This window comes from Haliotis asinina, chromosome 13 (assembly GCF_037392515.1).
Source record: "Haliotis asinina isolate JCU_RB_2024 chromosome 13, JCU_Hal_asi_v2, whole genome shotgun sequence".
Taxonomy (NCBI): domain Eukaryota; kingdom Metazoa; phylum Mollusca; class Gastropoda; order Lepetellida; family Haliotidae; genus Haliotis; species Haliotis asinina.
This window is the reverse complement of record NC_090292.1, coordinates 19909569-19978533: the sequence shown is the minus strand read 5'-3', so window position 1 is coordinate 19978533 and position 68965 is coordinate 19909569. Positions and strand designations below refer to the sequence as shown.

General features: G+C 39.2%; 1 protein-coding gene across 1 annotated transcript; it reads left to right on the top strand.

Annotated features, from left to right (window-relative positions):
• Window positions 1–8582: 8582 nt before the first annotated feature.
• LOC137260285 (uncharacterized) lies at window positions 8583–43275 on the top strand. Its single transcript, XM_067797974.1, has 11 exons — window positions 8583–8655; window positions 11431–11558; window positions 12721–12850; window positions 14288–14461; window positions 15279–15477; window positions 15934–16302; window positions 16498–16860; window positions 19136–19236; window positions 35990–36091; window positions 39377–39466; window positions 43019–43275. Exons 1-11 carry the CDS (start codon window positions 8583–8585, stop codon window positions 43273–43275), a joined length of 1986 nt encoding a protein of 661 aa, XP_067654075.1.
• Window positions 43276–68965: the final 25690 nt, after the last annotated feature.

Below are 68965 nucleotides of genomic sequence, written 5' to 3'. Positions count from 1 at the left end.
ACTCGATTATCTACAGACCGTCATATATATCGCCATAGAGCTGGAATATTGCTGAGTGCGGCGTAAAACTAAACTCATTCACTCTCGGACTCCAACATACCTGGAATTCCCTCCAACATACACACATCAACTAAAATGAACGGCATATAGTAAAAGCATTAACAAACATAGTCGACGGGTATCCATCCTCTTTCAGCATAGGCTACTATGACTTGAGTAACCTCTGTGGCAAGTGAATGACATGCATCTTACATAGGCCTACGCTTCAAAAAGTAGGGGATAATGAATTTTCAATTTGCATAGGAAGTGTAAATATTAACAAACGTTTCAAGGATAGACAGCTTATGGACGCACCACCATTTCCCTCTATTACTACCCCTAAACACAAAGCATGATATGCACGTGCACAACGCAGTAGCCCCATACACGTGCATGGGGTCCCATTGTTGATTTTGACGTTTTTACGAGAAGGTCGAGAAATCACTTAGAACATTAATTTTGACACTCATCTTGCACCACACATTTGTTAGTGTTTGTTTCTAGTCGTTTGTTTTAAAATGAAAATCGTATACATGCAAATTAGATGCCATACACCAATCATCTTCCAAAAGGGACTATATTTCAAATAACTATGGTTGTAAGAAAGTGCAAATGGTGATGCACTCTCAAAACATTCAATAATACCATATCAACATTTACTGACTCCGATAAATCTCCTAAATATTTTTAATCGTACATTATAAAAAATGAAGATCCCCTACTTTTTATATAATAAAGTAAAACCGACGAATGAGTATTGTAGCCACGAAAGTGCCGAACGTTAGTTACGTATATTCACGAATATCTACTAGACATTTGTCTAGCGCCGATATCCAGTTCGCCAGTTTAACTGCTCTAGGGCGCTTTGCTTTCCCCCGATCACTGGATGTCCATCATAACGGCACATCGTATTTTCAATCTCAACTGGCACCCATGAAGAGCCACCTCCACGTGGTGGGTGCTGGGTAACGCTAAGTGCTCTTCTCCCGTGTGGACCCGTGAAACAGAATGTGTCCACAGCACCCCATTGCTTGTCGTAAGAGGCGACTAAATTGGGCAGCCCGTTTGCCGTGGGTTGCGTCCCGTGTCGGTGGAGGACGGGATCCTGGTGGTTGAGGGCGGATGGGCTTTAAACTGCGTTCCATTTGCCCAACACACCACTTTGGCCCTTACTTCACCTAGACGGGTGGTAGAATCGGCCCGATTCTATCAATCGGCTGGTCACGCCAAGCCCTGTGTATGGACTTAATTTTTTGTCAATACACTAATCTGATGTTGTAACTAACACCAATACTTACCTGTTCTCCTTTTCCTCACCAACTGCTCCAAAATCTCTTAAAGCAGGTTATTGTAACATCAATGTGGACATGTACATTCCAAACCCTTTGCGGTGTTTCAAATGTCAAACGTTCGGTCATGGTGTCAATACTTGCACATTGTCTGTTGTATGTGCTCACTGTGGCGAAAAGACACATACAACAGAAGATTGTGACAGTAATGTTAAAAAATGTACAAACTGTGCGGGTGACCACTCCTCCTACTCTAAAAGTTGTCCTGTTTGGAAACATCAAATGGAGATAAATAGGATAAAATTCACTCAAAACGTTAGTTTTGCGAAAGCTAAAAAGCTAGTTCAAAGCTCAGAACATAAGGAGAGCTATGCTTCTATCACCAGAACATCGTCAGAAACAGTAACCGCTAAAACAACAACGTCATCTGTATGCTGTCAGACAAACCTGACCTGGGTTAAAACGGAATCTCCTCTGATATTCTCACCTGCAATATCGACCCAAACGACAGAATCAGTTCCTAGTACATCTCAAAGCCAATGTGAAACATCCTCTGATCTTAACGCATCATCTCAGCCTACAAAATCTAAACAACTCTCTAAAGGGAAAGGTACAAAGCCAGATTCTTTGAAAAAACTTAGTGGTAGAGCACCCAAAGGGTCAAACAATAAAATCAATTTATACAACAAATATGGATCCCTTGAGGACATGGACGTGACTGAAAACATCCGCTCCAGGGCACAGAGCTTGTCGCCCGCCAAAAAGGTAAGGGGAAGATCCCCAATAAATCTTCCCAAACGATAGATTATGATAATCCTATTATACAATGGAACTGTAGGGGACTAAGGAATAATTTCCATGAATTGCAACTTTTAATCCAAGATTTATCACCCTCAGCGTTTTGTCTGCAGGAGACATATTTGAAAGAGACAGATGTTTTTAACCTACGTTCGTTCAGTGCATACCATTGTTTTTCGCTTAAGGGTGACAGGGCCACTGGAGGGTCTTCCATTCTAGTTAAACAGAACGTTATCCATAGCCCAGATACACTTACTACTAATCTGAAAAACTTAAACCTGAACTTTTTATTGACGTTCCAGATGCTATTAAATGCTTTTCTGATGAACTGAACTCCATAGCTGATGAATGTATACCAAAGTCCTCTGCAGTTCCACATATCCGGAAACCATGGTTCAGTGATGAATGCAAACAAGCTAGGAAGGCAAGGAAAAAAGCAGAACATTATTTCCGTCGCCATCCTATGGTTCATAATTTAAATAAATTTAAAATTTTATATGCTAAAGTACGGCGTACTTTTAAACAGAACAAACGCCAATCTTGGCAAAATTATGTATCCAAAATAAATTCTCGGACACCCATGTCCAAGGTATGGAACATGGTCCAGAAAATTAAGGGTAAAGGTACTAAATCTAGTGTCCATCATCTTAGACATGGAAACCTATTGCTTACTGATAAATCAGATATTGCTAATAAACTGGGTGAAACCCTTGCTAAACACTCTTCCTCTTCTAATTATGTATCTAAATTCCAAACGTACCAAAGACAACAAGAAAAAAGAAGTATTAATTTCAATTCAGATAATGGGGAAGATTATAATGAAACATTTCTATTCATGAACTCCATTCTGCTCTTGATCAAGCTCATGACACTGCTACTGGAGCTGATAACATCCATTATCAGCTCCTGAAGCACTTACCAGAGTCCTGTTTAGAGGCACTCTTATCTATTTTTGACGATATTTGGACTTCAGGTAAATTTCCTTCTTCATGGCGTGACGCTATAGTAGTACCAATACTTAAACCTGGACGTGATCATACCGATCCGTCTAATTATCGACCTTTTTCACTGACTAGCTGTGTTTGCAAGACCATGGAACGCATGATAAATAATCGACTTGTTTGGTACTTGGAAACTAATAACCTTATCACTGATATACAATGTGGTTTCCGGAAAAATAGAAGTACTGTCGATCACCTAGTGCGTTTGGAATCATTTGTTAAAAACGCACTAATTAAAAAACAACACGCTGTGTCTATCTTTTTTGATTTAGAAAAAGCATATGACACAACCTGGAAACATGGTATTTTAAGAGACTTACATGACTTCGGTTTGCGACGTCGTTTGCCGCAATTCATAGCCAACTTTTTAATGATAGACAATTTCAGGTCCACGTGGGTTCTACCCTGTCTGATCATTACAATCAGGATCAGGGTGTTCCACAAGGCAGTATTTTATCTGTCACACTTTTTAGTATAAAGATAAATAGTTTATCGAAAGTTTTAAATGATTCTATTGATGGTTCGTTATTTGTGGATGATTTTAATATTTCTTGTCGTGGTAAAAATATGAATACCATAGAGCGGCAGTTACAGTTGTGCTTAAACAAAATAAATAAATGGTGTCTTGAAAACGGCTTTCAATTTTCTAAATCCAAAACTAATTGCATACATTTTTGTCGTAAATATAAACCACATAAAGACCCTGAACTATCTCTAGATGGCACTCCCATTAAAGTTGTCAAGGAGGCCAAGTTCTTGGGATTAATTTTTGACTCACACCTAACGTTTCTGCCTCATATTAAATCTCTGAAAATTAAATGCCTGAAAGCACTTGATTTGTTGAAAGTGGTATCAAATTCTAAATGGGGAGGTGATCAAGCTACCCTCCTCCATCTATATCGATCACTTGTCCGTTCTAAACTTGATTATGGCTCCATCGTATATGGTGGAGCCTGCAACAGCAACTTACAGTTATTAGATTCTGTTCATCATCAAGGTCTAAGACATTGTCTTGGGTCCTTTAGAACCTCTCCTGTTGACAGTCTGTATGTTGAAGCCGATGAACCATCTCTTACACAGCGCCGTATAAAATTATCTTTACAATATATAACAAAGCTATACTCTAACGAATCTAACCCTGCATATAACTGTGTTTTCAATCCTCTCTCCGAGGACTTGTACAATAAAAAGTCTTCTCTTGTTCCACCTCTCGGGCACAGAATTAAACCCTTTCTTTCTTCGGCTTGCATTGACCTGGAAAACATAGTTCCTTCCCGTCTTCTTTCTTCTCCTCCTTAGCAGATGGTTAGGCCACAAGTCGACCTAACATTAACTACATTTAAAAAATCAGAAACTAATGAATTACAATACAAACAAGAATATCATCAATTGAAACATAAATATAGCAATTATAAATCCTTATTTACAGATGGGTCCAAGGACGGTGGCGCAGTGGCTTGTGCCACTGTCATTGGATCCAGAACAATATCTTCCAGATTACCAGATAATAGTTCTATTTTTACAGCAGAAGCTAACGCCATATTAACAGCTCTTAAATATATTCAAAGACATCCTAAACATAAACAGTACATAATCTATTCAGACTCTCTTTCTTGCCTTCAGGCTATTAAACACCTAGCATGTAAACATCCACTTTTAATAGAAATTATTGAACTTTATAACTATCTTGCTGCTGGCCAATACGTCTTCTGTTGGTTACCCAGCCATGTTGGAATCTCTGGTAACACTTTGGCTGACCATGCTGCTAAGGCAGCGCTCAACAAATCTGTGACACCACTTCATATTCCCTATACTGATTATAAAGCTACAATTAGATCTTACATCCGTGATCTGATGCAGAAGCAGTGGGACACCCAAGTAGGTATCAATAAATTACATGCAATAAAACCATATGTTGGTTACACCTACTTGGGTTGTCGGTCCAGATTTGAAGAGGTCACACTACCACGATGTCGTATTGGCCACAGTAGGTATACGCATGAATATCTTTTGAAAGGTGAGGCTCCTCCGTTCTGCATCCCTTGTGATGAAATCATCATGGTCAAGCATGTCTTACTTGACTGTGTTAAATATTCCATCACAAGGGACAATTATTTTAAATCAAGAATTATGAAGGACCTTTTTAGTAACGTACGTTCTCATTTAATTATTGCATTTTTAAAAGAATTGAATTTATTGACTGACATGTAAATAAATAAGTATTTTATGATTGGAAGTTCAATTAGCAGCTAAGATTGTGAGTGGCTGTATCCTCGAAGGGGGTTGAAGTACCGTAAAATTATTGTCCTCCTGAGAGGGTACGTAAGTCCCAAAACGGTTTAAGTCAGATTGAATCTTCCACTTTTTTTAATCGTAGAATATGTGTCATTTTAATTTGTGGCTAATCTTGCATACAGTCGCCAACAGCTGAGGGGATGGTGTAAATCCAGCCAGGGACCATGCAGGTAGCAGAGGTACTGTAAGTCCCCATCGTCCCTAGTATGGTGATCTACCCTTTGTTGTTGGCGATCTATAGCCTGTTTTTATATTGTATTGTCCAAATAGTGATACTATCAATTTTTAAGTTTCCACGCTAGTTTTAATACTAACTGTGATAATCTAGTGGTTTTACTGTCCTTCGTAGACAGGTTCGTCATAATATCCATATGTATTCTTTTTTGTCATATATGTTCTCGTCACGATATGGCTGCGGTATTGCCGATGTGACGTTAAATTTTAACTCACTCACTCACTCACTCACTCAATCTCAACTGCCTACTAGGCGCACCGAGTTAATGTGGCTTTCCCATCCTTATGAGGTACCCAATTCACAGCTAGGTGGACTGGGACAGATAGTCACAGTACTTTGACCATGTTGCAGTACCCGTAACTAGGTGTTTTCACGTATTCATGTGGCCACCAGTCTGCGCTCTGCTGTTTGATTTGTTGACAGTTACATGGACATATTCTTTCGTACAAGTGCATAAAATCGGTGATTTATAATGTGATTAGGTTGTCTGACAAAATATCCATTTGCAAAGTTTGAGATCGATTGGATCACTGGATGAAGAGTTATTTTTTTTTAAAAAAACCCGGGTCCACATGGATTTCATGCCACACTACACTGATTTTGCCATATTTAAGAATGTACGTGCTGGTCAAACTCTGCTCAAGCAAGCCAAATATATAAACATTGGTAGACGTGTTTCAGACCCAAACCTACTGCTCTGTTGTTACTGAAAAGATTTCGTTTCTGGGTTGATGGCAAGTACTCCCGAAACATAGGCTTATATACAGTTATTGTTTGATGATACACGATTTATCTTAACGGGAAATATATATAGAGGGATTGAGATACCGAACTTTAAGAATGGACCATTTACAGGATTATTAGCTATTTTACTGAATTTAGAATGGGCCACTGCCTTGTATCAATTGTAAACTTCAAAATTTTAATGGGCCATTTCATATTCTAACGAACAAAATGACCCACCTTTATCTATTTCTGAAATGTGTCAAATCCAAATATCCGACGATTTATATATTTATCTGGCATTATTTAACACAATATATTTCCATCACTCCAAACTCACATGGTTGACAATGTTATTGCTGAGAACTAGCAGAAAAGACCGGCAATACAGGCTACACTGGGTGTGAAAAAAAGGGAAAGAGGTGCATAGAATATGAACAAATGACTATAAATCTATGTCTTAGCTCAGATGAATATCAATAGCAAGGCCGACGCTCTATGAATTCTCATTTGCATGCTACAACCAGTCAATATCCCGAGATGTACTTACATGTACTTCAAGTTCGCCTGCCTGTTTTCGAATTTAACGTGTGTTTGTACTGACTGTTACAGACGAACTTGTAGCCTCTGAGAATAACATGATTTACAGAAAAATAATCGTTGAAAAAAATAATTATGACATATCTTTGAAAGGAGCGTGAAAACTTGCCATATATTATAGAACTGCATGCGTTTTTTGGATATATGTGTTTGTCTGTAGACAGACTATGACTGTTACGAACCCATCACATACAGATCACCGGATTTTCTGAACATTTTATGTACTTATGCATAGACATATCAGAACCTACAACAAAATGGGAAGTTTTGGGTCTACAGTGGATCAGTTTAAGCTCACGAGTCACGAGTCACGCACGTGGGAGGGCGGAGTGCTATCATACTGGATCAGAGCATTCTTGAGTGTTTTGAGCCGAGGACTGAGTTCGAGCACAGACTGGAGTGACCCTAAGATGGCATTTAGTCTTGTAAGAGTTATCTCCCATCACGTATCGCATTGCATTATGTTTCGTGTGTGATACAAGGTGAAATAAAGCGGCAGTAAAATCACTGCACCTTGTCAGATTGTCATATTTTCTGAAAATAAATCCTGTAGATTAAAAAATATTTATTATGTGAAAGAAACTTCTAAAGCGTTGATTGAATATTTTAATTAAAAAAAGAAATAGATAATAAGACAGAAAATTCCCCTCGCGGTGCTATGGAGCAGAGCATACTTAGTGGCTCAGTCACTATTGCCAAATATGGCAGGCAGATTTATAAGGCAACGACTTGTAAGAAATTGAGTCTGTGTTACACAGCATGAAAATCGACCTACGCGATCAGTATACACTTACATGTGTGAATCAAGGCAGCAGGACAGGCGTTGGTTGCTAATGACCAGTTAAACTTCGATCTCCACAAGTTTGACCATGCACTCTAACTCCCATTAAGATTGAGACCCACAAAACGCCACCAGGACCATCCACAGGTTCAGCAGCCAACAGCCAGCACACTCTGGACAGAGTCTTTAGTTTGACGGCATGGAGGTAGACCCCGTACGTGCAGGCCCCAAACAACTGGCATTTCCACCCTGTTTATAAACATAAGGGACATGATTAATACCACTGTAAAATCCATTTTGAGTAATGATTGACAGGGCAAAGTCTTGCCCTGGCTGGCAATATTGTCATACAAAACGATGGTTAAGAGAAGTATTCACACTTAGATCTAAGGACAGTAGGAGAGTTCAGAAATGTTATGGCATATATTTCAAGTGTGCTAAAGACGATAGCTATAAAATCAGGTTCGCGAAATTGGTCGGCATTTGAACTTTTGTTCTTAGTACCCATAAATTTCAGTGCTAGCTTAATGCATAAGAGAGACTTGCCATTATAGATTCATTACCAATACATTTACTTTAACTTTTCGGAAGTGTTCAGATGTAAGATATATTGTGTTACATTTATCATACACATATTAAGGAAAGTGCAGATTTGAGTACATTTTTAAAAATACTAAACATTGTTGCTACAAGAAAAGTACGTTAGAGTGCAGTATGCCAGAACCAATCCTCATTTCCCACGGTACTATTTCTGTCTTTTCTCTCGTTCAAGGTCGTGATAACCTATATGCAAATGTTACAAACTGTTACAAAGTTACACAATGGACAACCGTGACATGGAGATGACATATTCATTAGTTCTGATCACTCTGTTTCTGCGATATTCTTCTCAAGGTATTTTTACTTTCCAGTCATTAAGACCTGTGAAGGTCCGGGGTTGAACAGTCTTTCAGCAGTCCATGCTTGCCATAAAAGGCGACTAAGCTTGTCGTAAGAGGTGACTAACGGAATTGGGTGGTCAGACTCTCTGACTTGGTTGACACATGCCATCGGTTCCCAATTGCGTAGATCGATGTTCATGTTGTTGATCACTGGATTGCCTGGTCCAGACTCGATTATTTACAGACCGCCACCATATAGCTGGGACGTTGTTGAGTGCGGCGTGAAACTAAAGTTACTCACTCAGCAAAATGTTACTTCTAATGCAGACTAATTGCGTAGATCGATGCTCAAGATATTGGTACATGTTCACCCAATCAAAAACCAAAGCTGCAGTGACATTTGTTCTTCATTTTCAAGTATAAAATGAGGTTGAGAGATAACACTGGTACAAAGAAAGGTGTATCAGACAGTGTTACTCTCGAGAGAAGCATACAACATAAAAATGCCATCGGGATATTCGGTAGTCATTCTTTAGCTGGCTCTCACTTAACTTTTGAACTTGAATCGACGCTGCAGACTCTGTCAGATCATAAGTTTGCTGACGACAGCATTGTTATTTATTCGCCCTATAACGAGGCAAGTTGCGTAAATCTGATCTTGTGAATATTCAGGTCATGCCTTGTTTAAGATAAGGTTGTCTTTAATGAGACAGAGCGTATGTGATAATCGTGACGACAACGGACTTCTGTAAGTGTCAGGAAATCTATAACACAATGATGCAATGGTAAACTGCAGCGCAGATGGGTTGCGCAGCATAGAGAACATGCGAGTGAAGCAGGAAAGGTTGGCAACGTACTTTCCTCGCCGCGGCTCGAAAAATATTTGTCATGTCAAAATAAAATATTGCCACCAGGTATGCACCCATTTCTTCATGGGGTTGCGCGCTCATATCTCCGAACCCAATGTTGAACAACTACTTATTTTGTATTACTAATTTTTTTTATAAACATTTTAAGTGTAACTCGTGGTATGTCAGACCGTTCTTCTCCTTCATTCCTCCTTCCAGCTTCCGGTTGAACGAAGTGAAGGAACAGGTGGGTATTATTCCATATGGAATACTTACAGTTACCTCCACTGCTTCATTCGCCCGTTACATCAGAAGTAGTTTTTATGCAGGATAAATGTTACGAAAATGCTAACAATAGAGATGACAGATAAGACAACCAAACTCCAACAGGTTCAGGATAAAATTGGGCAATAAGGTATTTCTTTTAATTTCTGCTTATTCTTGTTCTGTCACTCCGTCCAACCGAAGCTGGCACGGGTGATGGAGGCGAAGAACAATCTGAATATCACGACTGGTAAAATGTTGAATAAAACGTATTTCACATAAGTAATTATTAAACATGGGGTAGGAAATCTGAGAGCACAACCAAGTGAGGAAATGGCAGTGTACAAATGATTTTGGCTATATTATATTTTGACATGACAAATATGTTTTGAACCGAAGCGAGGAAAGTACGTTGCCAACCTTTGCTCGCTTCGCTCGCATACAAGAAGACATTGCTCGGAAATAAGCTGAAAATAGTAAACACATGTTACATAAGAACGTAAAGCCATATGTTCTAGGAAAACATCAATACAATGGTCAAACTCAAGATCGCGTTGCGTTGTCTGCTTGAACGGAGGTGCACAAAGCACAGTGCACTCTACGAGAAGAGTAACGTCCCTTGAATGCAATTTCCGAGATACTGCCCAGAGTTGTAACAAACTCCTTCGCATTTTGCCAGAAAAGAACAAATAATATAAAATTACAAAATCAATGGAAATAAAGTTAAATGAAATAAAAATACAATAATGCAAACAATTACCAAATACCAAACGTCACTTACAGTGTATACAGTAAGGTTGTAAGTGCGTGACATATTACTTGCGATAATGTATGCTTTCTGTTTGCAGTTAAACGTCACATTCACCAATATTCCAGCAATGCCATGATATGTTCGTACAGTGGTAACATTGAATGGTCCTGTAAATCACCATGGTGTCAATGTTAAAGACAATTTCTGTGTTATACGTTAATGCTTCAGTTTATCCTAGCTTTGACACACAAAACATGTATAAAGGAAGAATATTGAGGGACTTGGCTTATACCTGGAGGAAACCGTGTCTGACTGCATTTATATATGACAAGTTTGCCAAGCCATCAGTCACATTCAGTCCCTGCACAGACACGCAGAGAATCCCTGCCCAAAGCTGAGTGGTATATTAGCAATAACGTGACGAGCCTGGGTGATTATACACCACCTATATCAAACCATGTCTTGGACGCTCGAAGGTCGGAACTGGTCCCCAGCAGCCCATCATCGGCTTGTTATAACAGGCTTACAGAGATGGATGCTCATGATATCAATCATTAATCCACTGAAAGTGTCGGATCCAGGTTCCATTAGTCAACAACATCATATATAAATGTAATTTTTTGCTAAGTGCGGCGTTGACAAACAAACAGAAACGAAACAAAAACAAACAAACAAACAAACAAATACATGCTTGACATAACCGGCAACTAACGAGATAATTCTTGTCTTCATGGCAAACATGCAAACAAACACATGCATGACATATCCAGCAAGTCACGAGATAATTCTTGTCAAACAAACAAACAAACAAATACATGCTTGAGAAAACCGGCAACTAGCGAGATACTTTTTGTCATCATGAAAAACAAGCAAACAAAGAAACAAACAACGCACTGATAGGAATCAACATACTTTCATCCTTCAGCCTATGTTGGATGCTACGAAGATCTGTCGAATCACCGTGGTTTTCCTCATGAGAAACAGTCTTCCACTGACATGAACGTTGAGATGTGCATTAAGGCTTGCTCTGGAAATCGATATGCTGGCGTTGAGGTGAGTGAAGTAACATGCACCATCACGGTGGAAGATATATTTCATCATCATTAAAGAAATAGTATCTAACATTATTTATGTGGTATTGTGAAAACACCAATAAGATTCCACGGTATTTAGACAAAGAGTGAGTACAAAACATTTCATTTGTTTTGTCCTTGAAGATTTCATATAGCTATCCATGTCTTTGATTCTACACCAATGTATGATTGGACATTTCTTCTGCGAGAATGGCAACGAGTATTGGAGTGAAGGTTTGGTAGACTTTTGAAGCAAGGATTCGAGGTAGAATCTGAACATTGATCTGAAAGAATTATCCCAAATATAATATACTATCCCAAAGAGAAACGCATGGGCAATTTGTGTTTTAAAAATCTCTTAATGGCCTATTGTGTTCAAACACTCGTCAAATATGTAACAGAAGTGTTGATAACACGATTTTAAACAACTGCACACGTAGAAAGTCGATTTTACCTGAACATGTTGATTTTGATGAGATTTTTTACAAGGATTAGAAAGGCATCGCCACAACGCAACAGACATCCAAATTGTGCAGGAAAGAGCATTAACTGTCTGGCAATAAAATCCAGATTACGTTCAGAAGTTGGGATTAATTTTGAAGGACTTTGAAGGTGAAATCACTATGTCACATCCTGACTCTTCGACACAGAACATCGCCATTGAATGCATGCTGGGGAGTACCAATCTTCTGTTGCCAGGCGTCTGAATGTTACTCTGATCAAGATATGGCTTGCAGCTCGTTGCAACCAAACGGGTATAACAAATGACCGTACCCGTACAGGCAGACCTCGAGTTGACACTGCAGCCCATTTTCGGTACATCTGGTACTACAGTTCTGGTCAAACTGAACAAGTTGAAAGAATTTGGTCTGAAAGCCATGAAACCTGACGTTGGGGTCGTTCTACGTCGTCACCATCGCGCTCTGCTTCTCCGGTATCTAAAGGTATCATGTAAAGACATTGCCCTCTTCTAACCTGCAGTAAAATGCCATGCACTATTGTATATTTATGGACGAGTTATATATGTTTGGAAATACATTCTCGTCTATGCGTTTCTTTTTTGGATAGTACATATGTTCCATCGGATCAGTTTGCAGAACGAATTCTTTATCGATGAATACAATGCTGTGTAGTTCTACTAGAATGGTGACGAGTGTGGAGCATCAGGGGACGATGACACGAAGGTGACAGAGGACCACTGCAGGATGCAATGTTCAGGCGACCATGGTCAGACATGTGGGGACGCATGGTATATATCGGTGTATACAACTGGTACAGTTTATCTGTTTTATTTAATGCCTCTTGAAATTATTTAGAAAATGAAATATTTTGAAAAGATGGCACCTGGTTTATATTGGTGTATTGAAAAGGTACAATCAATCCGTTTTATTTAATGGCTGTTGAAAGTATGTAGACGACATGTCTTTAAAAATTACGCCTGGTGTATATCGGTGTATACAACAGGTACAGTTTATCTGATTTAGTCAAATACTTATGAAAGTATGTAGAGACAAAAAACACTTTTATGTAAGAAGGGATACCATAAGCAATGTTTCCCAGATTTTAATGAAATTTGTTTCATAAGCATTGTTATATTAACTAATATGCACGTACGCCATATTGTTTTCTTATTTAAAGGAGGTTAGTTCTTGATGGGGATGTAGTCTAGCCGTGTGATCTTTAAAGTAGTTAAAGCATTTTCTCGTTATACAGAATACCCTGATTATTATGTATTATTGTTAAAACACCTTCATGTCAGCTTCAGATGTCACAAAAGCTTCAGTAGGATCACCATTAACACAGAAAGAAACCCTCACAGTTCAGTTATACTTCATCTTCAGCATAACTATAGAATAAAGAAAGAAACTGTCATTTAATCTTCCGATTTCTCCAACGCTTAAAAAAGATCAGCATTAATATAGAATAAAGAAAGAAACTGTCTTTTAATCTTCCGATTTCTCCAACGCTTAAAAAAGATCAGCATTAATATAGAATAAAGAAAGAAACTGTCATTTAATCTTCCGATTTCTCCAACGCTTAAAAAAGATCAGCATTAATATAGAATAAAGAAAGAAACTGTCATTTAATCTTCCGATTTCTCCAACGCTTAAAAAAGATCAGCATTAATATAGAATAAAGAAAGAAACTGTCATTTAATCTTCCGATTTCTCCAACGCTTAAAAAAGATCAGCATTAATATAGAATAAAGAAAGAAACTGTCATTTAATCTTCCGATTTCTCCAAAGCGTTAGCAGGATCAGCAATAATACAATTCAACTTACCCGTGAAGGTGCGGGTTTGCTATAAAAGGTGACTATGCTTGTCGTAAGAGGTGACTAGCGGGGTCGGGTGGTCAGGCTTGCTAACTTGGTTGACACATGTCACCGGTTCCCAGTTGCGCAGATCGATGCTCATGTTGTTGATCACTGGTCCTCTGTCCTCTGAGGACTGGTCCTCACTATATTATTTCCAGACTATATTATTTATATAGGTGGAATATTGCTGAGTGCGGCGTAAAACTAAACTCACTCACTACAGTTCAACTGTCATTTCATCCTCCGATTTCTCAAACGTTTTAGTAAGAGTAGCATTAATATAGTAAAAGCCCTCACAGTTCAGATGTCATGTCATCCCTCCGAGTTTTCAAACGCTTTAGTAGGATCAGCATTAATACAGAAAAAAAACCTCACAGTTCAAATGTCATTTCAGCTTCCGATTTCTCCAACGCTGTAACCAAAGGCTACATTTCCTCTGCCAGTGGTCTTGATAAGGTGTCGGGTCTGGCAGCAAGCAGGGCACATCCTGGTTACCTCTATGACATCAATGACAATGCCGGGGCAGACAAGATCTACATGGTTCATGATGACACAGCTAAAGTAGCAGGTAATTCCAATGAGTTGTCTGTATACTGTTCACATGCCCCCTCTGTGTTACCTCTTTCGATTTCCTCGTGTGTATACAGCTCCATGCTTGGAAAACACGCTAGACAGACACTGTCTTACTAGCTTCATAAAAGCTAATTACTGTGAGCTTCTTTTTGTGTTTCTTAGCCAAATAATCGCAAGTCTTAGGCTGCAAATAAAAAATATGCAAGAAAAGGATGACAGAGAAGACAGCCAATAGAAGAAGAACACATACCGCTCGTTTCATCGTTTCCAGATACTTGCCACTACTGTGGGTTCGCGGAAAAGAGACAAGTTAAAGATAAGAAGACAGACATTTGACGAAGACAGGCTATAGGATTAGAAGAAGTGGACAACGGCAAGGACAAGAAGTTATAGAGGAAGACGAACTGTCGAAGAACACAGGCTAGGAGAGATAAAAATGGAGGACATGACAAAGAAGACAGGTTATAGAAAGAGAAGACAGGTTTTGGAAGAAGATAAGCTATGGGAGAAGATGAAGAAGAGCAAGACGACAAGAGGAACTCAAGCTACAGAAGAAGATGGACTGTAGAAAAGTACAGACAGTACAGGAGAGGAGGGGAAGTAAAGGAATGCTGGCTATAGAAGAAGGAATAGAGAAGGGGAAGAAGGAACCATCGTAAACATAGACTATTAAAGAAATAGAAAAAAAAGCAGCAGCAACAACAACAACAAAACCAACAAAAAAATAGTCAGTTTATTGTGTTGAGCCTCTGACAAAATGACAAAAGGGTAAGATTTCATTTTGATAAAGGCCTTCTTTCTTTGTAATCCAGGTGTGCTTACTGTTCAGCACAGTCATGAGTTCGACTGGGAGGACATTGCTGTTGGTGACTGTCCACGTGGTTCTGGCACATGTATCTTCGTGGCAGATACAGGATCCCAACATCACAACCAAGCCACCGGGTATGCTATCATGGCGCCTGCAGCAACACACACTCAGAATGTTCAGGTCGAAGCTACCTATGATTACAAGTACGTGTTTGTTGCATTACATTCCTGTGTATATTCCATATATATATCACAGATTACATTATACGTCATATGGAACATCTACGTGTTGACTGGTAATTGGTCACTATTTGGAACTTGGTTTATATTAAACTGAAAGGCAACGGAAATGAAACCTGAAGGATGTTTGAAAAGCGTTATGAAATTATTACTGCTTGATATAACTTTGTATTCATCCAACGTTTGAATGAGATAAATACATATAAATAATTCTCCAATCATTGCCTTTGATTTTAATCACAAACGTGAAGGAAACGTTGGACATATTTGAACAGACTAACAACAGCAAAGCTCATTAGGTCGAATACCATAGGTTGCTGAATGTTTATTCTACCCCGGATCTTTATGTGTCTATTCGTTGTGAGCGTAGAATACTGTAGTTTGTTGGTATGGCTGACGGAGGTTTTGGTTGTGTTGTAGGTGGAGTTCGTCAGAGGCAATGGTGGTAGATTCGTCAGGAGACGTGTACATGTTCTCAGAAAAGAGTGGCAAACCTGCTCACATGGCTAAACTTCCCTCACAGAACTGGAACAATGGGAAAATCAATACTATTTACTCAACGTTGACTCTCCCATTCACTTCGTCCAATTCAGGTCCACTTGCAGCCGACATCTCAGCAAGTGGCACGGATCTGTTGATAAAGACACTGAATCACATCTATTACTGGAGCATGCCTGACAAATCTGTCACTAATGCCCTGCAACATTCTGGTATTGGTGTCCCTAGTGTGAATGAACATCGCATAGGTATCAATGAACCAACTCCTTCAGACTGCAATGGTAACCACTGGCATCACTTGTCTCTATGTTCATATCAGTTGTTCCAAGATGAAGGATTTCACTAAAGTAGTGGCACGAAATGATTATATATATATATATATATATATATCAGGTGTACTCATTGTCGATTTCAGTTGGAGTGAAGGATCATCTGAGCACAAACACTTCATAGACTATCAATAAGTGTGACCATCGTTTGTTCCAGTTGGGGTGAAGGATCGTCAGAGGCTCTGATGGTGGACAAAAATGGTGATGTCTACATTTTGTCTGAAGCAACAGGATCAGGAAGCAAACTGGCCAAACTGCCCAGCAATGGATGGGGCCAGAGTCATCCAGTGACCTTATCCCACCTACTGACCTTGCCTCTTCATACAAGCACGCTGGGTCCCGTTGCTGCTGACATCTCACCAAATGGGCAAGTCATGCTGATCAAGACAGTGAACCACATGTATCATTGGCACATGTTTGACGGGGATGTGGAGAAGGCTCTTCAGCATCCAGGGGAGCAGGTGGCATATCATACTGAGGATCGAGGAGAAGCTGTTGCTTGGAACACTGATGGGAACGGGTACTTCACGTTTGGGCAAACAGAAAATGATATCCTGTACCTTTTCCGCCATCGAGCTGATCCAGTTTGCAATTGGTGCCACTGAAATATCTGGACCTCTCACAAGTCGACACTGACATGGAAATGAAATCTCACAATAAAATATTTGTCCAGATCCTTTTCTAACCACTATTTATTCTCAGTACTGGAGAACACTGATGTCTACCCCATCAGAAAAGCCATTTGGGCCAGGAATTTATTATTTTTCATTTTCTTTAAAGGTGTTTCTCTGTATGTTATTCTTCCCTCTAATAATACGGCAGCTGCTAGTGACATTTTAGGCATTTAATTTTCAATGAAAACTTCTAATTTTCTTTGTGTACAGTCTTCACCTGAAGTTTTTCGTAAAATGTTCTAGTCTTTTCTAGCAGTTCTTTGTAAGCTTTTATCACTGTACCGTCCTGTTCTTTCAATTCCATTACTGACACATTTTATAAAAATCTGCTTTCAAATTGTAAGAAGTGCTTTGATTGTTTTTCCCTGTGTTTGATCCACTTTGCCTTAGATCTTATAAACCTTTAGAGTTTTCTTTGGTAATTCCTTACAGGTCATGTTAAATTGATTTATTTCATTTAGTATTTCATTCTTCGCTTTCAGCTGGTTCTATATCCAGGCCGATTTCTCTTAGAAACATTTAAAAAGCCTTTTCTCTCTGAAAAAGTCATTTTCTGATTTGTAGATGACTAGTATATGGTCATACCTGTAACTTATAACAGGAACATCTTCCACAGTAGTTGATCATTTATGGGATATCTCTTTTTTACAGTTTATGCTACCTTGTCAACCTCATTGTTGTAGGGTATTCTTTATTGTAGTTTTTGCTTTCTCCACCTTTTTGTCATCGTGAGATAATGAAACTTCCAGAATACTTTTCCTCTTATCACCTATAGATATTGATAGTGAAACTACTGACTGATCTGAATTAATGCTTGGGGATATATTGGTTTATGTAACCGCCTGCATACGGTTATGTGGTACAAGGAAAAATCTAATCTCATTATTTAAGTGACTGTGAAGCGTTTTTAACACGGGATTGACTCCCTCCAAGGCTCTTTTACGTCTAATACATTCATAAAATGTAATAGCTCTTCTCTGAATTTTGGGTTATTTGTATGTTTGCAATTATTGGTGTCTAAATCACTATCTAGTACCATGTTCCAATATCCCCAAATTATACATTTATCATTTTCAATGTTTACAATGAACTCGGGGCTGTAATAACATTTGCCATAACACCATTGTTGTTTAATCAACTGTTCTTGCTCACTAGTGAAGTGAACATCTTGAAGAACATGTTAGCCTTTATCATCCTTAAAAAAACTGAATACCTGTTTTCTTTTAAGAATATGTTTAAGACGTCTGCAGTTGACAGATAGATTTTTCAAGATTTTCCTTACTTGCATCTTGCTTCTTTAGGTACCTTACAATGATTATGTAGTAGAGGAAAGGTGGTTTGGATGACGTTGCAACTTGTTTAGGGACAAGTTGACAAAACGTGCTATTGAAACAAGCATAAACTGACCCCAAATATGAATAGAAACGCAAAAATAAGATATATTCCTGATCAAAATCCAAAGGGGAGAGAAAGAGAAGCGGAGAAGAGGAGAGAGAGAGAGAGAGTGAGAAAGAGACAAGGAGAGGCGTAGGTAACAATTCTGTGACGGCAATGTGGGATTAATCATATGTCAAAAAAGCTTCATGAAATTCAGACTGGAACCTGTGCATTTGCAAGCAACACCCACCGGGATGAAATTGCATCAATGCTGGATAGACAATAGTTACTGATCCTTTTTACTTTTAGCTCTAGGCAAATTAAACACACGAGGCGTAACTACATAATAATTCCCGAATGATCTGAACCAACCACACACCTCTTCAATTATGAAACACTGCAGAACCAGTCATCGTCAAATCAATATCGACACTTCACTGGGATTGGCAGGATATGGAGGGTGTGACGTTGGAGTGAATTAACAACTGCACAATATTAAGACTTTCCTATGACCTTCACTGCTTAGGCCACGAACACACATTGCACACTTGAGCGTCTAAACATGTTACCAATGTATTCTGTGTGTCCAGTTTTACTGATGTTCACAAGTCATCTTCATGGGGAAGCAATTGGACACATCCAATCATACTTTGGCAGTCGTGTTAATTTAAGTGCAGTTCAAAACATTAACTGCATTGAAGTCTCAGCATTTTCACGACTGAAAAGTTTTGCTCTGTGTGCAAGTTATTTCAACTGTCAACATCTGGTCTTCTTTGACTGGACGATTGAGAAGGCTTACCACCCCAGGCGCCAGCAGCACTTTGAGAAGCACCGACTGAAATGTGGTATGTTATGACATGATCTTCAGTTTATAAAGTTCCCATTTTGGTTTTACTTAATGTAGTGAAACATTTATAAAACACAGGGAAAAGCTTAATATCAATAATTGCAAAGAGACATATTACTAAAATTTTCTTTACTGGACGAATTTGGTTTGTCACCACTTTTAACAATATTCATTCCCTATAAAGACAAGGACACTAGAAATAGGCTGCACACACTATACACTTGTGTTTGGCGTGCGGCTGCAACCACTTGGCGACTCCGTTCCCCCAAATTCAAACATAAGATACATTGTCAAAGCTCGTCAGTTTCGTTGTAAATATCACTTATCCCAGACACATGAAGCGAAAATATCCAGGTTTAAAGAAAGTATATAGCTGCTAATTATTGAATAAGAGGAATCGTACTCAAACACCGTCCGGAGGGATCAGGCTAAACCAGCCCCATAACAAAACGGTCCCCCGTGCAATTGCTAAAAAAGACGTGAAATATATTTGAGCATTTATATCGATATGCAACATATATTGAAAACAGAAAAATAAGTCCTAACTATACACTCCTTGTGGCTCACATGTTCACAGCAGTACCATTAACGTGCTGGACCATGTATTTGATTTTAATTTTAGAGCAATCTGAAGTTACATAACGGGTGTTAAATAGATTAACGACACAGACGATACATTTCCTTCATCAAATATTGAATCCAATAAAATGTTTCATACTTTTGGGGCATTGCATGAATCTCTATTTCTCTTTCATATATTTTAGTTATCTTGCATACAGAATATATACTGATATACTAAGAGAAACCAACTCTCGACATGGTTGTTTGGCTGAACTATCACGCAGAACACTGCATAGGACTATGGTGTGAATGTAGGGTGCCCAGTCCACTGTTTTGTCTCGCACTTTTCCATGGGAACTCACTGTCTCTGGCATCCTTTCAAATAGGCTGGAGATGTGGGAAACGGGCATGAACGACAAAGCTATTCTTGGTGAACTTGTGACTCGTGTCCTCTTTCTTATATGGAACCTAGTTAAAAAGAACAGTACAAACGCCAGTCAGAAGAAACTCATATTTTAGTTCATTATCAATGAAAGTGTGACAGATTTTAGATTTAGTATCCTGAAACCTCTTGCCTGAAGTCCAAGTGTCAGGTGGAATAAACATCCATTGAGTCTTATAGTTGCCAGCTCAAAATCGTGACGTCAGACACTGCAGGTGAGATGCTGTTGAGATATTGGAATATGCTGACCTGCCAATGCGAGCTGTACAGTGCAGTAACCCCCATCAATAACTACAGTGCATCATTGACGCAGGAACACTATGCCATAGTCGTGAATCACAGGCTTATATTTTATAATATTCATTTGTGTACTACTTCTAATGTTTGTCGAAACATCAGCTTTGTCAGAATTCACTCGACAAAACAACTGCTACTTCACTGTTGGGTTAGTGACTGTATGTGTGACTTCATGGTATGAATCTGTTTTCAAGAACTTCAATTCTGATTCTGAAATCATTCCTTAAACTTATATATTGTTAGACGATCTGTACAGTATTCAACTTGTTTTGACAAATATGGGGCCGTTTAGTCATGGGGCCATTTCATCCAAACCGTTTGGGGTTGTTTTAGGCAATTTGGGACGGTTTCGACTTGGGGCCGTTCTGCCGTGGGGCAGTTTCAACCATAACTCCGTACGGACTTGGGGTAAAATGTGACCAGACATTCCGCTGATAATATGAGTCGACCAAGACGGGTACCCCTTTTGCCGTGGGTTGCTCACATGCATGTTCGGCACTAGTTCCAGGAATAGCGTTCCTGAAATTCACTGAAACGTTGCTCACACTGTAGTAAAGAAATTGTATGTCCTTAAATTGTCATCCTTCCTTAGCTTTGTCTTATGCTGGATATTCTTGGTGGTGGCCGTTTCGGTGTGGACCCTAGCATTCCATCTGCGTGGGCACGTGTATAAGATGCCATTATGACATTCGCCTATATTACCTATATATTTTAATTTACGCTGCCTTTACCGATATTCCACACAATATCATGGTGGGGTACATCAAAATGGGTTTCACACATTGCGTCCAATTTCGATTCTTGGGGAATCGAAACCCGGCCTTAGGCGCCATATTAACTAACTTGTACTGTTCATTTTCCGACTTTCCATTCAAATCACTGGAATGTTATTGTCAAATGTAGATTTAGATTGTAAGCAAGAAAATCCAACCAACAAAGTTTCCTTGTTCTGGAGAGGGAAATGATTTTCATCTTTTTATGAAATGTATACAACAGGAAATTTTTAACTGATTTCTTTCTCAGCACCCGTCTTAGCTAAGGCCGTAACTGACCCTAACATGCGTAAGCGGAGTGAAGAAACCCATCAAGGTAAGACTTCTCAAGCAACAGATTGCGAAGATCTGACTCGTGTAAGTCTTTGGCACCAGTAGTACTGGTGAAGAAGTATAGGGTCATCAGTTAATGAGTTAAAAATTATTTAATTCCTTGACAGTTCTTAACATATTTCAGTTATCTTAGTCACTTACCATCTCATCTGAAAAACTTGAAATCAGGACTGTCAGATCAGTGAAGTTTGTTGCAGGTTTAGCTTTGCTGATGAGGACATTTTGCAAGTAATTTCAACATACTGCCACTGTGAAAATTTAATGCCTTGTTTAGTCATACAAACATATAGGAAGCCTTGCTTGTTGTAAACCCTCCACGTGGTACGGCTCTTGTTGGATGAATACACCGGTTGTGTAAATCAATGGTCTCATAATCCATATTGTATACTTGGTTAGTTGGTTGGTTGGTTGGTTGGTTGGTTGTTGGTTATAACACCCCTCTCAGTATTGCATATTGCATTATGTGGGTGTAGTGAGTGAGTTTAGTTTTAGCATCGGTAGACAATTTCATTTATATCAGTACTAAAAGAACAGGTTAACAACAACCGAAAACACATGTCATCGATCGCCACATTAGGGCGAAGTGACGACGGGGATAAGTAAATAATGAAATCTGGACAAGATGATGTGGTCATCAACAGTATGAGCGTTGATCTATGCAAGGGGAATACGATGGGATGTGTCAACCACGTTTTACCACCTGGTCCAGTTAGACTCCTCTTATGACAAATATGGGTTGCTTTAGACCAATTCCATCCCGGTTCTTAGCTAAACGAGGGTTTTACCTCACCACATGATCCAAGATGCTTGCGCCAAGGACTTTTAGGTGGCTGGAGTTTCTCTCACATGCGGTTTGCTTTATGACTGGATATGTCATTTTGCAAGTATTGCGCAGTGAGTGAGGTAATGTGAATAGTGAGTGTGTGGACCCAGGGCACTGGGAACTCAAGATCCAGGAACCTCCATTATTTAGTCATCATTCACGTACATAAGTTGGTCAGGTTAGGGTCATTCTGTAAAATTCTATACCCTGAAATACAGATTATCAGACGAATTGCTTATAGTTGTGCAGTGTTCGGGGTTATCAACAGATACTCCACTGTCCTCAGAAGGTACGTCTTATGCCTGCAAGCAGGATCCTTCTGTGCCACCAGTAACAAATAGGGTCACTATGGTACACACGTTTCTTGAATCTTGATTAAGAATCTTGAAACGTTGCATGAGCGATCCTGCAAATGTATGGAGATTGCTAAAATGCCCAATGCACTAATAACAGGAGTAACAGAAAAGGAATTACCAGAAGTGTACATGTAAATCACACACTTTCGCTATTGGTGAAAGGAGTCAGGTTTGGTGGGAGTGATGCATCTGGTTATATTCTTTGGGAAAAGTATGGAATGACAGGTGGCCACTTCAGTCAATCTGAAAAGCGGAATTAGAATAAACACAACGAAGAATGTAATTATATGAGGCTATATTAGCAACAAATGACGATAAACCAACAAGATATCCTGTTATGAGAATGGGTTAACTATGGCGTTTTGTTTAAAGATTGTATTTACATGTTTTCCAGTTACGAGTTGAATATTAAATCAAAGAAAAACATATCTATAACAAATGTGAAAACACAACCTGAGTGAGTGAATGAGTTACTATTTAGCGTCACATCTGCAATATTTCAGCCATATCGTGACGAAAACAAAATTGATTTAAAAAATCTATTTCCTTTTATGAACAAATTATTGAGTGATAGTTGTCGTGAAAATGTGGTCTGATTCTGCAAGGTTCGAAGATCAGTAATCATACCAACATGCATGACTCAGCTGACAGCAGCAGTCGCATGCTGAATTGTGCCAGGAGGATAAAGTTAATTTCACTTCTACCACAAGTATCCTTTTGCCTCCCAAGGATGACGATGTGTGCTGAATCTGACAACACCATACTGTTTGCGTTGAACTGGAATTGCAGATGAAACCCGCTCGGCCATCGCTACTTCCACAAAAATGGAAGTCGGACAGCTGGTAGTCTAGACTGCGGAAATGTGTGTACCCTCTGATGAGTGTTAACTGGCACAGCTCCCACGGAGGAAAGCAAGCTCTGATTACTCATTGTCATTTAGAAATAACAGCTTAGGGTCCCACCTATTTTGAATTACCTCACATTGGCAGAACTTAAGTCTTATCGTGATGACAAAAGAACAGCGGCAAAACGACAAACAGTCTCAGTTAATTTGTAATGACTTCCAAAAGTTTAGACTAACTTAAAGCACTCACTATGGTCACATCAAAGATGAATTCCTTAGCAAACTTGGGGAACCAACTGCAAACCTTATGCAGATGGATTGCACGAGGAGTATGTACGAACGTGCTCAAAAGCATGTTAAGATATGGTGCATATGAATAGTTTTGTTGAAAAGCTTTATTAAGAAAGTCACCAATTTTGGCTGAGTTTCATCATTTATTGAAATCATGACAATAATCTTTTCAACGTTAAGAATTTCATTTATATGGAATACTGTAAGGGAGATTTGCGACTTGTCAAACAAGGCCTCAAAACATGAAATTGTGAGGACACGAAAATGGGATCTCGCGTTTTGGACGCTGTCGTTGCGACATTTCATTTTCTCGCGAACTCACGTTTTAGACGCTGTGGGTATTATCACAAGGTCAAGGTGCATGTGGGTATCACAAAGTCAAGGTGCATGTGGGTATCACAAAGTCAAGGTGTATGTGGGTATCACAAAGTCAAGGTGCATGTGGGTATCACAAGGTCAAGGTGCATATGGGTACACAAGGTCAAGGTGCATGTGGGTATCACAAGGTCAAGGTGCATGTGGGTATCTCAAGGTCAAGGTGCATGTGGGTATCACAAGGTCAAGGTGCATGTGGGTATCACAAGGTCAAGGTGCATGTGGGTATCACATCGTCAAGGTGCATGTGGGTATCACAAAGTCAAGGTGCATGTGGGTATCACAAGGTCAAGGTGCATGTGGGTATCACATGGTCAAGGTGAATGTGGGTATCACATGGTCAAGGTGCATGTGGGTATCACAAGGTCAAGGTGCATGTGGGTATCACAAGGTCAAAGTGCATGTGGTATCACAAGGTCAAGGTGCATGTGGGTATCACAAGGTCAAGGTGCATGTGGGTTTCACAAAGTCAAGGTGCATGTGGGTATCACAAGGTCAAGGTGCATGTGGGTATCACAAGGTCAAGGTGCATGTGGGTATCACAAGGTCAAGGTGCATGTGGGTATCACAAGGTCAAGGTGCATGTGGGTATCACAAGGTCAAGGTGCATGTGGGTATCACAAGGACAAGGTGCATGTGGGTATCACAAGGTCAAGGTGCATGTGGGTATCACAAAGTCAAGGTGCATGTGGGTATCACAAGGTCAAGGTGCATGTGGGTATCATAAGGTGAAGGTGCATGTGGGTATCACAAGGTCAAGGTGCATGTGGGTATCACAAGGTCAAGGTGCATGTGGGTATCACAAAGTCAAGGTGCATGTGGGTATCACAAGGTCAAGGTGCATGTGGGTATCACAAGGTCAAGGTGCATGTGGGTATCACAAGGTCAAGGTGCATGTGGGTATCACAAGGTCAAGGTGCATGTGGGTATCACAAAGTCAAGGTGCATGTGAGTATCACAAAGTCAAGGTGCATGTGGTTTTACAAGGTCAAGGTGCATGTGGGTTTCACAAGGTCAAGGTGCATGTGGGTATCACAAGGTCAAGGTGCATGTGGGTATCACAAGGTCAAGGTGCATGTGGGTATCACAAGGTCAAGGTGCATGTGGGTATCACAAGGTCAAGGTGAATGTGGGTATCACAAGGTCAAGGTTCATGTGCATGTTAGTAGTTCTTTGGTCATGCTTCTTTCATGCTTTTCAATTCCCTAGTGGCATTCAGCAATTTATGGCATGTGATGTTGATTTCACATACACAAAGTGTGGGGTAGTGTATGCGATTCCTCTCCCGTTGTTACAATTTGTTATGTACTTAAAAATCCTCAAATTGTGAACATGAATGTCCCATATAAGTGCAAACATGAAAGTGTCTGGAAGCTTTGAAAATATTTACGTCAATGAGTGATAAAATAATGGTTTAAACCGCATCAATTCCAAGCTATTCGCAGCAACGCCACCATTTACAGAAATAGTCACAGACCATGGAGTTTCTGGATGATGTAATATCATATACGGCTAACATTAATCTGTCTCAGAGTCTCTGAAGACAATTTTTCTCGCACATGGGAGAGATTTTTTAATATCGCTCTCAATTAGCGGAATGAAGTCAAAATGAGTTGAAATTTGTGTCAGGATACTTACAAAGATACGTTCATTGACTTACAACCTCCAAATCACGGAGAAAGATGTATTTTGAGTTAAAGTAACTGTTGTTGTCGATGGGCCAAAATGTTTTTTCACCCATGGGCGACATTTTTTAATATCGCTTGCAACCTCCAAAACATTAATTCTGGACGAAACTAAACACTATTGCCCAATTGCCTGCCCATGAGCGAGTTAGTTTAAAATTGGAGGGTTCAGGGGTCCGTGCCTTTAGAAATATTTACCTAGAATTGCATGGATCATTGTATATAGTGTCGCGATCTTGCGATCTCGCGTTCTCACGTTCTCGCGCCTTTGTCCCAACTGCCCAATCAGTACCATGCAATGATTTATAAAAGCGCGATAATGCGAGATTGCGTCACTATATAAATCTGGCGATCTCGGATTCTCGTGCTTTTGTGCTCATTACCTATACAGTTGTATGTAATCATTTGCAAGAACATGAGAACGCGAGATGGCGACACTTGTCGTGATCTCGCGATTTCGCGTTTTTCTGCCTGTAATCATCCTGAGTCTCGAGCGGTTTTCGTGAAGAGTTGACAAGTTGTGATATGACATAAATAAATACTGTTCAAAGCGCTGCGAATACGAATGTTACGTCTCAAAATAAATAGAGTTTGATTTTCACTTTTAACTTTTTTTCTAAGCGAGTTTAAGGGACCTGTGTACAATTACTGTCTAATGATTCCATTGACATGTGTCGTGCGTGTTCACTCGCTACGTTTGTAGAGTGTTTCATCAAGTAAAGGAATAGGAACGTACGATGGATGAATTAAGTCGTTGTATATTGAGTACATAAATGAAAAACTAGTTGTTATTGTCTTATTTCAGAAAATTTTGGTAAATGAGTCCCTAATCATCTTTGTCTTATTTCGGGATTTGGTGATCAGGCAAAAGGCGACATATTTATGTATATCAAGTACAATTAGTTGACAGTTCATCAGCCCCAAATATTTGCGTTTTGTGTACAGTTCTGTGCCACGGGGCTTGTCGGTTATGTGTTAAAGTGCATTGAATTAGTCTGTTTTTATGTAATTGTCTTTAGTTCATTAGCTTCTCAGTTATTGATCTTATTTCAAAGATATATGTCATAGGCCATCCTACTCCCTAATTCTACTGCACTGTCATGTCATGATAAAAGGTAATCATTGAACACAACAGGTATAAATATGATCATGATAAACTAAACAAAAGTCAGTACACGAAATACCATACAATATTCTCTATCATGTAAGAATGATACGTGTCATCAATCCTCTACATTGTCTGCACTATGGCTGAACATCATAGTGGTAGTAACAACTATGTATATATGTTACGTTGTTTCCTTGATAAAGAGTATATTTGACCACTTACATCAGGTTATTGTCCGGCTGCTGGATGTGAGGACAAGCTCTCGTGTCATCCACGTGATAGGTTTCTTTGTACAGTATTCATAGTATATTCTACTTCAACTTAGTATGTAACACGGCCTCTGACTTGTCAGTGCTATAACTTTCCGACCGCATAATCACCATATACGGTCGCAATTTGAAAACCGACTTACCAAAACCTTTGAATGAATCACTACACTATTGGGGTAACGCTGTATTTTTCATACATTGTCATTTGCAGAAGTGATAGGTTAATTAACTCACCTATCCCGCAAAAAGGATAGAATTTGCGTTAAAAAAGAACAGAGTGAGTGAGTGAGTGAGTTTAGTTTTACGTCGCACTCAGCAATATTCCAACTATATGGCGACGGTCTGTAAATAATCGAGTCTGGACCAGACAATCCAGTGATCAACAACATGAGCATCGATCTGCGCAATTGGGAACCGATGACATGTGTCAACCAAGTCAGCGAGTCTGACCACCCGATCCCGTTAGTCGCCTCTTACGACAAAAAAGAACAGAACAGTATCATAAATTTAGTTGTTATCTCAAACAGCTTACTCACAACCCATCACTGTGAGATCATGGAACAAGATTTATCTCAACATTATGGAGTGTGACGTCAGCTGCTATGACGCCATTTGACAAAAGAAATGTTTTTGATCCGTCGGTAAGGAATCAAGGGGCCGTTGTAAATCAAAAGTCACTGTGTTCTGTAATCTGATTTGTTGGAAAACATGATCAAATGGTATTTGATTCCCGGAAATTGCAAGACTATCCACTGCGCATTAACACGTAGAAACATCGCAAACGATTGTTTTGTTGTGTCATCAACAGTGGTGATATCATTCAAATCATATTGTGACGTAAAGGAAGAATGACTTCACAAATGAACAACTCCAGATGCTGCCATGGGAACCAGCTGAAACGGCCGGCTGATGATGACACGTCACTGCTGTACTCGTACTCGATGTAAACGAGTGCAGACAGTAAAACTCTTCGGTTTACTTTTTTGTTTACAATGTCGTTTCCAAATGCATTCCCGTGCTTCAAATCCCCAATAACACCCGGAAATTGGCCAACACATGATGTTTCTCTCCTAATTATCATTTGCAGCTGCCCGCTCATTTCTGATAACCAGAGGGTAGTTTCATGTTAATTCAATTCATTTAACTATAGCACGATGATTTATTCATCATGGTCAGATTTAGTCAGTGTGCACATAACAAACGTGTTGGATCGAACTAATTTGTCAAGGACTGATATGATTAACCTTTGCCCTCAAAGGGGGTTGAAGTATTGTAAAATTATTGTCCTCCTGAGAGGGTACGTAGTCCAAAAACATTCACAGTAGATTTAAACTTTCCACTTTTCTTAATTGTAGCATATTTGCATTTTTAATTTTCGGCTAGATATATCTAAATTGCTAACAGCTGAAGGGATGATGTAAATCCAACTAGGGTCAGTGCAGGTAGCAAAGGTACTGTAAGTCCCAATGGTCCCTAGTATGGTGATCTACCTACAGTTGTTGGCAATCTATAGCCTGATTTTATATTGTATTGTCCGAATAGTGCTATTAGTTTTAACTTTCCACGCTAGTTTTAATCCCATTTGTGATATTCTAGTTGTTTACTGTCCTTCGCTGACAGGGTTTTTATAATGTACATATGATCGTTTTCATTGTTGCATGTTCTCGCCACGATGTGGTTGAGATATTGCCGATGTGACGTTAAATATCAACTCAGTCACTCACTCATTAACCTTTGACCTAGAGGAACTTTGACCTGATTTAAATAATGTTATTTTCACGAAAAACAGTTTAAAACTAGTTGAATTAGAATGGGGATTATTGTATTGTTTGACGAATGAGGGACGTAACTGAATTATATACCCACCAGTGGCTATCCCCAGTTCATCATCCCTATTTTCACCATTAGGCCACATATTATAACTCTTCATGCAACATTCATTACTGTAAACATGTAATCACGTAAGTGACCTGTTTCATATTGCATGGCGTGATACACACACACACACACACACACACACACACACACACACACAGATATATATATATATATATATATATATATATATATATATATATATATATATATATATATATATATATGGTTGTTGATACATTTATGCCCTCTGTTAATTACGATGACATGTTTATCAGATGTCATTTAATGTTATGTGTTATGTACATCGTGTACATTATTGTTGTTAAAGGGTGTGTTCTTTCTCGAAATATATGGAAATAAACAGGTATCTCACTCTTAACCCGTAGTGTGTGGTTAATAACACATTGGAACTCACTATATCATGACTGCCACGGGAACACAGATATCCAAATGTATTTCTATTTCTTCGAAACATGAGACAAAAGAATAATTTTAGGCAGGATGTTTTGTAGTCAGGCTGGAGTGGACGAAAATATATTGATTAATATTTTATGTCCCAGAGTAGTGAAAATGGTGCCGAGTAAAACGTCACACACGATCATTTTGGTCGATTGTTACAAACTGGTCTGTTAGAATTTTGCTTTAACGGATATGCTAGCATAGTCTAACGTTTTGTCTCTGAACATATAATTTTGACTGTAGCAAATATACCCATTTAAACTAAAAAGGAGCCCAAGAGAGACTGGACCTCAGGAAATCAAGACTTCCTTCAGTTAGGGCTTAGGCATTGCAGTGAGGGCTGGGCAGTAGAGAAAAAATAAGGTATTCAGGGACTGTGAGACTAATGCCAGCCGTATATGATATTACATCATGGAGAAACTGAATGGTGTGTGATTATGTTTGTAACTGACGGTGTTTCTGATGCGGTTTTAAGGTAAATATTTTCCTCAGTTTCTGGACACTTACCGGAAATTTCGTTTGTTTACGCGGAGTTTTCAAGATATGCCATAAATTTGTTAATTCTACTAGGGCAACGAAAAGCATGAACGACGTATGACCACAACACTACTAGCGCCTTGACCTTGTGATGATACGCATGGGCAACGACAGGAACTAAAACGCGAGATCGCGAGAAAATGAATCGTCGTATTTTAGTGTTCTCGCGATTTCGTGTTTATGTGGCTTTATGTGACAAGTCGAGATTGCGAGATTGGGAGTTTGGGAGATTTGACAGCATGTTTAAAAGTTGTTGACTTGTGACAAAAAAGTGGTCTGTACCAAAAACACAAGAGAGTGAGAACGCGAGACTTTGGCCAAATCTCTAGCCAAGAAAATGCGAGATTGCGAGAATGTTCCGTACAGTATTTCATAGTTTTACAATACATCAGTTCATGTCTAAACGGCATTTTTAAACAATATGGCAATATTGTTGCTCGATGCTAGTGGCTGGATTTACATTAATGAGTCTACACGTTTAATGGGTAGTATAGATAGAAAATGTTACTGAATGTGGCGTAAAACTAAACGCTCTCTCCCTCTCTCACTCTCTCTCCCACCCATACACTCACGCGCACTTTCAAAAGCGAATAGTATGGAAAAGATCTTTCAAATGTACTTATTTGAAATATATATCCCCTGTGAGGAAATATGCATAGTCAAGCCTGTATTGCTTGACTGTGCCCTATTGAATGTGGCGAAGGTAAGATACACCTCAGGCTTCACCATTGTTCACCATCGCTGCATTCAGACTCTCTACTGTCTGAGAGAGCAGCTCCAAGACAGAGGATGGCCAAATTAATTCTCACACGAATTCGGAAACTAATGTACAGTTCAACTGCATAACCGTGTGTCGAATAGGTCTTCACATAAATGTGTCCATTGTAACTGAGGTCACATTGGGGAAATATGATGCAGATAACAGTAATGTGTTCTAGTACAGTTCGAAACTCGAGAAATAGAAGGCATATATCTACAGTCCAAATGATCTGGATGGGTATTAGCAATATCGGAACTGTAATTTATTAAACAGGGTGAACAAGCGGAATAAGTGCCCTTATCTAATATGTACAGAAGTCTTAAAACTCACATATTTGCCTCATTTTGAGCATATATTTAGACAAAGCACTAACTGTTTCTACAGGCGTAGCAGTCTTAAGGTCAAATGCAATCACATAATTACACATTTGACACCAATACATATTTTATGTCTTTGCCAATGGTGGAGGAAAGACATTAGTGTGTTGATTAAAATAAAGATATGATACCTACCTTTAACACTAATAAAGTGTAGAACATACACGAACATGTTATGTTGCTTTTCATGAACCTGTTTATCTGAATTTACAATTTTATTATTTTCACATCAGATAAACTACAAACTTGGTAAAGTTATTATTACCTTTCATCCTTCAAAAACTGCGTTGCACCCCTCAAATATGACACTTTCGGTTGTGAATAAAGTCATCACATGCAGTGACAGATACATACATGTTGTGGCCTGTGTCCAGATAAGCTAGTGATCATGAACGATGCGTCCAAAACAAGAACGTGTGTGCAAACCATCCGACACTTGCAAAGTGGCGTGTCAACTGACGTTGGTGCACACGATTTCAAGTGATAAATGTGAGATGTGTGTATTATGCAGTTGTGATTTGTTTTATGTTTGCCATTGCAGCAGAGAAATCGTCAGAAAACAGTCTTCGTGTTTCTGCTTCATATGATCCAACAGAACATAAAGACAACATCTCTTTAATGTTTGTTAATCGAACTATAGTCAAACGTAAAGTTTTTGATAAATGTTCTCCATCGTTTCTTTGTGTGTGTCCCTGTTTACGCGCGCGCGCGCGCGTGTATGTGTGCGCGCGCGTGTGGGTGTGTGGAGACATTGTGGATGAATTATGATATACATGTACATGTTAATTCATTTCATCCCCGATGTCTTCACTGGGTGACAAAACAGGGCGTCTTGTGAGTGTTTGAGTTCAGATTTTTAATGGTACTATTTCAGCCATACCGTAATAAACTTATGCTCAATTCAAACTAAAAAAGAAAGCTTTGTTTTAAACTTCTCACTGTTTATTTCATGTAAACAAAGAAACAATTACCCAGGTTGGAATGATGTTGTCATTGTTTACCCGAGGTCAACTGATGTAATGTTTTGACAAAGAAACTGATTTGGAAACCCTTTTGCCAAAAGACGTGTCCAAAATGTGAGTTAACGCACATATATCGACATGCTTGAAACGAAATGAAAGTGAAGTTAAAAAATCCGCTTCAGGTCTGAGGGAGCCCGTGTCAAGTGGACCATCTGGAGGAGACAAGACTCCTGAGTCTGATGACGGGAAAACATATGTTTCTGTATACAGTGACATAACATAGTGTTCATGAATCCACTTACTAAGACCGTGGGCATTTCGGCATCAATAATTCACAATGAATAGTATTGAAGGGCAAAGACAAGGTACAGTAGGTCACTTGGATATGTAGTCAACAATTCCCAAAACTGTCGTGAACTGTGTGATTCCAGATTATTGTTAGGAGAAGTGTCTGGTCATTGCAGTTTGTCTCATTGTCATGATGTTTACAAGTTACGGAACCTGTAGTTTTCCCGAAGATGGCACATTATACAATAGTTCAGTATTTTCTGTACATTGAGGTGGACCTTAAGTAAGCCTGAACATCAGTAGTCATTGTTTATGACAAAACTACAAAACTTTGCACTGCATCTTTCCTATAAAGAAAGTAAAACAAATTTAAATTTTCATGTGGGCATTTTCCCCAGAGTTGAAGATATGTCATGTTTTTTATACTTTTCAATGAATAAAAGTACCAATACTTTTTTTGTGTGTTACACCACTCTTCTAGATATTGATTGTAATTCCAAATGTGAAAACAATCGCGTAAAATATGCTGTCCAAATGTCCCTAGGGTTCCTCTTAGTTCAAAATATGTAAACATGTAACTCAAAATATGTAAACATGTAACTCAATATAGTGAAACTTTGCACAGCACCTCTTCACCTCATCTGCTGATAAAGAAGCAGTTTTCTTCATTTGAAAACACTTTGTGCAAGATGTGAGTTGACACATTGTATGAATTCGTGTATTTTTGTCCTCAGCAAGAAAGTTTTCAAAGACCGCTTCACGTCAGAAGAAGCCCACGTCAAGTGTACCAACTGGAGGAGGCGAGAATTATCAATCTAGGGACGGTATGTTTCCGTATACAGTGACATAACATGTTTGTGTGTTTTCGAATCCATTTGCTGAGACCTTGGACCAACATGTCTGCATTAATTATTTCTTCTGTGTTGTATTAACTTGGATATGTAGTCAACCATTTCAATAACCGTAGTAAAATTATATTGTCCGCCTTAACTCATTAAGGCCGAGAGACATATGTGGGGCAAATTAATTAGCTTCTGACAGCGAGAGCCGCTTATTGGGGGTTCTAAATTTTAATTTCGTATTGTACCTATTATTTCATTCAATTTAGCAGTAATGATCAAAGATTAGGTTTTCTTACGAGAGAGGTTACTTTCTGTGTTAATCAGAAGAACTATTAATGTGTTTTGATAACAATTGCTTGCAATGTCGGGGGCTTATACAGGCAAATGAACACATGTCTGCAAGAAAGGGGATTTTGAGATGTTGTTACAGGAGGTAAGTGTTTGTTACTCGTCATTGGGAGTGAATACTAAGATACTCTGTTTGCTCTTTGATTGAATTAACGGTGACAAGGTTACAAAACCTTCATCTAAATTAAATCATTCATTCATTCATTTTGAGGAGTCCATTGTCAATCTTCTGAAATTCGTTTGCTTTCAAAACAAATATACGTATGCCCATCTTCATGAATATTTGGGGAGATTCAAGTGCAAGTGTATACATCACAATAAATCAGTATCGTGTAAGTTATTTTAATTCTATAATACATGTACTTGAATTGTGATATTTATTCGTAACAATGTGCAGATTATATTGAAATCTCCAGCAAGCCATTATGTTTGATGTATAAGTAGTGTGCGCAAAATGCATATGCAAATAAATACTATCCCTACTCAATGGTTGGATTGGGTCATCCGGGGTAAAAATAATTGGATTGTAGCGATTTGAGCGCTTTAAAGAAAAATAAACTCGTCAAAGTGCCTGTTAGTCCTACACGTACATTTCAGGCATCCTTACGATTGTGTATGTTACACAATACACAAACTTTTTCATGATAGCTAGAGTTGATAAAACCGAAATCCAGCATATCGATTGGTCAACGATCAAACCAATAGTCAATCTGTCAAGCTGTCTAGTGACCGAACGTGCTCTTCAGAAATTTAGCCCACGCCCCATCACCTGTCATTTCCTCTGTGACATCTCATGATACGATTGGTCATAGATAACAAATCAGCCACTATATTGAACAGTTGAGATACAAAAACGTCCTATTCGGGAACTTTGATGACCCCCATCCCATGACCCTTTGTCTTATGTATGTGCAAGGAATAGCATTATACAATATGCATACATGTATGTTCGTGTGATAACGTATATTTTCTGCGTTAAATCTAGATGAAACTAAGTGACAAACTGTGAATCTGTTCCATATAAGTCACACATTAGCTTATTAGTACTTACCTTAAAATATTCAGTATATACTAGCAAAGCATCAGAGAAAACGCTTCTTTCATAGAAGATTATTAGGCATGTGCGTAAATTCTTCTTTACTGCCATTGACATAGATGTTTTGAACAATTTAACCTCACACAATGATATGAGAGGGACAATTTGTTTAAGTATATCTTACATACAAAGAATATTGAACAATTTAACCTCACACAATGATATGAGAGGGACAATTTGTTTAAGTATATCTTACATACAAAGAATATTGAACAATTTAACCTCACACAATGATATGAGAGGGACAATTTGTTTAAGTATGTCTTACATACAAAGAATACAAACATGTGTTAAGAAAATACACACGCTATCAAAAGCCTACAAGAGAAAGTGTAATAAAATTACGTAAAACGTTACATATATGACATGTATTCACTCCTGCTTTCTTTCAACATATACCTTTACAACGCAATTAAACAATCAAGACTTGCTCGTATGACGAGACCGCTTCCTGTAATCTACGAAACCAGCCAGAGATATCAGGCGTGATTAGCCCTAATTAGTCTCGCCACAGCCAGCCAGGGAATGAGCATGGGGTTCTAGGTGTTGAGCAGTGAAGTGGCTCTCGGGCTTAATGAGATAAATGTGTGATTCCAGGAGCTTGATTTTAAAAATGTCTGTGGTGAGACAATTTAAACCAAATACCGAATCGATACTGGGATCTTGTTTGCTTCTGGTGTCATTTGATACAGGTCGCCTCTGAGCACTTGCTATGGTGATGGGATGTTGGTCTAAAGCCGAAGCCATTATACAATATCACCTTTGCTGTAATATTTAGATGTACATGGAACCATCAACCACAAATTGTAGAAGTAGGTTTCAGGAGAAGAAGCACCAACCAAAACACTTCCAGGATCATACCATTCACCCTGTAATTATAGTGGATACTTTCATCATCCACTAGCGTTGTTGTATCCAAAACATGTTTTGACAGGTGATGATCCGACTAAGACATCTTGCGAGAAACTATAACCCTCACAACGTATTCAATATGTACATCTCCAATTGCATACTGGACTGACTAACATACCACATTTTCTGCTTCAGGAGACTGTGGAACAAATGTGCCTGCAAACAAAAGGTGTCAGAAAGGCAAGGCATTGATGTTTACAGGAGATTATACAGAACACATCTCGTCATCTCACCCAGGTAAATGATGTTCTCACAATAATGTTCGCATGACATTGTACCATCATTTGAATCAACGGATGTGTTCTCATAGAACATTTGAAAGTGATGACATATGACTATGGGCGTGAATAGCAAACGTGTTCACCACCTGGCTACCCACCAACATTTCCCAATGCATTGCATGTTACTTATTACGTCTACAGCGCAGATAACACTTAAAGGTACGATTTACAAATGACATATTTGTCACCTCTCTTTGTAACAAAGTCAGCCATGTGGACCCTGAACCAGTGACAGCAGTTGTCAGGGTCAGGACGACAAACAAGCTTACTACTCACCAGTGAGTGATTTACAACCGAGTGACCACAGAATGGCCATTGGAGGACTCTTGAAAGGGTTCTTGAAATTGCAGAACAAACAGGAGCCTCATAGACTGCAATGACAACAGCGGTGAAAGATACTGAGACAAAGAAGTAACCCACCAAGTATCCACAAGAATTAGTGACTTATGCCCGACTCCTGGTTGACCGGGTCAAGAGACATGAAGCACATATAATCCCAGGACGGATGCATAATACATAAAATAAAATATTCATATCCAGGTACGTCTCGTGTTGTCTCTTGCTTTGTTACACATTTCCATGAAACTCTAAATCATTTCTTAAATGTTTACCTCTAAACATATGCTTTTAATTTTAATTTTGTTTATCGTTTCAGCAGATGAAAACAACCTATGGGACTTGTATAGCTACACAACGAAACACAAACATGAAATAAAATGTTTGTCATAACGCCGTTCTAAGCCCTATTGCAACAAGACGCACGACATCTGTCTAATGATAACAAGTACCTCATACAATATCTATGTACACACACCTACACTTTATATAGAGTATTGTGGATTCATGGAGAGTTTGATGATATTGTTTAATAGAATTTCCCTGATATGCAAATATGGAATTTCCTATTTTCATATTCAGTCATCCTGTGAAACGGAATGCATTAACATAATGACAGATATTTGATCATCGTTGCAAATGGCACCGTTGTGCCTGAAACATCAACACATTACTCCATGCAAGCAATTGTGTTTGTTCTTTAAGAGTCAGCAATGTCCAAACTATACTGCAGTGGCACCAAACCATCAAGTGACTAATACAATGAATATCAAATCATACTATCGGGATGCGACGACAAGGATCTAGCAGGTCAGACCACTCGATCTCATTCGATCTCTGTCAGCACTATCATTGGTTCAAGAGATTCGCCAGTAGATTCAAGATTCGCCCGTAAAATACTGTCGTACAAATTATGCAGAATCTTGATTACAAAACCGAAACTTCTAACTCCCAAAACGTTTACGGAAAAAAATCTTTGAGTCAATTCCCCACATGGCCAAAATGTATGCAGACCATTCGGCCACATCAATACATACAAACATCTTGTTGTGGGTATAGCAATGTGCAGTAAAACTTGGTAAGTACTGTGACCATGTGCCCTAGTCAACTCAGTCCTGAATGGGTACCGCATAAAGATGAGCAAGATAAATTAACTCGACGAGCCTCGTTGCTTCACGAGTTGTATGCTCTCCAGGATGCTGAGCTTGGAAATATGGTGCATGGTTGAGACTGACATCTAATCATCAAGGGAAAATCAAACCGCTTTGGGCATGCATGTAGATGGGATGGGCAATAGTGCCATATAAATATCCAAATAATATAAAGATAAAATACTAATAACAATAATAAAACTATACTTACTCACTCATTCCATTCTTCGGAGCGTCGATCTCAACACTTCACTTCACAATTCAAGACGAATGGGGATCATACACTTCATACAAAATCTAAAACAGCGTTGGACTATGGATATAGTTTTCCTGTGATTCAAACAGTAGATCATACTTACATAAGCTTGACAGTATTCACTGCCAGGCTCTGCAGTTGTGCATATATAAAGTTTTCCATCGAAAGTTGGTATCTTGAAGCAGAAGAACATGGCACCAAAGCCAAGACTAATCTTTCAAATGGCGCCGTAAGCAATGTTTTGAGCCCACCACATACATTCTCTACAAATCTACTCAAATACGGACATTGATCCTTGACATGAAATTTTATACACTATATACACTATAACTGACTCTATAGACACTATATTTGATCACTTGTATATCATCGCCAGGTTTGAATAGCACTGTGGGAGGAATGTGAACATCATTCAGTGTGTCTTGGTCATCTCAGGGCGTGGAGTAGTCTAGGTCTTAAAACATTCGTCGGGGTTTGAATTCCAACAAGGGTACATTGTGTGAAGCCCATTTCCGGTATCCAGCACTGTGATATTGCTGGAATATTGAGACTTCCTGGAATTGGACAATACAACAAGAGAAGGATTCTCAGTCACATCATCCATTGCTGTATAATAATAGCTGGCGATCTCGATCGCGAGCCTGTGCTCTATATTGTATAGTCTTTTAAAGTCATTTAAAATGTTTTAAATATCTTTACTAGTTTGATTTCGTCACTGTGTCCTTCGTGGGCATTTGTTTTAATAATTTACCATTAATTACTATGCATACCGATTAATTGTTCCCGTCACGAAATGGCTGAAATATTCCAATGTGACTATAAATTTTAACTCACTCATGTATATTCAAGTTAAGCAAGGGTCTTATCTCGGTTAGAAGTGGCATCAGTGCTCGTGGTAAGAGTCGACTGAGGGGATCAGGTAGTCAGATTCGCGAATGTGGATGATGCATGCCCTGTTTCAGTTCCCTTTCTTGTAATGTCAAACCCTTGAGCAGCAAACATACTGAAACAGAGTGCCAAGATTCGTTTCAGCATTTTAACCATTCGTCTTCCCATGGTATAATTCTAATCATGTGTTTTTCCTTGTTAAGTCTGCATAGTGCCAAGTTTACCAGCTTCTATATGCAGCCATCGAATCATGCTTGTTACTCTGTAGTACATTGTTTCAGATCCATTCCGGGGGAAGGCTGATGTTTATGTTCGAAGCAAATATATGGTAGTCACTCATACAGCAACTGAACTACAAGCTGATACGAATTCATATGTGTACCTTTATTTGATTGGAGACGTTGCGACTCATAAAGTGTACCTGAATAGCAAAGGGACGGGAATGACAAAGGGGCAGAATGATACTTTTAAGGTAAGCGTCACTAGGAGCCTTGTGTGTAACATTTATTGTAGTGTTAAATGTGGAGTAATCAGCAGATGTCGCTGCAACTATATACTTCATATACGAAATGTGTGCCTATAATCATTACACAGTTGTTCACATTTTCAGTTCAGCTCACCCTGCAGCATTGGGAATATTACAAGAATGAGAGTGCTTGTAGGAAGCCTGCTATTTACGGATCCTTGGCTCTGCTCCTGGGTAAGTAATCAGACACATTTCCCCAGGGATATAGCATTCATGTATATTTTATGTCTCTCAGCAAGACTGTCAGTAAGGCACTTGCAATTTTGTAAAGATTCATCAAATGTGTAAATGTGAGGTTTACAACAATTTACATTTTGTAAATATCTGCACGTGAAGATAACTGGTATGTAACGCTTCTACCCATGGTATGTATGGGCCTGTATAGCCTCCTGTAGCGGCATTGATCTGTCGCAGATCCTGAAAAAAGTAAACGCAATACACCGAATGTGGCAAGCAGAGATATCTACAGTTTCGGACAATGAAGAGATAAATGTACCAAAAAAGAGTGAGTGAGTGAATGAATATTTAACGTCACATCAGCAATATTTCAGCCACATCGTGACGAGAACAAAACATTAAAATGGAATATATGAGTATTATAAAAACCTGTCGTCGAAAGACAGTAAAACAACTAGAACATCACAGAAAAGAATGTAAAACTAGTAGCTATGCCCAAAAAAATTTATCTATAGAGGACAATACAATATAAAACTTTGCTATAGATTGCTAACAACTGAAGGTAGATCACCATACTAGGGACCATGGGGACTTACAGCACTTTTGCTACCTGCATGGACCCTAGCTGGATTTACATCATTCCCTCAGCCGTCAGCAATTTGGGAAATCTAGCCATACAACAAAAAAAACTTATTCTACGGTTAAAAACCTTGTAATTTAGAATTTACTTTGAATGTTTGTGGACTTACGTACCCTCTCAGGAGGACAATAATTTTACAATAATTCAATCCCCTTTGAGGGTACAGCCACTAACAATGCAAGTCACAAATCTAAATTACCAATAATTAAAATACACGTATTTATAGAACATATTATTGAAAGTTCAATAAAAAAATCAATTTCTTAAATAAAAACAATAATTAAATGAGAATTAACGTTTGTAAAAAGATCCTTAACAGTTTTCACATTGAAATATTTATCCCTTGTGATGGAGAATTCAGCACAGTCAAGCAGAGTATGCTTGACCGTGACTCTCTCATCACAAGGGATACAAAACGGAGGATCCTCACCTTTTAACAGATACTTATGGGTATATCTTGTGTGGAAGACTTGATTTAAAAAAGTTATCCCTTGTGATGGAATATTCCACACAGTCAAGCAAGACATGCTTGACTGTGATTCTTTCATCACAAGGGATACAAACCGGAGGATTTTCACCTTTAAGCAAATATTCATGTGTATATCGTGTGTGGCCAATACGACATCGTCGCATGATGACCTCCTCAAATCTGGACTGACAACCCAAGTAGGTGTAACCAATATACGGTTTTATTTCTTGTACTTTATTTATACCTACTTGAGTCTCCCACTTCTTCTGCATCAGATCACGGATATAAGTTCTAATGCAAGCTTTGTAATCTGAATATGGAAGAAGAAGTGGTGTCACAGATTTGTTGAGAGCTGCTTTTGCAGCAAGATCGGCCATCACATTCCCAGAAATACCTACGTGAGTGGGTAACCAACAAAAGACGATGTCATATTGGCCAGTAGCAAGAATATTGTACAGTTCAATAATTTCAATGAAAAGTGGATGTTTACAAGAAATATTTTTAATAGCCTGAAGGCAAGAAAGAGAGTCGGAATAGATTATGTACTGTTTACGTTTCGGGTATACATATACAATGTTCGGAATACATTTAAGAGCCGTTAATATGGCGTTAGCTTCTGCTGTAAAAATAGAACTATTATCTGGTAATATAGAAGATATTGTTCTGGATCCAATGACAGTAGCACAAGCAACATCGCCACCGTCCTTGGACCCATCTGTAAATAAGGATTTGTAATTGTTATATGTATGTTTCAATTGATTATATTCTTGTTTATACTGTAATTCATTCGTTTCTGATGTTGTAAATGTAGTTAATGTTAGGTCAACCTGTGGTCTAACGAATTGCCAAGGAGGAGAGGAAAGAAGACGGAAAGGAGCTATATTGTCCAGCTCAATACCAGCAGCAGCAATAAACGACTTTATATTCTGAGCCCAAGAGGTGGAAGAAGAGAAGACGTTTTGCTATACAAATCCTCATAAAGAGGATTGAAGACACAGTTATATGCAGAGTTAGATTCGTTAGAGAATAGTTTTGTGATATATTATAAAGGTAATTTGATACGGCGTTGTGCAAGAGATGGTTCATCGGCCTCAACGTTAAGACTGTCAATAGGTGAAGTTTGGAAAGACCCAAGAGAAAGTCTTAAACCTTGTTGGTGGACAGAATCAAGAAGTTTGAGGTTGCTTTAGCAGGTTCCACCATATACGATGGAGCCATAATCAAGTTTAGAACGTGCGAGTGCTCGATATGGATGGAGAAGGGTAGCTTGATTCCCTCCCCATTTAAAATTTGACACCACTTTCAATAAGTCAAGTGCTTTCAGGCATTTAGCCATTTTCAAGACACCATTTATTTATCTTGTTTAAACACAACTGCAATTGCTGTTCAATGGTATGCATATTTTTACCACGACAAGAAATGTTAAAATCAACCACAAATAACGATCCATCAATTGAATCGTTTAAAACTTTAGATAAACTGTTAATCTTAATACTAAACAAAGTGACAGACAAAATACTGCCGTGTGGAACAACCTGATCCTGATTGTAATGATCAGACAGGGTAGAACCCACACGGACCTGGAATTGTCTGTTATTTAAAAACTTGGCAATAAGTTGAGGCAAACGACCTCGCAATCCGAAATCATGTAAATCTCTTAAAATACCATATTTCCAGGCACCCGTGGCGAGTCACCTCCTCGTGGTGGGTGCTGGGTAACGCCAAGAGCTCGCCAACACCTCCGTAGTGGACCCGGGGGGATATTTGGTCCACCAACCCGTTTGCAGTGGGTTGCGGCCCTGTGTCGGAGGAGGAGGGGATCCTGGTGGTTGAGGGCAATAGGGGCCTGCAATCGTGCTCCTGTTGCTCAGTACACCACTTTGGCCCTGACTTCGCCTAGACGGGTGGTCGAATGGGCCCGGTTCGACCAATCGGCTGGTCATGCCAAGCCCTGTGCATATGATTTTGTATTTGCACAAATTCTATTTCTGAATTACTTGTTAACTTTAGGTCTTGGTCCGATTTGTTAATCACAGAGATCTTGTTTTGAAATTATTGTTATTATACATGTGCCTAGAGTCTTTATTTGCCCAGAAGGCGATGGCTCATGGGCCAACCTGGTAGTACATTTTCTTCAAAGTTACTGCTGGAGTATACTCTCTTGGTATCCCTGGTGCCGCCTGTTGGAGGCCCACAGGCATATGGCATTGTCCTTGTTGACACTCCATGGTGGGTGGGGAGCCAGGAGAATGAACCGTAAACTATATAATCATGGCTTCACAAAACCCAAAGAAACAAAAACGTTATCATGCTGATGATACTGACGATGAGGAAAATGCAATTACCAGACCATGTTATTCAGAACGTGAAACCTGGCCTCGATTCATTGTTGCCAAGTCGAGTGAGAAAAAGTTAACCTCATGTTCTCCTTTTCTGTTAGAAAAAGCAATTCAAGGCATTGCTGGCACTGTTAAGAATGTAACCAAAATTAGATCTGGATCACTTTTGATAGAATGTGTCAAGAGAGAACAGGCAGCAAATCTCATGGAAACAAAATCATTTGCAAACATTCCTGTGAAATGTTATCCACACAAGTCTCTCAACTTCAGCAAAGGTATTATCCGAGACAGAGATAGAAGTCTAGCTGATCTCTCCACGGACGACATTGTAAGTCGGATGCTTCTCCATGAAAATTGACCTCTATATTCCTAATCCTCTCAGATGTTTTAACTGCCAGAAATTCGGCCATGGTCAAAACTCGTGTAAAAATCATGCTGCCTGTTTTCGCTGTGGTGACAAAGATCATGATAGTGGTACTTGTGCGTCAGAACCCAAATGTGTGAACTGTTCGGGTCCACACATATCTTCCTCTAAGGAGTGCATGGTTTGGAAATTTGAAATGGCCACCCAACGCATCAAAACAGAAAAGAATGTCAGTTTTTCAGAAGCACGGAAGTTAGCTGCTTCAGTTACACCATCTAGCAACACTCCACTACAGGGTAAGTCAACATGTGCAGAAGCGCTGAAACCCTCTACTCGTTCCGTTAATTGTCAAACTGACTTAACCTGGATGACTACACAGACACCTATGTGCGTTAATGATCTCACTTCTGGTGCAATTGCTCCATCATCATCACAAAAAGTATCAAAATCATCTGAAACTCAGACATCTGCACCACTTGTTAAAAAGAAAAATGCTAACGTTGATTATTCAAAAAAGCCAAACAGAAATGAACGTGTTGCAAAAGGACAAAGAGACCCTGTGCCAATTTTAAACAGGTTCGATTTTTTTGATGACATGGAAGTGTCATCCCAGCTGAGCACCCGCTCCAAGAGCCACTCTCCAAAGAAGAAAGGCCGGGAGCTTTCTCCAATATCACACCCTCAATGAATACTCAAAATATCATCCAGTGGAACTGTAGAGGAATGAGGAATAATTTGAGTGATTCACAACTTTTAGTTCAAGATTTGAAACCGTCAGCTCTATGCTTGCAGTAGACGTATCTCAAGTCAACTGATACATTTGACCTACGACGGTATACATCATACCATTGTTTCTCCCCTTCAGGTCGTAAGGCTAGTGGAGGATCTTCAATTATTGTACGGCAGGGTTTAATCCATAGCCCTGTCCCACTTAATACCCCTCTTCAAGCCGTTGCTGTTAGGTTGACTTTGCATGTTGTCTTCACTTTATGTTCTCTTTACATTCCACCATCATCCTGTATTCAGCAATCAGATCTGCAAGAGTTATATGATCAACTACCTAAACCTTGTGTTATCACCGGTAACCTGAACGGCCACAATCCACTTTGGGGTGGTACAGTTACTGACACGAAGGGAAAAGTCCTTGAGGATTTCATCTCGAATAATGATTTATGTATATTCAATGATAATTCTCCTATTTACCTCTATCCTGGAACTGGAAGTTATTCTTCAACAGATATTTCGGTTACAGACTCGAGCTTATTAAATGAATTTGAATGGTGGGTTCATGATGACCTTTGTGGAAGCGATCATTTTCCCACTGTTCTATCAACTGTACATCCAAGTGATGCTCCACCTTCCTCAAGATGGAACTTTACAAAAGCCGACTGGTCTTTATTTCATGCATTATGCGCTCAAAGATTGCAACCTAATTTCTTTCTTAGTGTTACCGATCCAATTCAAACATTTTCTGATGAACTTAATACTATTGCTTATGAATGTATTCCCAAATCCTCTACAACCCCACATATTCGTAAACCGTGGTTTAACAGTGACTGCAAACAAGCTAGAAAGGCGAGAAAGAAGGCAGAAAAGTTTTTCCGTCGACATCCAACTGTCCATAATTTGAACCAGTTTAAAATTTTAAATGCCAAGGCTCGTCGCACTTTTAAGCAACATAAACGACAGTCATGGCAAAATTATGTTTCTAAAATCAACTCACGAACACCAGTTTCTAATGTTTGGAATATGGTGAAGAAAATTAAAGGTAAAGGATCCAAATGCAGTGTCCACCATCTAAAGGAGGGTAATACTCTTCTAACTGAAACTTCTGTTATTGCCAATAAAATTGGTGAAACGTTTGCTAAACATTCCTCCTCATCTAACTATTTTCCGGCATTTAAGAACTTTAAAGACCAAGAAGAAAAAAAGAAAATTAATTTTAATTCAGACAATGGGGAGGATTATAATGAAATCTTTTCCATTCATGAGCTCCATACTGCCCTTACTACATTATCAGCTGCTGAAACATTTACCTGAATCATCTTTAGAAACATTATTGACTATCTTTGATAATATATGGACTTCTGGCCATTTCCCATCATCATGGAGAAATGCTATTGTCATTCCTATCCCTAAACCTGGCCGGGATCATACTGATCCTTCTAACTACCGACCAATATCACTTACTAGCTGTGTTTGCAAGAATCTTGAACGCATGATTAATAACCGTTTAGTTTGGTACCTGGAAACCAACAACCTCATCACTAACATTCAGTGTGGTTTTCGCAAAAACCGAAGTACTTCGGTTTGAGGGGCCGTTTACCCCAATTTATATCTCAGTTTTTAGAAGACAGACAATTTCAAGTAAGAGTAGGCTCTACCCTGTCTGACCATTACAATCAGGATCAGGGCGTCCCACAAGGAAGTATTTTGTCTGTTACCTTGTTTAGCATTAAAATCAATAGTTTATCAAAAGTCTTAAATGATTCAATCGATGGATCCCTCTTTGTGGATGATTTTAACATTTCTTGTCGCGGTAAAAACATGCATACTATTGAAAGGCAGTTGCAGTTATGTTTGAATAAGATTCATAAATGGTGTCTTGAAAATGGTTTCAAATTCTCAAAAGCCAAGACCAACTGCATTCATTTTTGCAGGAAATATAAACCACATAAGGATCCAGATCTATTATTGGATGGATCTCCTATCAAAGTTGTGAAAGAGGCCAAATTTCTTGGCGTTGTCTTTGATCAACACCTGACCTTCCTTCCGCACATAAAACAGTTAAAGACTAAATGCATGAAGGCAATGGATTTATTATAAGTAGTCTCAAATAGCAACTGGGGAGGGGATCAGAAGACCCTTCTCCAGCTGTACAGATCACTCATCTGATCAAAACTTGATTACGGCTCCATTGTATATGGTGGAGCATGCAAAAGCAACCTCAAACTATTAGATTCGGTACATCATCAAGGTCTAAGACTTTGTCTTGGATCATTTAGAACTTCTCCTGTTGACAGTCTTTGTGTCGAGGCAGATGAACCATCTCTTACACAACGCCGTATCAAATTATCTTTACAATACATTGCAAAATTACACTCTAACAAATCTAATCCTGCATATAGCTGTGTTTTCAATCCTCTATATGAGGAGTTATACACTAAGAAATCTTCTCTTGTTCCGCCTCTTGGTATAAGAATTAAACCTTTTTCATCTGCTACCGGCATTGAGCTCGGAAGTATAGCTCCTTCCCGTCTTCTTTCTTCTCCTCCTTGGCAGTTGCTTAGGCCACAAGTTGACCTAACATTAACTATGCTTAAAAAATCAGAAACTAATGATTTACAATATAAGCAGGAATATAATCAATTAAAAAGTAAATATAGCAGTTACAAGTCCTTATTTACAGATGGATCCAAGGACGGTGGCGCAGTTGCTTGTGCATTGGATCCAGAACAATATCTTCTCGATTACCTGATAACAGCTCCATTTTCACTGCAGAAGCAAACGCAATATTAACGGCTCTTCAATATATTCAAAGACATCCTAATCATGTACAGTACATAATTTTTTCTGACTCTCTTTCTTGCCTTCAGGCTATTAAAAATTTGTCTTGTAAACATCCACTTTTAATTGACATAATTTAATTGTATAATGATCTTGCAACTGGCCAGTGCGACATCGTCTTTTGTTGGTTACCCAGCCATGTAGGTATTTCTGGGAATGCAATGGCCGATCTTGCTGCTAAGGCTGCACTCAACAAATCTGTGACACCACTTCTTATTCCATACAGTGACTACAAAGCTAGCATTAGAACTAACAATCGTGATCTGATGCAAAGGAAGTGGGACACCCAAGTGGGAATAAATAAATTACATGCAATAAAACCTTATATTGGTTACACTCACTTGGGCTGATATCCTGCATGACTGTGTTGAATTCTCCATCATAAGGGATAACTATTTCAATGTCAAAACAATGAAGGATCTTAGTTACAGTTAGTTACAGCACAGTTAGTACTCATTTAATTCTTGGATTTTTAAAAGAAATTGATTTTCTTATTGAATTGTAATTGATATGTTCTGTAGATAGTTGTATTTTAATTCATGGTAGTTTAAATTAGTAACTTAGATTGTTAGTGGCTGTACCCTCAAAGGGGGTTGAAGTATTGTAAAATTATTGTCCTCCTGAGAGGGTACGTAAGTCCAATACTCTCATAGTCAATTTAAATCTACTACTAGTTTTTAATCGTAGAATATTTGTTGTTTTAAGTAATGGCTAAATTTCAGGATAATCGCCAATAGCTGAGGGGATGGTGTAAATCAAGCTAGGGTTCATGCAGGTAGCAGAAGTAATGTAAGTCCCCATGGACCTTAGTATGGTGATCTACCTTCAGTTGTTGGCGATCTATAGCCCCGGTTTTATGTTGTATTGTCTTCTTTAATTCCAATGTTTTAAGTTTCAATGCTAGTTTTATGTTCTGTGATACTCTAGTGTTTTTACTGTCCTTCGCTGACAGGTTTTACTTTTTCTCTTTTCTCATCTTAACATTACTATAACTTATATTGTTCTCGTCACGATATGGCTGCAATATTGCCGATGTGACGTTAAATGTTAACTCACTGACTCACCATATTTCCAAGTCGTGGCATATACTTTTTGAAGATCAAAAAAGATAGACACAGCATGTTGTTTTTTAATTAGTGCATTTTTTACAGATGATTCCAGTCGCACGAGGTGATAACAGTACCTCTATTTTTACGGAAACCACATTGTATATCTGTTATGAGATTATTTGTTTCCAAGTACCAAACTAGTCGATTATTTATCATGCGTTCCATGGTCTTGCAAACACAGCTAGGTAATGAAATCGGACGATAATTGGATGGATCCGTATGATCACGTCCAGGTTTAGCTATTGGTACTACTATAGCGTCACGACATGCGGGAGGAAAGTTACCCGATGTCCAAATATCATCAAAAACATTTAGGAGAGTTTCAAGGCAGGATTCTGGTAAGTGCTTCAGGAGTTGATAATGTATGTTATCAGCTCCTGTAACAGTGTCATGAGCTTGATCAAGAGCAGCATGGAGCTCATGAATAGAAAAAGTTTCATTCTAATCTTCCCCATTATAAGATTTGAAATTAATAGATTTCTTTTCTTATTGTTTTTGAAATTGCTGCAATGTTGGTACATAATTAGAAGAGGAAGAGTGTTTAGCAAGGGTTTCACAAAGTTTATTCGCAATATCTGATTTACCAGTAAGCAATTGATCTCCATGTTTAAGATGATGGACAGTAGATTTAGTACCCTTACCTTTAATTTTCTGGACCATGTTCCATACCTTGGACATGGGTGTCCGAGAATTTATTTTGGATACATAATTGTGCCAAGATTTAAAAATTAAAATTTATTGGAATTATGCACCATGGGATGGCAACGGAAATAGTGTTCTGCTTTTTCCTTGCCTTCCCAGCTTGTTTGCACTCATCGTTGAACCATGGTTTTCTTATGTGTGGAACTACAGAGGAATTTGGTATACACTCATCAGCTATGGATTTCAGTTCATCAGAAAAGCATTTAATAGCATCAGGAACCTCAATAAAACATTCAGGCTTAAGGTTTTAAGCACACAGTGTTTCATATTAAGCCCAGTTAGCCATTTTGAAATTTCGTCTTGATGATGGAGGAACATCAGATGGAGTTACAGCTTTTAATACAGTAGGAAAATGGTCACTTCCACACAGGTCATCGTGAACTGACCATTCAAACTCATTGAGTAGTTCTGAATTTGTGAGTGACATGTCGAGAGCAGAGTAAGTCCCTGTACCAGGGTGTAAATATGTGTTGGAACCATCATTATAAATACATAAATCATTGTCAGAAAAAAGTCCTCTAACAATTTACCTTTAGTGTTTGTAGTTACACTATCCCAGAGTGGGTGGTGGCCATTTAAATCTCTCATTATAATACAGGGCTTCGGGAATTGGTCATATAGGGCTTGAAGATCAGTTTTGGGAAACGTTGAAGAAATCGAAATATAGAGTGAGCATAGTGTAAACGCTACATGTAAAGTAATTCTCACAACAACAGCCTGCATATTAGTATTAAGTGCAACAGGGCTTTGAATAACGTTTTGTCTGACTAGAATAGATGACCCGCCAGTGGCTCTATCACCCGGAGGGGAGAAACAATGATATGCATTAAAATGACGAAGGTGAAATGTATCTGTTTCTTTTAAATATGTCTCTTGGAGACATTTCGCTGAGGGTGTAAAATCTTGGACTAATAGCTGAGGTAAATGGTAGTTGAGGTAAATTAGTCCTCAGTCCTCTGCAGTTCCACTGTACAATATTATTGGAATAAACTATCTTTTGGGGGGATTTATTGGGGATCTACCCCGCACTCTTTTGGAGGGCGACAAGCTATGTGCCCTAGAATGGACGCTTTCAGAAACGTCAATGTCTTCAAGAGACCCGTATTTATTGAACAATTGAATTTTGTTCTGTGACCTTTTAGGAGCTCTGCCACTTTGTTGTTTTGAAACATCAGGCTTTGGCTTAGGTTTAGTTTTCACCGTTTGTTGACTATCAGCTGGTGACTGAGATGATGATTTGTGATCAGAAGACGACTTTGAGGTACTAGGAAGTGATTCCTCAGTCTGTGATGATATAGCAGGGTACAAAGGCTGTGGAGAATCTGAATTTACCCAAGTCAAGGTAGTCTGGCAGCCTGTGGATGATTTTGTTATTTTAGAGCGTGACTCCGATGCTGTTTTTGCTACTGCAGCAAAACTTTCTGGAAGATCAGATCTTTTTACCAGATTTTTAGCCTCAGAAAAAGATATATTTTGAGTGAATTTGATTTTGTTCATTTCCATTTGCTCTTTCCAAGACATTGTTTAGAAAATGAAGAATGGTCGCCTGAGCATTTTTTTTAAAATCACTTGTACAATCTTCTGTTGTGTGTGTCTTCTCACCACAGTGAGCACACACAAGGGACAATGTACAAGTATTTACACCATGGCCGTACTTCTGGCATTTAAAACATCTGAGGGCGTTCGGAATGTACACGTCAACCTTGATGTTGCAGTAACAAGCCTTCAATGATTTTGGAGCTGTCGGAGATGAAAAGGAGAACAGATAAGCATTGGTTGGAACACTTTCATTGTTTTTACGGATTGAAAAGCGCTTGACGTAGAGCACACGTTGATCTTTTATTTCAGTCATGATGTCAAGTTCTGTCATATCAGAAAACAACCGATCACGGTCTCTCATGATCACTTTGCTCGTGTTTAACGTCTTGTGAGCAGATACAGTAACCGGAATTCCAACAAACGATTCTGTGCTGACCAAATTGACTGACTGCTGCCTTTTCCCAAACTCAACCTGCAGTGCACCTGAACGTAACCGTTTAATGTTCTTAACTTCCCCGGCAATACCTTGAATACCTTTGGCAACTGTGAACGGGTTTAATTTTAGAGGTGTTTTATCAACAGATTCAATCACAAGAAAGCGTGGCTGAAACTCAATTGATCTGGACGGTTGAAGGTCATCATCATCAACATCATTTTCAAGAAGACGTTTGGTTTTTTTGTGGGGATTTCACAAGCCATATTTAGGGTTGACATTTCGTCCGAGCTCCCCACCCACCACGGAGTATCACAATGACAATGCTAAAAACAAGCGGATCTCCAGCTTGATCTCTACAGCACCAAGGATAAAAGGGTGATATACTCCAGCAGAAAATTTAAAAGATTAATAGTTCCACCAGATTGGCCCATGAGCCACCGTCTTCTGGCATAAGACTCTAGGCAAATTTCATGTAAACAAAATTCAAGTCAAATAAGATTCTATGAACAAAGTGTGCTAATCCTAAAATTTAAACAATTCCAAATCAAATTTTGTGCACTTACATATAATCCATGCACAGGGCTTGGCATGACCAGCCGATTCTTTGAACCGGGCCCATTCAACCACCCATCTAGGTGAATTCAGGGCCAAAGTGGTGTATTGAGCATGGAACACGGTCGCAGGCCCCTTTTGACATCAACCACCAGGATCCCCTCCTCGGCAAACGGGATGGTGGACCAAATATCCCCCCGCGTCAACAACGAGGGTGTCGGCGAGCTCTTAGCGTTACCCAGCACCCACCACGAGGAAGTGACTCACCACGGGTGCCACAAGAAAAGCACGAAGTATGAATATAATTTAGAAACGATTTTTTGGGTAACATTTGTACAGAAGCCAGATATGCCCGGCACCCGTGGCGAGCCACCTCCTCGTGGTGGGTGCTGGGTACCACCAAGAGCTCGCCGACACCCCCGTTGTGGACCCGGGGGGATATTTGGTCCACCAACCCGTTTGCCGTGGGTTGCTGCCCTGTGTCGGTGGAGGACGGGAGTCTGGGGGTTGAGAGCACTGGGGGCCTGTAACCGCGTTCCCTTTGCTCAACACACCCCTTCGAGCCTTACTTCACTCGTGATCGGTTGCTTGCTGATATCTCAGAACTTGACATAGCATCCGAAATGAAAGATCAGGGTGTGCTTTATGTAAAGCGTTTTTCAACACGGAAAAGTAATGAAACAATCCAAACAAATACCTATCTGTTTTCCTTTTCTTCTCCAAATACTCCCAAGTCAGTGAAGGCAGGTTACTGTAACATCCAAGTTGAGACATACATCCCCAACCCTCTAAGGTGTTTTAAATGCCAGAAATATGGACACGGTGTATCTACCTGTACATTGTCTGTTGTGTGTGCTCACTGTGGTGAGAAGACACACACAACTGAAGATTGTGACAGTGATTTTAAAAAATGCACCAACTGCTCAGGCGACCTTTCATCTTCATCGAAACAGTGTCCAATCTGGAGAGAGGAAATGGAAATAAACAGAATAAAGTATACCCAAAATATCTCTTTTTCTGAAGCAAAAAAACTGGTGAAGAGATCTGACCTTACAGAAAGTTATGCTACAGTAGCAAACGCATCATCTGTGCGTAGCTCTAAAATAAAATAATCATCTACAAGCTGCCAAACTACCTTGACTTGGGTCAACAGCGACTCTCCACAACTTCTATACCCAGCTATGTCATCCCAGACTGAGGAATCACTTCCTGGAACATCAAAGTCTTCTTCTGATCATAAATCATCTTCGCAGTCACGCACTGAGTCTAAATCGACAGCTGATAGACAACAAACTGCTAAAGGTACATCTAAGCCAAAGCCTTATGCTTCAAAACAACAAAGTGGCAGAGCTCCTAAAGGGTCATAAAATAAAATTCAATTGCTCAATAAATATGGGTCTCTTGAAGACATGGACGTTTCTGAAAGCGTCCATTCTAGGGCACATAGCTTGTCGCCCTCCAAAAGAGTGCGGGTAGATCCCCAATAAATCCCCCTAAAAGATAATTTATTCCAATAATATTGCACAGTGGAACTACAGAGGATTGAGGACTAATTTACATGAATTACAGCTATTAGTCCAAGATTTTACACCCTCAGCAATATGTCTCCAAGAGACATATTTAAAACATACAGATACATTTTACCTTCGTCATTTTAATGCATATCATTCTTTTTCACCTCCTACTGATAGAGCCACAGGCGGGTCATCCATTCTAGTCAGACAAAACGTTATTCAAAGCCCTGTTGCACTTAATACTAATATGCTGGCTGTTGCTGTGAGAATTACTTTACATGTAGCGTTTACGCTATGCTTTCTTTATATTTCGCCATCTTCGACGTTTGCCAAAACTGATCTTCAAGCTCTATATGATCAGCTCCCGAAGCCCTGTATTATAATGGGAGATTTAAATGGCCACCACCCACTCTGGGATAGTGTAACTACAAACACTAAAGGTAAATTGTTAGAGGACTTTTTTCTGACAATAGTTTATGTATTTATAATGATGGTTCCCACACATATTTAGATCCTGGTACAGGGACCTATTCTGCTCTTGACTTGTCATTTACAAATTCAGAACTACTCAATGAATTTGACCGGTCAGTCCACGATGACCTCTGTGGAAGTGACCATTTTCCTACTATACTAAAATCTGTAACTCCATCTGATGTTCCTCCATCATCAAGGCGAAATTTTAAAAAGGCTAACTGGGCTTAATATGAAACACTGTGTGCAGAGAAACTTCAACGTGAACGTTTTATTGACGTTCCTGATGCTATTATATGTTTTTCTGATGAACTGAAAGGTACTAAATCTACTGTCCATCATCTTAAAATGAAGATTAATTAAAATGAAGATAAATTAGATATTGCGAATAAACTTTGTGAAACCCTCGCTGAACACTCTTCCTCTTCTAATTATGTACCTAAATTCCAGCAATATCAAAAACAACAAGAAAAGAAAACTATTAATTTCAATTCTGATAATGGGGAAGATTATAATGAAACATTGTCTGTTCATGAACTCCATACTGCACTTGATCAAGCTCATGACACTGCTACTGGAGCTGATAACTTACATTATCAACTCCTGAAGCACTTACCAGAATCCTGTTTAGAGACACTTTTATCAATTTTTAATGATATTTGGATTTCCGGGAAGTTTCCTCCTTCATGGCGTGATGCCATAGTAGTACCAATACCTAAACCTGGACGTGATCATACGGATCCATCTAATATTCGTCTGATTTCACTAACTAGCTGTGTTTGCAAGACCATGGAACGCATGATAAATAATCGACTAGTTTGGTACTTGGAAACAAATAACCTTATGACAGATATACAATGTGGTTTCCGTAAAAACAGAAGTACAGTCGATCACTTAGTGCGTTTAGAATCATTTGTTAAAAACGCACTGATTAATAAACAATGGAAGTACTTTCCATCACTTAGTGCGTTCAGAATCATTTGGTAAAAACGCGCTGTTAAATAACAGACAGTTCCAGGTCCGTGTAGGTTCTACCCTGTCAGATCATTACAATCATGATCAGGGTGTTCCACTAGGCAGTATTTTGTCTGTCACTCTTTTTAGCATCAAGGTCAACATTTTATCTAAAGTTTTAAACGATTCAATTGATGGATCGTTATTTGTAGATGATTTTAGTATTTCTTGTCGTGGTAAAAATATGCATACTATTGAATACATATTAAACACCTGTGTTTAAACAAAATAGATAAATGGTGTCTTGAAAACGGCTTCACATTTTCTAAGTAAAAAAACAATTGAGTACAATTCTGCCGTAAATATAAACCCCATAAAGACCCAGAACTATTTCTAAGTGGCACCCCTATCAAAGTTGTCAAGGAGGCTAAGTTCTTGGGACTTATTTTTGATTCACATTTGACCTTTTTGCCCCATATTAAGTCACTAAAAGCCAAATGCTTGAAGGCTCTCGATTTATTAAAGGTTGTTTCTAATTCAAAATGGGAGGGGATCAGACTCCCTTCCTTCATTTATATAGATCACTCGTGCGATCGAAACTTGATTTCGGCTCCATCGTATATGGTGGAGCTTGTCAAAGCGACCTAAAACTACTTGATCCTGTGCACCACCAAGGCCTAAGACTTTGTCTGGGTTCTTTTAGAACTTCTACTATCGACAGTCTATACGTCGAGGCTGATGAGCCTTCTCTCAACCAACGCCGTATAAAACTATCTTTAAAGTACATTACACAATTAGCTTCTAATGAGTCTAATCCTGCATTTAATTGTGTCTTTAATCCTCTTTATGAGGATTTGTATAACAAAACGTCTTCCTTTGTTCCGCCTCTTGGGCTCAGAAATAAGCCTTTTCTTACTGCTTCTAGTATTGAGCTGGTCCCTCCCGACTTCTTTCTTCTCCTCCTTGGCAATTGGTTAGGCAACAAGTGGACCTAACATTAACTACATTTCAAAAATCAGAAACTAATGAATTACAATACAAACAAGAATATAATAAATTAAAACATAAACATAGCAAACATAAAGCTTTATTTACAGATTGGTCCAAGGAGGGTGGCGCAGTGGCTTGTGCCACTGTCATTGGATCCAGAACAATATCTTCTAGATTACCAGACAACAGCTTTATTTCTACAGCTGAAGCTAACGCCGTACTAACGGCTCTTACAGATATTCAAAGACACCCTAAACGTAAACAATATATAATCTATTCAGATTCTCTTTCTTGCCTTCAGGCGATTAAAAATTTGTCATGTAAACATCCACTTTTAGTTGATATTATTGAATTGTATAATAATCTTGTTACTTGCCAATACGACATCGTCTTCTGTTGGTTACCAAGCCACGTAGGCATTTCTGGTAACACAATGGCCGATCTTGCTGCTGTGGCAGCACTCAACAAATCTGTGACACCACTTCTTATTCCTTACAGTGATTACAAAGCCACCATTAGATCGTAGGTATAAATAAATTACATGAGATAAAACCTTACATTGGTTATACCCACTTGGGTTGTCAGTACAGATTTGAAGAGGTTATTTTACGACGATGTCGTATTGGCCACACTAGATATACTCATGAGTACTTGTTGAAAAGTGAGGATCCTCCGTTTTGTATCCCTTGTGATGAGAGAGTCACGGTCAAGCATATTCTGCTTGACTGTGTTGAATTCTCCATCACAAGGGATAAATATTTTACAGTTAAATGAATGAAGGATCTTTTTACCAGCGTTAATTCTCATTTGATTATTGGTTTTCTAAAAGAAATTGATTTTTTGGTTGAATTTTGAACAGTATGTTGTGTGAATAGGTGTATTTTAATTATTGGTAGTTTGAATTAGTAACTTGAATTGTTGGTTGCTGTACCCTCAAAGAGGGTTGAAGCATTGTAAACTTATTGTCCCCCTGAGAGGGTACGTAAGTCCACAAACATTCAAAGTAAATTCTAAATTTCTAGGTTTTTAATCGTAGAATAAGTGTTTTTTTTCTTGTATGGCTAGATTTCCGAAATTGCTGACGGTTGGGGGGATGATGTAAATCCAGCTAGGGTCCATGCAGGTAGCAAAGGTACTGTAAGTCCCCATGGTCCCTAGTATGGTGATCTACCTTCAGTTGTTAGCAATCTATAGCCCAGTTTTATATTGTATTGTCCTCTATAGATAAATTGTTTTGGGCATAGCTACTAGTTTTACATTCTTTTCTGTGATGTTCTAGTTGTTTTACTGTCCTTTGTCGACATGTTTTTATAATACTCATGTGTTCCGTTTTAATGTTATGTTCTCGGCACGATACGGCAGAAATATTGCCGATGTGACGTTAAATTGTAACTCACTCACTCACTCCTGACAGACGAACTAAAGGTACGTTACAGTGCATAAGTAAACTCTGCTCACAGCAACTTGGGTCAGCTTTTACTTGCACTTTCCATTCACTCTGTACAGTCCTTTATGAGGAAAGTGAAACAACCATCCCATCAGTAGGTTACTGGTGAAGAACCAACTCAAATGTGCTAATATCAATATAAGATAACAAACGTCATTCTGGATTTGACACACCTTAAAAAGTGTGATGCTAATATGAGATATTTAAACAAGCTTCCAATGAAATTATACCTGTTCACCTGTCCCGCATATGTATATATACCTATGGTGTGAAATGTCCTAAGTGTTGCTACAGTAGCAGGCCAGCATTCATATTATGCTCGACTTCCCCCCAATAGTTCAACAAATCGTCTTGAAGCAAAGGTCTTTCTCTTAGTATTTAAACATACAGAAAATTTAAATATTAGGAAAGCCATCATTTTTGTGTTTCCTTGTCTTGCTTAAAAGCTATGACGTGAATTTCATCATCCCTTTAATTCTGACATTTGGAGATTTTGTGATCGTTGAGCTACATACGACCATTCTTTGATTTCGGGATGTAAAGTTTTCAGGGACAAGACAGATGGAATGAAATGGCAAGAAACAAACTCCTACTCAGCCACTGGTTGGGAATGAATATACTGATATGGTTTATTGTAGGAGGAATGAAGTCGTTTTTAGCAGATGCAATGCCCCTTCATAAGTTTATGATTAGTTTACTATAGCTTCGAATCACTTATGGGAAAAGTCAAGTCACAGGCTGCTCTGGAACAACGACAATCAAATTATGCTCTTTGATACTGCAAACTGACGTCACTGAATTGTTTCCATAATATTCAGATAATTTGTTGAGTCAATAAGTAGAACAAATGTGGGAGTGGTATCTACGATGTTGTGCAATACTACCCTAACGGTGATCTTATGTTTCCTGTTTGTAGATTGAGATTCGACGAGAACTGGAGTACGCTCAGCACTCTGAGGTTGAAGTATTTTACAGCAATGTAAACAGATGGCTACCTCCCAAGCCACTGCATACTAAACTTGTACCGCTACCTGAGGAAATAGCGTACACCCGCCTGGAGACATATAGGAAAGACTTTCGATCTGGCAGAGTCACAAAAGGTTGTTAGTGTCGTCTGACATGGCGAAGTATGACTTATACTCACACTCACTATATGATACGGAAACAAGGAAACAAGGAAAGAGGGTGTTGGGGTAGGGGCAGTAGGGCTGAGGGTGTGTGTGGCAGTGAATGACTGCAATAATGTTAGTTAGAAAGAACCTTTCATCCTGTATTCTCCATTATAGCTTATGTTTCAGCTATGTAGGAATTTCATGGCAGAAAAACATCCATGTGTGTCACAATTAAAATAATTACAGTGGAACATATAGGACGACAATCAGCATTTTCTGTCGACCGAATTCATGTTGAATCGGTGCCCCAAAAAATCGTATGTTTCAGTTTTCCCTCACCCGAAGTATCGAATGGTAATAAACGAAATGCATATTAAAGTATTAACTCATGAATGGAATCGACCCAGTGGAGATGTCATCTTCCAATTACTCTCGTGACACCTCGATGGCATTGACTTTTGTTTTCACAAATTAAATCACTTAAGCTGTGAATAGTACACTATGTGACTTGAATATTGATTATTGAGATTTGCGTAATGTCTGTATCCTCATCCCAAAAACTTGAGTGTGATTCCCTTCATGAGTCAAATGTGTGAAGCACAATATTACTAAATTCAATGTAACTCTTAACTCATTCTTTCAGTTCGTTCTGTGTTTGTGCTGTGAGGCTTTGCTTATATCAACCATTTTATCTTTCCCTTTTGAGAGCTCCTTCGGGTGGCATTATTTAGACGTTGGGGTGTAATATATGGGCATGCTTTATGGATGAACAACTTCTTTATTCAGATGATGCGACGTTTTGATACAGAATCTTGTATCGTTATCAATAAAGAGGCTGTTCATCCCTAAAGCGTATCTATATATCCTTTGTAGAAGGTATTAAGAACAATCTCAAATGAGCTGCCCTGCATTTTTGACATTGTCCATTTTAAGACTGAACATGCCAAAAAACACCAAAACAATACTTCTCAGAAGTAACGTACTTGCATTTAAGTGGAACGTGTTTCAGCACAATTTGAAAACGTTCAAGAGAAATGCAATCAGACGGAATTGTCTTGAATCAGGCCAATGTCAACAAGATGAACGTTTTGATTGATCCTTTGAGCTTTGAAAGAAAACAATGGCGTATTGCATTGGGGATTTCGAACAAGGCCATACCGCACAATATCTGGTATACACACTGTGCAAAGTCCGTTACTAGGAAAGGTATTCGGAAATCCATGTATACCTCTTTCGCTGACAGAGGCTTTAATCACAGAAATCAGGATGGGGTTGTACAAGCAATATGTGCAATAAGTTGACGGTCATCCCAAACATCAGGTTATTATTATCAATATTATTATGTTTTACAGACTAAGATTGAAATGCAGCAGAGAGGGCTCGGGTGATCCTGGCACAGTCAGGCTGGTAAAGCTCATCATCAGCTTAGGGCCCTCGCCCCCTCTACACGCAGCCCAGACAGCGAATGGGACGTCTCCCAGGAAACACTGCCCAGTCAAACCCGGGCACTCTCTTGATCTGCGTCAAGAGATCAGGAGGTACCAAACCAAGGACACCGAGAACAATGGGGAGCCTGATGACAGTGTACTTGGGATGCAAGCGAGACATTTCAAAGGCGAGATCCGCATATTTGTTATCCTTTTCCTGAATCTTGCCAGTCACACTACCGTCAAAAGGGACAGAAAATTCAATGATATAAATAATTTCATTGGTTTTATCGAAAAAGGACAAGATCGGGTTTGTTGGCTGGAATTCCGTTCATGCTGTGTATTGGTCTATTCCAGAGACGTTTGAAAGCACCATTTTCCAGGACGCCCTGGGCATGTTCAGGGTCGTACCATGGATGGATCTCAGAGTCAAAGCCACAGGCATGGCAGAGATGATAGTAAACGCAGTGAGCCATGCCATCATGTCTTTTAACATATGCTGTTTGTGCCAAGGAAGGGCATCCACTGACAAGATGTTGGACAGTCTCTGTGAATTCATTGCACAGTCAACATTTCATGTGAGCATTATAGTTAAGAATCACATTCTGGCGATTATGAGTGGGAAAGAACTAGTCCTGAAAAGGAAGTCAAAAAGGAAGTCCTCAGTTTCAAATTTGAGACCAGCCGACTTCATCCAGTCGAAGGAGTCAGTTGGATTGCTGTTCTGTTCCACACACTGCATGACAACCAATGCAATGTCTTCTCAGAAAGCGTCTCCACAAAGGAACGACTCTGGGCAGACTAGGTAAAGAACTTCACCTGGGTCACTCCGTTCACAGTACCGTCCAACAGTACATCATCATCAGTAAAATAAACCTCAGATTTCAGATTGTGTCCAACAACCTTGGCACGCTCTAAGTTATGTGTCTAAGTCCTTGTTTTCGTCGTGAGTCTTGACATGCATCACCAGAGGATCATTCGATAAATAAAATTTTATTATGAAGAGTCTCCACATTAATATCTTGTTTTGTCAAGTGATCTATCCCAAAGGAATAGGAGAGGATTGGCACAGCAAAAGTATTGACTCGGAGCTCCAGATTTTCTTTAAGCGAGATTTATACTCGGCCTGAAGTTAATCTTGAATCTGGGCATTCTGGAGTTTGTCTTTAACTTGCTTTCCAAGACAGGTATAGGTCTGATCTTCCACGAGATGTTCAATAACCCCTCCCCTTGTAACTGGACTGATTCATCATTTTTTATCTTGACACGTTTCAAGTGAAGAGTTGGACATTTGTCGAGTCCAAATGTCATGCCATTGTCATCAGGGAAAGACCCCTTACGGAGAACCTTTTCTTTCAAATTGGTATCTCCTTTGGTGAGGAGCTCAATGTCATCCATGTAGAGGAGATGAGTAAGAGATGATCGTAATCTGTGCTGAGGAGGTCAAGGATAATAGACTCTCTCTCAGTGTTGCGCAGAAAGCTCAGAGGATTTAAAGAGAAAAACGCACAGGACTGAAGGAACCCCCCCACCCCACCCCCCCCCCCCCCCCCCTCTTGGAAAAGTGCCCTTGTGGTTGGAATAGATTTTGAAGTCAACAGAGCACATAAAGAGGTTGCAGTGGTATGTTCAGCCTCCTCCAAAATAATTTTTTGTACACAAAAATCGTGATCGTTGTACCTCAGACATCCCTTTCAGACTCTGCTTTCTGTAAATCATGTCATTTGAAGAGCAGTGTTACAGTTAAAACTTTGCCGTGAAAAATGGTGTGAGAAATCTTCTCAGAACCAGCAAAATATAACACTGTGAAGTCTGAAACTTTCAATTATTTTGTATTGAGAAGAGGACAAGATATAATGATAGACAATAGAGGTTTCATGAACAATGCAACTAAGTCAAAACTAAAGTAATGGGTCACAAATCTAATACTAACTCACCAAAGTCTTGGCTTGAGAGTGAGAAACAGTTATACTGAATGTAACTCGGCTGTGACTCGGCGAGCAATCAGGTTATGTAGGTCAAGCGTTGAGGAAGGCAGGCAGTTTAATGTACTCCAGTTAATCGTGTGCGTGTCCGTCGTCAATATGTAACAGCGGTACACAAGACAGAAGATAACTAAATTACTTATACTTTTAAGATTTACAGTTCATTTAATAATTTACAAATCACTTTAGATAAAACACATTACACTTTTTATATTGATCATGCATATGCAGTAAATATATTACCTCGTCTCAGGAACGCAGGCTGGAATACCTCAGTACAGTGTACAGTGATAATCCCTGCACAAATATAAATATACTGTATAAATATAGTATGTACAGATTACATTATGCATATAACAAAATAGAATGCATACATACATGATACATAGGATACTTCTAACCTGTTTACATATAGATATATCTGTATGAATCGGATGAAATACACTTGACATACATCTCTGAAGAAGAATAAAAACCTAATCACAGGCCAAGCCTGTGACTGCACAAGTGACAGTACCCATGAACCTGTATATACAATGACAAGCCTGAACTATCCAATCGTTCCTATGAATTGGTAGTTTTTGTGCAAGTGCTGAAGGCTTAGGTCATAAATTAACTTTATAAAAGTTTACTACAATAATGACTTAAACTCTAACAATATACTATTTACAAACACACTGCTACAAACACAATAACCATCCTTTATATATACTGTCACCAATTCTTGAACATTCGAGTACTTTGCTACCATGGCTATCAAGTAGAATCTTTTAGTAGTCTAACAGAAGTCTAAAGGAGGTACGCACGACTAAACACTTACTCAAGAGAGATAACTATAAAGTGCTACCTCAAAGCCTGCTGCCAAAGATCCATAAGCAGTGTACATCTATAATACGAAATGTGACCCAAATAATAATTATCACTCAAAACTTTAAAGATTGTGACCCTATAATAATCACTTATCAATAATACAAATTATAGAAAATAATTATAGAAAAGCAGTAAGATGACACGAGGTTTGTCAAACACCCCGTGAATAGTTCGCATTGTGCGGAATGTTTTGTAATCAGTCACGTCTCCTTTCTTGGAGAGAAGTATTGTACGGCGACCTTTGCAGAACCCTAGGGGGACATCACCTGTCTCCACGACAGAACTGAAACAACGATGCAGTGGTGTATGGACACAGGGAAACAGTTTCCTTTTTCTTTTTTTGAATGCCATTAAGCCCTTGAGCTGTATTAGGCTTGGAATTTTGATAACTTTAATCAGGCAATCGGGTGAGATGTAACAGACAAACGACCTAGTTACTTTCTCACGCACTGCATGCTCACACTGACGGACTCATGGTGCCTCCAGGTTACAGTCGCCGGATACAGACCACAACTGTTTCCAGAACCTTTCATTGGCATCCATGGGATGTCAGTGAGCATTATCAACAGCAGTTGCAGCAATAGTAAACATGTGATGGCATAACGTAGTTTAACATTTAAACACAAATATGGGCGATTAGTTGCCGGGTCAGAAGAGACATTACAGAATATTCTGCCATATCCCCTATGGATGATACAGCATACAGTGTACGTCTGTGCCTAAGATAAGATAAGATAAGATAAGATAAGATAAGATAAGATAAGATAAGATAAGATAAGATAATACTTTATTATCCCGAGGGAAATTTTGGTTATATCTTAAAGAAAACACTGAATCACAACGTACTTTACAACAACGCTAAAATCACGCACATATAAATAAATACCATACAAAGAGAGATAGGACTAACATGCTGAACTAAAAGGTGGAAACAGCTTGTAAAAAGAAGCACCATGGGATAAGATGGTTTAAAAGTTATAAAAAATATTAACTGTTGTTCAAATAGCGAATACCAGCTGGTACAAAAGAATGACGGACCCTGTTTGTTCTGGCTGTCGGCATGCGCAGACGGCGTCCTGATGGAAGAAATTCAAATAGAGAATGTGAGAGCTGCCATTTACAATTTTCTGCACTTTTTTAACAATTTGCTGCTCGTAAATTTGGCCGATAGGAGTTACTGATTCTAAGCCAATGATTCTGCGTGCTGTGTCAACAATTTTGTTGAGTTTAGCTTTGTTTTGAACAGACAGGTTACCAAACCAACAAAGAAGATTAAAAGTTAAAATACTTTGCATAAAAGTTTTGTAGAAAAGAACCATGAGTGAACAATCAATTCTAAAAGTGTTTAAACGACGAATGAAGTATAACCGCTGCTGACCTTTCTTGTAAACATAATCAATGTTATCGTTCCAGGATAATTTTGAATCAAGAACAGTGCCCACATACGTGTATGTGTTTACAATTTCAGTATCTTCGTTGTTGATTGAAACACGGGGCCAAGGGATCACAAGTTTTTTTCTGAAATCAATAATCATTTCTTTTGTTTTAAGATCAAAAAGTTGTCTTTACACTAATTTGTAAAGTCATATACTTCATTTTTGTAGTCAAGGTCAGCAGATATAAGAAGTGAAACAATAGCTGCATCATATGCAAATTTGATGGTAAAACAGTTTGTTGCTTTGCTAACACAGTCGATAGTGCAACTTATAAACAGAATGGGTGATAAAACACATCCTTGTGGTGCTCCAGTAGACAGGTTGGCAGTGGAAGACTTCATTCCGTTCACAGAAACACACTGAGGTCTGTCAATCATAAAGGCGTTTAACATATGCACCACTGGTTTCCAGATGTTTGTAGATGAGGTTCAGGAGAGTAAGCGTAGCGGTGTCTGTACCCCGTCTCTGTCTGTAGGCAAACTGGAGTGGGTCGAGTTGGTCTGCTACTTCTCCCATTGGTAGCTTTTTGATAATCTGTTCAAGATTCTTCATGGCTACAGACGTAAGGGCAACTGGACGATAGTCATTACACGCTCTGGGATTTTGTATCTTCGGAAGTGGAACAATGTGAGATGTTTTCCATATGACATGTATCTGATGTTGGAAAAGAGTTCTTTGGAAAACACATTGAAATATGTCGCATAACTGATCACAACATTCCTTAAGAATCACAGGAGCTAATTTATCTGGACCGGCACTTTTGCGACTGTTCAAGTTTCTGAATATTTCTCTCACGTCATCAGCAGAAATGTCAAGATGATCATTGACAGCCAGGCTACACTCCTTGGAACAGTGTACAATGTCCTTTTGCACTGATTTAACTCCAAGTTTGTCTCCAGCACAGAACGCACGTTTCTTCTCACACAACAAAGGGCACCCGTGAAGAGCCACCTCCTCGTGGTGGGTGCTGGGTAACGCCAAGTGCTCTTCTCCCGTGTGGATCCGGGGCAGAATGTGCCCACAGCACCCCATTGCTGGTCGTAAAAGGCGACCAAATTGGGCAACCTGTTTGCCGTGGGTTGCGTCCCGTGTCGGTGAAGGACGGGATCCTGGTGGTTGAGGGCAATTGGGCTATTAACTACGTTCCATTTGCCCAACACACCACTTCGGTCCTTACTTCACCTAGACGGGTGGTCGAACTATCCCGGTTCAACCAATCGGCTGGTCATGCCAAGCCCTGTGCATAGATTTTATATGATTGCACAACCTTTTCACTTGGACTTTTTGAAAATATGGTCTTGGCACCCTTATTCATAGGAAAAATGTCACTTTGTGGTACGTTTTTCATAAACTTTGCCTAGAGTCTTATGCCCAGAAGGCGGTGGCTCATGGGCCAATCTGGTGGAATGATATACTTTTACTTTTTCTGCTGGAGTATATCATCCGGGTATCCTTGGTGCTGCAAGCTGGAGATCCGCTTGTTTATAGCATTGTCCTTGTGATACTCCGTGGTGGGTGGGGAGCTCGGATGATGAAACAATTATAAACTCACTATGGCTTACCAGACTCCCTCGAAAAAGACCAAACGTCAACTTGATAATGACAATGAAGAGCATGAATCCACTGTAACAGAAAATTGGCCACGTTTCGTTGTTCTTGACACTGTTGACAAGACTCCACTGAAGTTGAACCCTTTTATTATTTCTAAGGGTATATATGGCATTGCAGGCGACGTTAACAACATTAAATGCTTGCGTTCGGGATCTCTACTGACAGAATGCAATCGAAAACAGCAGGCCTCCAACCTATTGTCAATGCAAACATTGGCTGGCATTCCTGTCTCAGTCACAGCCCATAGAACCTTGAACACCTGCAAAGGCATCATAAGAGATAGAGACCGTTTGTTAGCTGACTGGACATTGCGTCTGAAATGAAAGATCACGGTGTGACATATGTTAAACGATTTACTACCCGGAAAAACAATGAACTGATATCCACAAACACATATCTTTTTTCATTCTCATCTCCAAGTTTCCCTCAGGCTGTTAAAGTGGGTTACTGTAATATCGTAGTTGCAGTATACATCTTAAATCCACTGAGGAGTTTTCAATGCCAAAAATATGGTCATGGAGTTAATACCTGTACACAGCCAGTGACATGTGCCCATTGTAGTGAAACGTCTCATGTAACGGAAGACTGCACTAGCACTGTCAAAAAGTGCACAAATTGTTCAGGCACTCATTCATCTTTTTATCCAAAGAATGTAAAATATGGCAAAAGCAAATGGAAATAAACAAAGTGAAATTCACTCAAAATGTTAGCCTTGAAGATGCTAAAAATTGTGGAATCAACACTACCTAATACAACTTATGCATCAGTCATCAGATTACCCTCTGAAACCATGACCAAAAAGGTATCCACTTCATCAAGTGTGACTCAAACAGACCTGACTTGGGTTAAAACTGATAACCCAAAACTTTTCACGCCTGAACAAACTACTCAGACTTCAGAAACAAATGTGAACGCCTGTGTGCCATCTACAGTTCAGGGTGAAGAACAGAGATTGTCACAATCTACAGAACATACTCGATCTGAAGCAAACTCAAAGTCTAAACGTACTGTCAAAACGAGAACAGGTAATGGGAAAAAGACTGATAGACCACCCAAGGGTTCAGAAAATCGTATACAATTATTCAATAAATATGGATCACTCGAAGACATAGATGTGTCAGAAAACATCCACCACAGGGCACATAGCTTGTTGCCCTCCAGGAAAGTAAGGAGTAGATCCCCAATCAACCCACCTAAAAGATAATGTCTTCCAAACATATAATACAATGGAACTGCAGAGGATTGAAGACTAATTATAATGAGTTACATCTGTTAGTCCAAGATCTGGCACCATCATCATTTTGTCTGCAGGAAACCCATCTGATACAGACAGATACATTTAATTTACGTCAGTACGATGCATATCATTATTTCTCACCGTCGGGTGATAGGGCCTCTGGTGGATCTTCAGTCCTTGTTAAGCAGAATGTTATCCACAGCCATGTACCACTTACAACTAATCTTCAAGCCGTTGCAGTGAGACTTACACTTCATGTTGTACTTACATTATGCTCACTGTATATTCCGCCTTCTTCAACACTTCACGTAACTGATCTCCAAGCTCTCTATGATCAACTTCCGAAACCATGCATTATAATGGGTGATCTTAATGGTCACAGTCCACTCTGGGGTGGTACAAATACTAACACTAAAGGCAAAATACTGGAAGATTTTATCTCAAATAATGACCTGTGCATTTTTAACGACGATTCAAGCACTTATCTGCATCCTGCAACCGGCACCTAATCTTCTCTGGATTTGTCTCTTGCAGACTCTAATTTACTTAATGAATTTGATTGGTCAGTTCACAACGATCTTTGTGGAAGTGATCACTTTCCAACGATATTATCTGAATCTTCTCCGACTGATTCTTCATCTTATACAAGATGGAATTTTTCCAAGGCGGACTGGTCCTTATTTCAAACTCAGTGCACATCTAAACTAAAACCCGAATATTTCAGTGATATTGCTGATCCTATTCAGGTATTTTCTGAAGTTTTAAATGTAATTGCTGATGAGTGCATACCAAGATCCTGTACAACTCCACATGTACGAAAGCCATGGTTTACGACAGACTGTAAAAATGCAAGAAAAGCAAGGAAAAGGGCAGAGAAATATTTCCGCCATCACCCAACTGTCCACAACTTAAACAGATTTAAAATACTGAATGCAAAGGCGCGCCGTACCTTTAAACAAAGTAAGCAACAATCTTGGAGGAACTATATAATGGTTACCTGCCCCTGAGAAGGTAGACACGGCGACGACATCGCGGGAGAGGAAAATACGCTCTTCCTTCTTAGTCAAGTCTTTGTAGTGCCTTTCTTAGTCAAGTCTTTGTAGTGCCTTTCTTAGTCAAGTCTTTGTAGTGCCTTTCTTAGTCAAGTCTTTGTAGTGCCTTTCTTAGTCAAGTCTTTGTAGTGCCTTTGTCTTGGGCACAACACGTTAAATGAAGAATGGGGATCGACGTGGACAGTTGGAGGTGCAGAATTGGGTGTTGTAAGATGCCCATGGGTCACAGACAAATTGAACATGTTAGCAAGTACATGGCGGAGACAACATGGACCCCAGGTATGGACGTCGCCTACAGGCTGTACGCAGTTGGTGTCACTTTAACTGTCATCATGTTGATGAGTCACAGTATAATGATACATAGTGTGAACTTCAGACATATTTTCTCTCATTTGCTCAGCACAAACAATTTTAATTATTGTCAAGAAATTTCAAACGTGCGCACGTGTGACAGGAGTTGCACGGATTCTACAATGTTTACATTTGACGCAAGATGGCAGCTTCTGTTGTCGTTTGACATCGAGCCCAACCCGGGACCCGGACCCAGCACAAGGGGGAGGGGATCCCAGCCGGACACCGAGGCGGAGACCAGTATGAGTGAGTCTATGAAAACACTGACTGGCCAATTTGATGCATTGAATAAGACAATAGCGTCCATGAGTGAAATGCTAACGACCCTGAAAAATACAGTGGACCAAAACAGTGCAAAACTTAATAATCAGTTGGAACAAATTCAAAACGAAAATAAAGATCTTAGGAAGATTGTAATGTCTCAGGCAAACACTATCACTGCTTTAGAGGCTAAACCTGATAAAAGTGAAAACTACTTCAGAAGAAATAATTTGATTTTGTTTGGAATAGAAATGGAAGGACGGTATGAAGAATCGAGTGAATCTAAAAGAAAAGTTTATTCATTTCTGAAGGATACATTGTGTCTACAAAACGGGGATGATATTCTTTTCGACACTGTTCACAGGTTGGGCCCAAGGCGTGAACAGGGGGGAAATCCGCCTATCATGATGAAGTTCGTCTCCAGAGACGACAAACTCAGTGTCCTTACCAAAGCTAAGGCAGAACTGAAAGGTAACACCACTTTCAGAGTATCTGAAGACTTCTCTCCAAAAACGAGACTCAGAGGAAAACAACTCATACCCCACCTTAAACAAGCCAGGGACCAGGGCAAAACAGCCTATATCAAAGGCGAATTTCTAGTTATAGATGATGTTAAGTTCATGCCAGATAGTTCCGGGGCTCTAGTCCGATTTGCCGGAGATATACACGGATTACATTCACCAGGTCATGCTGACCTAAATCACAGCGCTTTATAGCAGAGTGGCCTTGACCCTGTGACTGACATCGAAATTGATATTGACACCCGATCAGAAAGCTCGTGCTCCACGTGCACCCCAGATGCATCACATTCTCTGCAACTAATAAGCCTGTTGTGTTGGAACGTAAACGGCTTGTATAATAAAGTCATTCATCCTGACTTTTGTAAATTTATCTCTAAATATGATATCATATGTTTGACCGTACCTGGGCTAATGACTTTAGTAACTTAATCGCCTGCCATTGTGCATTTCAGTCAGTTCGCCCCAAGGTAAACAACATCGGTCGGTTCAGCGGTGGTGTCGCTATATTTATACGTGACAATATTTCATCCTTTTTCCATC

Excerpts from the sequence above, each read along its gene's own strand:
- LOC137260285 (XM_067797974.1), top strand. The coding sequence starts at position 8,583 with ATGGACAACCGTGACATGGAGATGACATATTCATTAGTTCTGATCACT. Across the intron at positions 8,656-11,430 it reads TCTGCGATATTCTTCTCAAG|CCTATGTTGGATGCTACGAA; the intron begins GTATTTTTACTT and ends TTCATCCTTCAG. Across the intron at positions 12,851-14,287 it reads TATATCGGTGTATACAACTG|CTTCCGATTTCTCCAACGCT; the intron begins GTACAGTTTATC and ends ATGTCATTTCAG.